The following is a 72089-nucleotide window of genomic DNA, read 5'->3' on the forward strand; positions in this document are numbered from 1 at the left end:
TATCTTCTTGAGCTGCATCAAAGTTTTTATTTTTTTCTGCTATTGCTGCCATTACTCCGTACAGGAAGACAAAAGGCAATCCAAGCCTGAGCTGGCTATATTTTTTCATTATTAAAACTCCACCAACACTATTATATAAAAAACTAAATTGTCCACAACCACTAATAAAACTGTTTGATTTATAGCATTTTGAAAAAAGATCCACTATTTACACTGATATAAGCAAAACTTTTTGGGCTTTTTCACACCCCTTGTGACACCCTTGCACAAATATGCTATGAAAGCTTTTAACTAATTTTGCTGTCAAACCCTTTTTACATATGCCAGGATTGTGACAGTTTGGACACAAGTTTAGATTCTACTTTCTAGAACAATACTGGACTTTTTTCAAAATGATGAAATATCAGATATTGGCATTAGGTAATTAAGTAACAATAACAATCAGTTTATTTATTTTAATATACAAAAGTCAGCTGTTCTGGAACAACTCTTGAAGGAACAGTATTGTCAAGTATATTTGCAAAATCCATCAAGCACCAGCACTTGATCAAGAGCAAGATTTAAATATACTGCTGCAGAGGACAAGTTCATTTAGAGTTATCAGCCTCAAAAGTCACCAATTAAAAGCACCTCATATTAGAGCCATTATGAAGGCTTTACATAGCATACTGTAAGTAGCAGACACATCACGATATCAACTGTTCAAATAAGATTATTGCATATTGTAGATGCCTTTATCATTGTTTTACAATGTAGAGAGAAATAAAAATCAGAAAAGGTCACAGAATTAAAAGGTGTGTCTGGTTTACTTATAGTGTATAATCTTTCTTTAATTAAATTTGGCACATTGTGGGTATTTTACTATTTTCACACATGCCTCTAATCTGTTCCTTATCATCTTTTCTATTTCTTAATAATTATTCCATTATCTATTATTCCAAGGGACCTTGCTGGTGCAGTAATTTAGCCAAATAACTCTTATCACTACTTACTCACTTTCCATCTATTTGCCATTGTGGTAACAAGAAGCCCTGTTTTTAGGACCGCTGTAATAGGCTCCTCCTGACTATACATTAGCAACACCAGATAAGACGGGACACCCTTGAATGGCAGGTATTAAAATACAGTCACGGGCAAGATCTAATTTATAAAGCTCCCTCAGGGCTGTGAACTCATGTCACATAAACAGGGAAAGAATTGAGTGTCACCTCCAAGGTAGAGGTCGACACATGTGACATATGAAGCCTCGTAGCAACCTTCTCTCTTACTCGTTCTCCCTGTCTATCTTTCTGACACCTGACCTACATGACCTGAATCAAACTTACTCTTTAGAGCACGGCAACAATTAATGAGGGCGCTTTCCTTTTTTTTTTTGCTTTTGCAGCATACTAAAGGTACACTGGATTCCCGGCAGTAACTGCCATCCTTACTGACTTTTTTGAAAATTAGCTGTAACCGGTATAACTAATGAAAATTAAAATGATCCAGGATTAGCTAGGAAAATATGTAGCTTCATCCTGCAGGGCTTATCTAGGAATTCTGGAATAAGCCTGTTGAGCAGCTTACACCTACAGTACTGTACAAACTGAAGGGTGAGATGTTTTAACTTGTTTTTCAGTTGTGGCAAACTTTAACTGGAACCGAAACTTACAAAGAAGTGATAGGTTCTTAAAATACTGAGCATAAACAGTAAAGCATGATATTAAATCTCTACTAGTTTTAATAATTGGTTCATTTCTTCAAAATGACATTGCTTAAAAAATATCATTAGTATGTTTATTAATGGATGAGCCATGGTTGTTTGCTAGTTCAATTGTTTCTCGGTGCATATATCTCCTAATGGAAACCTTGGCATTTTTTTATAGACAGAACAAGCTCAAAGAGGCACAAAAATGGCAATAATGATGTGTTCTAGCTGATAAAATGTCAGGGTTTAAAGCAGTGTAATGTTACATATCTTTGTTAATGTTCGACAGAAAAGCAAAAATTCATGCTTTTTGAAAAGAAAAATAAATAAGCTATGTCTATGTTGTAAACTGCATACTGCCCTCTGCCTAACATCACATTTCCGTAGCTTTTTCTGGCATGTTTTTTTTAGCTAATGTGCAAACTGTATGCCTTCAATTTGGCTTTATTTGCTAAGAGCTTTTAACAGTAGACATTGTCACAAAGCAGATTTGCAGAAATAAAATGTCTCAGTCATAGACTGTTTGAGATCTGAAAACATGAAGCATGATTTTTTTTTCCACCGGATATTATACCCCGTGTAAACTAAAATGATGTGCACTTTTTCATTTCCTGAGCTTTGACTGAACAGCAGTACAGTATCTAGACAAATCACCATAGCAACATTTACATGAACCTTTTTGCCTTGTTTTGTAGTTTGCACAGCAGCCATTTATTTATTTCAACATACAGTATGAGTGGAGTATAAGTTAGACTGACATGCACAAATCGTCTCTTCTTCTTCCCCATTAGGCAGCAGTGCACTTTTCATTCTTCAGCATGTGCCAAGCTGGTAGGAACCGCATGTCGAAAAGGAAGCTTCCTCAGAGAGTTACGGTACAAACAGTCAATACAAATGGTGCAAAGTAAGCAAAAGGAAATCCACAGAGTTATGAAGAACAGAGGAAATGCATAAGATTACAGTGAGAGACACTGAGTCGGTTGGTTTGGTGTATTGCAAGCCTAAACCTCAGAGGTGAACACTCCCCTTGGCAGTGCTTGGGTGCAAATAAAATACAGGTTAATTGTGCAAGTTTTTTTTGTTAACAGCAGGAACAAATGCAATACACAAAATTCTAATTCCTAGAAGCTGTTAAAATTGGGTAAAAACTAGCAAAATTTAAATTAAGGGCATGAACAGTTTTTAAATCTTAGCATCCCATAACTGAAAAACTAGTAAGGGAAAATGGCTAATGTGATTGCACAGTCAGAAGAAAAGTCAGATTAAACCAACACATCTAAGTGTGTCAAATGATTATTCCTCTATGCCTAGTTTCAAATCTGTTTTCTTGGTAGCCATTCTATACTGTCCACTTTATGAGGGTCACCCATACATCTGCTTATTCATGCAATTATCCAGTTCTTTATATTAGGCATAGGCTCAACAAAAACTAGACAGTTGAAGATTGTAAAAATGTCATCTGGTTTTATTCCAACCTCTATCAGATCAGTTTAGAAAAAAACATGTAGCCAGTGTTGCCTCTTATTTCTGTCTTAGGCTGATAGGAGTAGACCCTGATGTGTTCATCATGAAGATGGTCTTGGACTGGGCTGATGCCGGCAGCCTGTGACTGCAGTGGATCAATAGTTTTAAAACTGAAATTGTCACAAATGGTTTTGTACCTAGGCCTTCATTCACAAACTCAATATAATTGAGCTTTCAACCTTATAGCATTGATTCATGGTCATACTATTGATATCACCCAAATGGGAAAAGGTTCTCTTTTGAGTGTGGTACCTCTGAAGGTTTACTGTTACTCTCAAGGCTTGTCATTTCTGGGAGTTTCTTTCTTGCTACCATTATGCAATTTTGTATACATTAGATACATTTTGTATACATTAGATACATTTCATACATTTAATTTTTTTAAATAATTATTTATTTCTGTAAAGCTGCACTGTGACAATATGCATTGTTAAAATTGCAAGAGTTTGTGTAGCGTTCCTGTCAGCTCAAATCAGTCTGGGGTTCACCTCCCTCACCATCAAGGTGGCAAAAATCACTGCCACTCACTGTATCATGTTATTTATTTATTTTATTTATTTTTTCACATCATTCTCTGTAAAAATGTGTGAAACTCCCAAGAGGTTCAGAAAGCAGTTTCAAAAACCAGTCCATCTAATACCCAGACCCATTCTACAGTCAAGGTCTTAAAGGTCACATTTTCCCCAGTCCGGCATTTGGTCTGAAGCTTGATTTTATGAATTGTGCTGCTGCAACATGATTGTCTTTTACTAATTGTTTGCATGTTCAGGTGAACAAACAATTCCTGGCGTGTGAGGCTATGTCTTAGTTTCAATCTGTTTTCTTGCTATTCATTCTATATATTCTGTACACACATATTTTATTCAGCTGTAGCAGCTACGTCAGCTAAAAAACTCATGTGAAAACAAGTATTTTTCACCAAGGCTGCGATTCACTTAATTAGGAAAGCTGATAGTACCAGGCTCTGCACACTAAGCAGATGAACTCCCTACACATCCCTCCCTTATTCACTCCTTTGCTTCCTCTCCTCCACATTGGCTTACAGGTTCCCTGTGGCCTGTTTTCTTACTATGTTTCTTGTCATGGTGGAATTGCTCATTATAGTGCCCGAGCTTTAGCACTCAGCTAATTAATTCCCTTGGTAAAACAAGTTATTACAACTTTGGTGCAGGTAAGGGAACATGACACATGCCTCGACTTGATGACCGCGAGACTCTCTCACAGATGTGTGGGTCTGAATTCCAAATAACAAGGCATGCAGAATGAATTGCAAAAAAAAAAAAATGTAGACCAGGGACTTGAGACATTATTAGCAGTGAAGAAGAAATATGTGAAGAAGGAATGCAGTTACATGCTTGCATCCTTACTTGCACATGCACAAACACACAGACACACACACACACACGCACACGTACACACACACACACACACACACACACACACACACACACACACACACACTTGATCAAACCCATTACTGTCATTGTCTAGCCAAGGCGCAGGGGTTAGCCAGTTAGCAGGACAGGATGATGTGGATTTGTAGGCTCGTCGAAGCAGACTGTGTGCAGATTTGGTGCTGCAAAAATAGCAGGGCTAATCAGAAGAGGGCTGAGTGCTAAGAATAGGCAAGTACGTTCTTCAAGAGGAAGACACTGGACATTTTAACCCACAGAAGGGGTTGGCTACCATTAAGGCTTGAGATTAAGACTCAGATAATTTGTTAATGTGGGAAATTATATAAAAAGAATATGTCTCTGAGAAACTAATTGGTAGAGCTTTCAGAGAAAAATACCAAGAATTTGATATGCTGATTTTAAGTGCTGTGTTAGAGGCTTCATATTACTGTATACTACTATTAAAAAAGAAAGACTCCCCTTTCCCCAGGCATACTATGGGGAGAAGTTGACATGATATATGACATACCTTAACATGCATAAAAAGACCAATATAGCTGCGCAGCACTAATAAGGCTTCTCCATTGGCACAGCACATAGAAAGGAATGATTTTCGCTTTTGCTTCAGTATCTTGGCAAAATATTGCATGCTTTCATGTAGACACCATGGATGAGAATCCAATATAAACCATTTCAGGATTTTCTTTTTCAAAACCTGACATTTGAAGTCTCCAAACTTGATTCTTCATGAGCTTCAAATTTTATGAGATGAAATAAAAAGTTAAGCATTTGAGAACACACAATGTTTTTTTCCCCCACTATAAGGCATTAGTTTGACATACTATATAAACTGTGTGCAATGAAAGAAAAAAAAAAACTCTCATGCTTGATAAAAATCTTTCTTCCTCTCTGCTTTCATCTATAGACACTTTAGTATTGACTTGGGTAAAACCCAGAGCATGAAATCAGGCACTAAAAATGCATGAGAGTTCTTCTTGATGTTATAAAAGAATGACAACATTGACCCATCTAGAAGGAAATTGATAGCTCTGCACCGGGAAAAGCAATATGCAGTGAAAGTGTGTTAATATGCATTCTTTATATGTCTGTACATCAGCCTCCTCTTTTTCCTCTTTCTGTATGGAGAGCAAAAGCAGTGACAGTTGGGAACACCATGTCTGATATTATTCATCTCAGGTCAAAAAGTCTGTATTAGTCGCTTCGCCCTGAGTAGTCAATGCCCACCCACTACTCTTTTACAACATTTATTAATCATACCGACTAGCCAGAGGATAGCTGCAATTATCAGCCCACAATCAAGTTTTTTTAGCCTACCTTTTACTTTAGCTACTTCTTATTTTGACATGCATTCATAATTGGCTATGTCTTCTGTTAGCAGTTTGATTCGAAAAAGAGCTGGGTCAGTATTCGTAGGAGACTTGTAGGAGGCACCAGCTTGGCTATCCATTGCCCACTAAACTGCAAGCACATTCTGATTAATAACATATGAGATAATCATCCTGGGAGAAGGTAGTTTTCTGTTTTTTGTCCACCGCACATGGATGGGAAGAGTATTCTGAAAAAGTTATAAAATGTACTATATACACTATTTATTATACTACAGATGCTGTTTCTCTGTGGCTATTGGCCAGCAAATTTCCTTATGTTATACTTCTATGTTGTGAATAAATTGCATTTTTACTCTGCACATGAACGCTCCAGAAATGGGAAAAAACTAACAAAAGTTAATCTCACTTTATTCAAACAGAAAAAAAATGAATCCCAATCAGTGGTAATCCACAAACTCATATCATCAGTAGTACCCTAGTGGCCAACTCTTGCATCAAAGTAGAAATAAGCCTAAAATAAAAATAGATGGACAACATTTTGTGGCTATAGCCTAATGCTAACCCTGACAAATATTTGCAGTAATCTGATTGGCAAATAATGGACTTGCTTTTCACCCAGGCAAATCCATTACAGGCTAACCTACAGTAAGGGAGATTGTATATAAATTTTTTAAATGGTTAGATTTACTGGTACAAAGATGGAGGTACTTAAACACTCACTCAATGTATATCGCTTCATCCTGTATACAGGGTCACAAGGGGCCTGGAGCCTTTCTTAGGAGACTTAGGGCACGAGGCGGGGTACACCCCGGAAGGGGTGCCAATCACACACACATTCACACACTACAGGCAATTTGAAAACAGGAGTACCTGGAGGTAACCCACCAAGCATGGGGAGAAGATGCAAACTCCTCACACACAGGCGGAAATCGATCCCAGACCCAGGAGGTGCAATCTGATAGTGCTAACCACTAAGCCACTCTGCTGCCTGTATTTGAACATTATATTTATATCCATATAATTACTGATGACCATTATATCCCAAGATTTCTTTAAAGGTTTAAAATACAATGACATTGCAATCATTGGAAATCCGTATTTCCATTGGTAAAGCCAGTAGAAAGCTATTACTTTGAAAAAATAATAATTATTATTTACCTGCATTAGCTTTTAGAACAGCTTGTTTTTACATTTTTTGAATGCATTCCTACATTTTGAGTGCTGCCTTTTCAAAGGGTATTGAAAAAAAATACATTTATCACTTGATTCATTGCAGCCGAACTTGGCCCTTCTCTCTCTTTCTCTCAACCTTTCTTCAACCAACTTTTAAGTCCTTGAGGGAGTTTTACTCTTTCACAGCAAGTAGACACTTTCAAACAGGAGAGCTCAGTAGAGACTCTCAGTTATTTCTTATGCTGTTTAAATGCAGCAACGGATCATTCAGACATGTCAAAAATGTTGAAACATCTCATCTGCCTTTATTTTAGACTATACTAAATGCATTTGAACAAGAATTCAGCATAAATAGGGAAATGACAGCCCAGAGCACACTAAACACCATAACGCCATTACTGGGGCAAACTCTTAAATCCTATAAACCATCTGTGTGGATTACTATTCTGTGGATTTATATGACCTAGTTTAAAAAATCTTTAAACTTAAATTCTCTCTTCCTCTCTCTCTCACACACACAAATACACACACACAGCACATACAATCATACAAACTGTACAGTATATACATTATACACTGCATAGTGGTCTGCATATACTTGTGTGTAAAGGTGACCCCCTTTCTAATACTGTATAGACAATACACAAGCATGACTATATAATTTAGCCATGCTGTGTCCCAAATTGTTACATCACATTTAATCTAATCTGTTTTATTTTATTTTATCCTTATTTTGGATTAACACAATTTTGTCTTAAGTAGCATTGTGTTCTGATTAAATCAGTATATTAACGTGCGCCTCGATTAAATGACCTTGAGTGCAGTGAATCTGAATGAGGTAGGTGGGTGAGAACCAGAACTACTGTAGTCAGGCTGTCAACCTACTAAATAATAACTATCATGTCTTCTGCAGACTAGAGATTAACATTACCTTTTAGTCAGTACTTCTTTGAATATCTGCAAAGAGTTGCCCTCCCTACAGGACCGGTCAAACCTTTTTAATAAATCACTGTCCTATTCCCAGACAACTCTGGTGTGTATTAAAATCCCTGGTCTGTACGAGCTTAAAATTTTAAATGGGTAGACTTTGCTTCTAAAAGAACAGGTCACGTTAAAATTCAACAGAAACTTTGAAGAAACATACAGCAGGTGCATTACCTCATCTGTCATACATCTAGCACTTGATGTCCAATTTAATTGAGATTATTTCAGTGGCACTTATGACTCGGATAGTCGAATAGGGCCCTTGGTGATGATGAGTGTTCTTTCGTTGTGTGCATTGTTTTTTCAAATACTTCAAAGATGAAACTTGCATAATAAAGATTGAATCATAAATTCATGAGTAAAAACAGACAAACCACAATGTACCCAATGTTACTGGTGCTAGTGGCAAACTTTAAAGAGTTGTGCAGAAGGGGATTAACTCAAGCACCAGCACACCAAACAACTACTGTGTGTCTTGGAGTGGGATGTGTTTGGCTTTGGTTTTTTACAATTCAAAATTTTAAACAGTCTACAGCAGGGCAATCTGAGATCAGACCAAACTCAGGTTCCACGCGAAACATACACTAACGAACACATTACACATCAACAATTTCAAGACTATCAGTAAAACAGCCACGTGACCTGTAATTATTTAAAACATTTGACAGGTACCCTTATCCACAGCAACATTTCTTTTTTTGACATTGGAGCAATTGAGAGTTAAGGGCCTTGATCAAGAGCCCAACCGGATGGTGCTGAGGCTTGAACGCAGAACCCTCTAAACTGTAGTCTAATGCCTTAACCACTGAGCCACCCCTGACCAACAGGCTTAGAGATAGACATATATGCTATTTTTTGTATGGAGATCAGCTCTTAGCGCACATTACTAGGTTTTGAGTTTCACCTGCAGTTTCTGGCACAGTCTATCCAGTTGGTCTCGGAAAATGTGTGAGGTTGGTATTGGACGCCACTCCAGTGCTTAGGCTATTCTGGGCAATACTACATGGGACTGACACCCAGCCTAACATTTAACATGTACTCATGCAGGTGAATCACAGGTCAAGGATTTGTACGATATGTCTATATAACCATTTTTAGAGTGGATTAATTTCTTACAAACAATTTATTATTTTGCAATATATGCTTTTAAGCTACATCACCTATTTAGTCGGCAAACTAGGCTACAGGTTGTCATTTTTTTTATACTTTTTTACAAACTTGGCCAGTGAACGATAATGTTCCTAACAATAACTAGTTTCCTGCTACATTTCTGGTGAAAGATGTTCAGTGTTACCAGGCTTTCTATTAAAGTACCAACCTAGAAACATTAAGCTATTTGTGCTTGATAATGAACTAGCATCCTATTGAACTTGGCTAATACTCTAAATTCGGTTACTCAGTTTAATTGTATGCTATGAAGTTAGCATACAATATGACACAGCACAGTTATGATTAATTTCATTTTTATAAATGCAGATCTTATTAGTGTGAAAATAAACAGTAATCTAAATAATAACAGTAACCATATACATAGTAATAATTCTCTTGTATGCATAAGCTTATTGTTGTCGGCTCAGGATCAATGTTAATTACTGAATTGAATAAATGACGCTATTAAAGTGACTCATCATAGAGTTCATTAGATTCAAGGCCGATGGTGTATAAGGGTTAGTTCTGTACAGTTTTTAGCACAGTCTTCACATTCTCCTCTTGCAATATTCTACATATTTATGAAATTATGTAATGGGGGGGAAAATGAACATACAAGGTCATTTCTTAAGTAATTTATGTCTTAATGATTTTTTACAGATTTAGTTTTCATGTGAGAGAAATGATTTGGAGCACAGTTCTGTTCCTCTTATATCTAATTTAGTCCAATTTAAAAACAACCAGTGTTCAATCGAATTTAAAGCTTGTTCTGCTTTTTTCTCCCAGAACAAAGATATGAGTCACGCATAAATAGACAGCTGTGGCACAAACACACTCAGTACTTTAATAGGTAAACGCATCCAGATCTGCCCTGGCAGTCCAAGGGTCTGGGAAGGCACTGCTAAGAGAAAAATGATCCTCCGCAATGTTCCCACATTGACATCACCTCCCCGCTGCTATGCATACTAATGTCAGCATTAGTTGTGCTCTGTGCTGACATCAGAGGATGCCAGTTAGTCACGAAGTCTTCACCACGCGGCTTGCTTCACCATGCTTGCTACGATGAAGAGACATTATTGCCACGTTTCAGCTTTCCTCCAGTACATATAATGCTGCAGGTGCTATTTCTCAGCTAATGAAACAAAGTGTGTGAGGCCAAATGTAATCTTTAAGTAATCATTGATATGAATACCAAATCACTCAGGAACTTTGGCACTATGCAGATTAGTGTAAGGGTGCATAAACAAAAAGACAAACCAATAACCAGAGAACAGCAATAAAAATGAAGAATTCGCTACCGCCAATTCATTAGTACCTTCCAAAATGTTCTTTATGAGATCAAGATATACTGCTAACACTGACATTTTCGAAAAGAATACAGAAACTGTAGCTATTGTACTCTTTCCAATCACACCATTTTGAATTGCCTAAAATCATGTTTTAAAACACCTGTGAGGTTTTTTTTTTACTTCCCAGATAATAGCCAGGTCCTGTTTAGTTCCTCTGTGGTTAATCATTGCCAAGGACTTGATGTCTGAAGGACCAGGAACATGTTTTACCATGCCAGCCTCTTAGCAATGCAAATAGGTGATAGCCAGTGTTATCCAGCCACTGTTGATTTTTCCTCCTGTGATTTTCCATAATTATCACATACCACCCTGTTGTTGGACCAGATGGAAAAAGGCGAGTGAAGGAGAGATCAGGTGGAATATTATGGCCAGGTGAGGGAGGAGCATGCAGGGTGTCCACAAGCTGGTGTGAACTGACCCTTCTGCTCCTGCAGCTTTTGTTATCTTTTCAGAGATAAGGTAGCACTGACCTTTCAATTCATTAGGGGAGGGGAAGAAATGGGCAAAATTTCCATCCGCTTGACCTTTCTCTGAGTGCCATCTGTCTCTTTTTCTCCCTCTGTTGGCAGTGCTATCTAGAATGTTGACAATGCAAAACCATGATGTTTAGGCACATTCTGCCTTCTGTCTACTAATGCTTGTATTTGGGACTCTTAGATACTGCATTTATTTTTCCTGTATAATATTTGTTTTATGAACTGCAGCATTAATTTGTCATAACCTGACTTAACATTTCATTCTGTTTTAACTCTAAAAAGCATTCGCTCTTGGACGGGGTTGGCGGCTCTCTTATCACTTGTTCTTGCTGCAGTAATTTACAGAGTATTTGTTCCACAGTTCAAACTTAATAGAAGGTCACGTTCATGGTTAGTTTATCATGTTCTAGGTGGGAGTGTGCTCATGTGTACAGGGTCAGCCAATGAAAGTAGAGTTTGATAACGGACTTCTGACCCTGAGGAGTATACGGAGTTGGCTCACTGAATGTACTCTAACCTTGTTTTTCATTTTCAGTCATATCTATTTATTCAAGTAAGATAAAATCTGGCATTTATATTTATATATTATTATAAATGACTAGCTACAACTGAATGATAGCTTGCTTATATTTATTTTATACACCTGATAAATGTAGACTAACTTTATAACAGTGCACAGAAACATTTATAGTTCAGATGAGAAATTTCAAGCTGATACTTGTATATCATGGGCTAGAAAAATATGTAAACACATTTGAGTGACCAGAAAAGAGACGTTGTTGAGTAGTGGAGCCCACTTCTGTTTACTGTTACAGCCGTTACAGATGAGTATCCGTCCATCCCACCCCACCCAAAAACCCCAGACCATAGGTTTGTGTACCAAGCCTAGGTAAGCATGGGTGAACAGCTTTGTTTGACCCTATCATCAAAACACACTTCCTGTTCACTTCCTGTTCCATTTATATGTTACCAGTTTATTGATATCTTTCAATTTCTTAAATTTAGACTTCCTTCTTATGTTTAAAAACTTTTAGATCTTAAAGTTGAGTGTGTGTGTCTGTGTGTGTTTATATCCCAGGTATAGTGAGCAGAATAATGCTATGCTCTGTATTTATATAACACCTTTTGACTGTACTGAGCTGAACAATATTTCTAATATTTCTAAATGTGTTAATTCAAATTTTGAGCTCTTAAAGAAAGTTAGGTCTAATGCCTTAACAGTTAAGCTGAGTCATTGCCTTCTTACAAAAATAATCTACGCTTCTAATCACGGTGCAATTAATCAAGGAGGATAAATACAATTAGGGTTTACCCTAATAGCTTTTTGCGGAGTTTAGTTTGCACACTGGATAATTGGGAGTGCTTCAATTCGTGATGTCATATGATTATGGGATGAATCACCGAACCTACGCATTACGCATCAGAAAGATTATATGGCTGGATCCTTTTAATATGCACATACAGCAGCACATTAGCGAGGGTCTGCATTTGGAACTGACTGGAAATGACTCCAGAGATGGTGGGAGGAATTTATCATTATGATTAGTGGCTTCTCTGAAACTTCAGAGGAGAGTTTTTTTCTGGTGGGGGGTTTGGGGGTTGGATGACATAACAAACCAAAATAATTACATCGAGAGAGTGTGGGTAGAACACCATAGAAGAGATTATAGTAATCGCCTTTACTGTAAGGTTTATTGTTCTGATGTCGCCGTTTCCCCTTTCATAGTACCAAAAATGAGGTAGAGATAGAATATTACGTAAATAAAAGATTAACTTTTCACTTCTGCTTCAGACAATCTTTGGAGTGTCCCCTGCCTGTCCCTGATCCAGCTGCTCTGGAAGGGGTGGGAGTTTAAGGACAGTGACAGCCAATGAGAAGGAGGGGCGGTGGAACCCTTACCCGGCAACAGCAAACTCTGCTCTTCCGTTGGTCTATAGCATGCAGGTGGCTATGTGTTTGGCCCTTCAGAGCCTTAGCACACTGTTGTGCCTTCACTCAATGACTCATCATATCATTTTATGACTTGGGTTGGCTATGGTGAATACTTCTGTGTGAAATTTGGCTTCACATCAGCGAATATATTTAGCTATAGCGTATGAAAAAGTATGATGTGACCACGAATGGAACCATGTCCACCATTTCTATGTTGGTTCATAAAATAAGCGCAATTAAAAAAAAAAAAGTAGTGTTACATATATAGACATTTAATGATAGGCTTTTAGAGTAACAGCCATGTATCGTCCATGAAATTTCAGCAGCATTATTAAGCCACAGTACATCTGCATGTTTATGCTGAGTAAATTATTGTACAGGCTCAAAAAAAAAAAAAGGTTTTCTAACTTAGCAGAACAGAAAAATGGTTCTGATAGACATGCTTATTACCATAAATATGAATGGTGAATTTAATTCAAAGATTTGGGTAAAGAAAGGCTCAGTTCTGTATTAGGAGTATACTGTCAATTTCTATTCCAGTTAAAATTTTGCTACAAACTGGCTGTGGCTGTTTCTCTGTAAACGTTTGACAGTTCTTTAAAAAGACTTGTGGTCATGCATGTATTTTTGTTAGTGCATTTTTAGTGGGACTCTTCTTACATTTGCATTCTTACAGTTAGTACAGTTTTACAATACACTGAGTAGACTATGCAAAGTCAAGTTAAAGAACAGGACGCACTGAACTACCTAGCTTGCCTGTCATGTTTAGACTGCAAACAACACATAACTGAAGCCTTATATGGATGCACGAGTGAATGAATGGCTGCTAAACAGCCCTTATTGATGTTTGGCATTTGGGCCTGGCCCTTCTGCTAATGCAAACATGGGTTCCACTAGTACTCCATTCATTGGCCTTTTCACCTGAGAGGAAGTGGTTATGTGTACCATGTCTGAATGCTAGGGCTGATTTTTCTAAACTGTGAGTTTATTTGCAAGTCTTATGTGCTGAAGGCCATTTTTGACATTTTGTTTTGACTTTAAAGACAGAACCGCTCAGATATGGTTTGCTATTTTTTCGCTCACATGCATTTAATCTGCACTTCTAGTGTGTGTGGGATGGCCCACTTTAGGACAAGCCATACTGTAAAGACCCTTTTTCTCCCCACTACCACAGAAGCCAGTTAATCCCCCCCCCTCGACATTATTAAACATGACACTAAAAAAATTAAGTCTATTGAATAAAAAGGCATCACAAAATGAAACTTAAAATATAAAATGCTGAACATTCTTAATTTGACAAAAATTTAGGAAATTTGACAATGCAGCCTGCCACTAAGAATAGAAAAGCACAGGCTTTTCAAAAGCAGTTCGCTTCTTTTTCAAATTACACACTCATTTGAATTTTGCCCCAAGCTTAAACAGCAGAGTTATCTCTATCTCTCTATATTGTTTGTAAAGACATCTTAAGTATTTACTTGAGAAAATTCCACTTTGGAAAAAAAAATGGATAAATTGAATCTTTGACCCCAGTCAGTAGCTAGATGACTACAGGCTTGAAAGTATACAACTGAGAAGCCTGAAAGTGACCTGAGTATGTGCTTATCTTTGTGGAATCAGTATAGACTGCTAGATAATCCACTAGGAAGAAATTAACAAATAACTCAACCATAACTATACCATATATTTATAACCATATACAACAAAGCAGGATAATAAAAAAAAAAAAAGGAAAATAAATGTATCTATATTTAAAAAAATGTAAATTTGAACTCTAACTGAATGTCCTGAAAACACTGGAACCTACCCAGAGGTAGTACTGTTAGACCAGGTGACAGGTTTCCAGGTTTAGCTGTCTAGTTTAGGTAATCCTGTGCCCCTGTGCCCCTGTGCCCACTACAGCCACCGATTCCTGTTCTTGGCCGAAATGAATGGAAACCAATGTGATCTTCTGTTGTTGTAGCCACCCTGACATATTAATGTGTTGTGTTTCTGAGGTGCTTCTCTACTCATCATGGTAAGGAGTGTTCTTCCTTGTTTGAGATATGAGCCTACAAGCATGGAAGGCATGAACTACAATTCCCAGCAACATTCTGTTCTCCATTCAAGGTCTCCTGATTACTAACCAGCAACACATGTTTTTTTATTACACAGCATCAATTTACAGACACTCTGATCCTCTACGTTCAGTGTGAAGTATTTCAGTTCTACTCTGACATTGGCAAACATTGTTTTTTCCCTTGTAATTCGCGTTCTGATCCTGATTCTTAGTTTTGCCTATTCTGATTGTGCTTTGCTTGATGTTTTTAATTTTTAATTTTTTTTACCTTTATTCAACTCATGTTTTGGATTGTCTAGTGTTGCAAACAATTAAACCAATGCCGGTCTGCACTTGCATTTGTCTCATTACCCTGACAAAATAATGTTGGGATACCTTTATATATATATATATATATATATATATATATATATATATATATATATATATATATATATTATTTGAGCTATCTTAAAACAACAGAATATCAACTTTAATGTATATCATCATGTCACAATGTTCATTTCTACACCATCCAAATTGCATGTCCGCACAACAGCTCTCAGATGTTAAGATGTGCATACCTGTACATCCTTGACATGCTGATACTAGTTAGGCTTTTTTTTTTTTTTTTGACTGATTCCTGATTAAATGGTTTGGTAATTTGCAGTCTAGTATGTTTTGCTTAGAGGATTTTTTTTAAAGCAATATATGCTTATTTACTAGTTTTACCAGCTGGTTACCTAGTTGATCAGCATTCACTGCTCTCACTGCTGTTATCTTTGTTTGAGTCCCAAGCAGGCCTACTCCCATCCTAAATGTTGACTAGATGACAATTTTGCCCCAATCTCATGTAGTCAACATGGGTGTTGGAACAATGGTGTTCCAATGTCCACAATGGTGCCAAATTAACAATGTAAAAAAAATTCTGCTGGGAAAAATTATGATTGCTAGACAACTGGCAACAACGAATATCTCCATATATTATATCCAATATATACTGTATATTATATAATATATTTCTAATGAGCAGTATTTAGTACCTACCAAAAGATGCAGTTTGTTACATTGCAAAGTTCTGCTCGGAAACCTTATACGTATATATACCTAATGTATACAGTACATTAAAAAATGCATATATAAAATCACTTTGACACTACAGCATCTCATTCCATGGTCTTTCCTAGTTTTATTATTACTTTTTTTTTACATTGTAAAACAATGCTGAACGCGTCCAAAATATTCAGTTATCTTTTTGAACAGTTGATATTGAAATGTGTACCTATGCTTTGTAAAGCCTTATTTGCAGGTAAGTTTTGATTTTGCTTTTCTGGGAAGGTCTTCATGAGAGCCAGCTTTATCATAGTACTTGATGGGTTTTGCAAATGCAATACTGTTCTTGCAGGAACTATTCTAGAACAGCTGACCTTACTTAATGGCCTAATACCATGTGTGTTATTTCATAGTTGTTGTTTTTTTAATTCAGTAGCATTCTAGAAAGTAAAAATAAATCCAAACTTGTGTCTAACCCTTTTACTGGTACTGTATGTATATAAACACAAGACTCTTCTTGATTGAATCTGTGTAACACAAACAAGGGAGACAAACTGAAGGGAGAGAGTGTGGGCTCTGATTAAGTGATAGATCTTGTTGGCTAAAACATTAACCCCTTGAGCTATAAATTAAGGCATTGAACCTTGTAAATAAGTTTCAGACAGACTACAGTAGCAACCAACCATGTCACTCTGCCTAGAGCAGAAGAAGATAAATTACTCATGAATAGGACCTTCTGGTTAGCTGTCATCCAACCTAGAGCCAAAAGATGCCTTGCCAACATTTAAAAACACCAAAAAATATTAGACGGAAACTAATTCATGTACAATTTCCTCGGGTAGACTGATATCTCCAACTAACTAGACTGGTTGAAAAAGCAGCAAAACTCTAAGGACAATTGATATATCTTCCAGGTGACTGACTGCATAATAGGACTAAATTGAATAATATTTGGCATGAGTAATATAAGCTTGGTGGCCACATTATAATACAGCTTAACCTTGCTCGCTAAGTTTTTCCTCTGGAAAGAGCAGGTGTATGGGTGAAACTCTGGTCTCCATACTTATCTACCAGCTATGCGTGCTTCCAAAACAGCTATTTTATTTTTGGTTATGCATCTCATTAAACTGTGTTTGCATAGCAAGTCTCTGTGTTTTACTTTATACATTATAAAGGACAAAACAAGCAATCTGTCTATCTGTCTTTCACTGAACACGAACACACTTGTTTAATTCCATAACAGAGCCATGAATTTTACTTTGTTTTTCCTTGGAAAAAGAGGTTGTGTTGTTCAAGGTGTTGCAAAATGCAAAATCGAACCCTTGACCCTGGAGGTGCTGAACACTAAGCCACCATGTCGACCGTTATGATCAATGTTAGCCATCAATTATGATGCTCGAATGAACTTTAATACAAAAATGATATTAATCACCAGCATGCTAATGAGATAAAAGATTTAAGATTTACTTAAAATAAATCCAATATGTTTCCATATTAGTGTTGAAACAGTGTCCTCGTGTTAGTCCATATGTCAGGCAATGATGTTACTGTGCTGGTTCTTTGAATTGACTCTTTGGATGGCAATAAATTGCAAATAGCAAATTATTCACTGCAAGAGACTTACTGCTTCGTTTCCATTGCATTATTTTGTTTGGAACAACAAAATGAAATCCCTATCTGTCTTCCCAGGAACCTTGGCATCTGATTTCTATAAGGATCTGAAAATCACACTGGGCCAAATGGAAAACAATACTATTCAATTGATTATAAACTAATTGGAAGAACATAACACGACTGCTGTGTAAGGATGGCCTCGTATCTCTTTCACCATCCAGAGAGAGATGACTATGGTTCAGCAATCAGACAGTTCACTTCCCTCATGTCTGTCTCCTACATCAGTGGTTGCCAGTTCCATCACCCACAGACAGTGTCATTATTTTGCTTTAACATGACCTTAGCAGTCTATACTAGTAAGTGCTGATCACTGAATTGTAATGGCATGTCGGCTTGTGCATATGGAAAGGTAAGATGCAATATGGTGAAATTCCTCAGACATGACTGAAGCACTTGTTACTGCTTTACTAGACCTTTCATTAAGGTGCCTGTCCTATGCCCCAAAACATTAACCATGTAACATGAGATTTCCCTGTAAGATCCTTTTGTCCCCCCCCCCCCCCCCCTCATCGTTTATCTCCCTGTTCCTCCCTCCTATGTTAAACCTCATATTTCACTTGGATGTATGCTTCCATAATATTTTTAGGTGCGGCTTATGTATCGATTGCATCTGCTTTCTTATCAGGGGAACAGCTTGGCAGCAGTCCCCGGCTCACTGTCCTTGAGATGTTGTATTATTTAGTGCTTCATCCTTCCTTCAGACTGTCTCCCTTCCTTCCACTCAGAGCCAGTGTACAATTCCCTCTTGTTAGACTGCAGCAAGGCAAAATAAAAAGGCTTGGCCTACCCAGTTTTCCGTCTTGTGATGTTGATTCTGCAAAATACTTTCATGTTTTTATCCTCTGTAAGCCAGCATGGTATGTGTTCCACATGCAGAGATGAATGGCAGCGAGTGTAGCGGAAACTGTTGTTTACAGTTGGGAAATGATTGCCATGTTTGACATTGCCTCACTTAATGATGGATACAAAAGGTTTTTGAACTTGTTTCCTTCGTGAAGAAATAGTGGTTGGTGAAAGTAATTATTAAATCAAGTTGTGTGTAAAATAAGCAAGAGAGGGATAGGGATCTACATTGTTTGAATAAGATAATATTAGTAAGAATTATAATGTTTTAGGGTGAGTTACAGGACAGTGGTTTGCTCAGATATGCTAAAGAAAGCTAGCAATGGATGAACAGTCTACATACAGTATTTAAGCTCATAGGTTGGAAAAATGAGCATAAATACAATGGTAATTACCGTTGGCCTCCACCGTCCCTAGTTGGACTACAGAGGTTTTTAAATGTCTTTAAATGGATGGATGAAATAGGAACATAATAGAAGTGACATTACAAGAAAATTCAAACTCGTACAACATAAACAGAGTGGGGTCTTTCTTCTTAAACCCTTACCTTAAGCACAATTACAAAATGTAATAAAAATACTGTACGTCATTATTTCTTTCATACTCAAGCCTGACCTACAGTTATACATAAACCTGACACTTGCTGCAGTCATTATTAAAAAAAAAAATCTTGGCAGCAAATCAGTCTCTGTCAGTTGACCCCATCAATAAAGGCCTTTTCACTTGAAAATAAAATACAAAAGGCTGATGTGGGTGTTCCTTCTTCAAAGTCTCATAGGCTTCATTAATTCATAACTCACCATACCAACCAACTGTTTGCTGGCCTTGATCCCCATCCTGATTATATATTCTTTCCCTATCCTACTAACATTCTCTCGCAAGTTTTCCACTCTCTATTATCCTCTTTACTCCTAAACATCACTTTCATTTTTTCTTTTTTCCTCTGATTACATTACTTCTGATGCATTGCCCTTTTGTGTGGTACACTTTGCACTTACTCTGGTCAAGGCTCTGAGCATTAAGTTTTTGTCTCCGCTCTTAGCATTCTCCACTTCACACAGCTTCCCATCAACTAAGCACAAAGGCATGAGGGACTCCTCTTCCACTGAGGCTTTTTTCCATGGACATAGCTTCAAACAAGACTCCCATTCTTTAACAATGAGGACATTTCCCATTCAGGCTGCTCCTGTTAAAGCTGAAACCAAATGTGACACTGTCATCATAGTGTAATTACAAACCCCAATAGGCTGAGCTTTGGCAAAGTAATGGCCAGTTGGAAAGTTTTGAAGGGTTTGAAGGCTGTTAGTTCCTTTTCTGACTGATTTTATAATGGAGACCATTGTTATTGGGTGCCTGAAATAATTGCATGTATTGTAAAATAGGAACCATAATGATTTATCATAAACCTACTGGATATTAAAAGGTTATTGAACTTGATTAACTGGGACTTGATTTGCATCAAGGTGCATATAGTATAAATTAAAAGCTAACTTAAAAGCACAAAAAGATCAAAAACCTTTGCATTTCTTGTATGTTTGTATAATTTAATTAATGTGTAAATATTACAAACAGTTATAGGAAAAAACTTTGATTACATATAGCATTTTACAAAATGCTATAGCTCCACCTGCCACATTCTTGTCACAATGGGTAAATAAGCCTGTTGTTATGTTTTTGGTCATGTGAATATGCAATTTAGTATCAATAATAGTGTTATTTGAATTAAAAAACTCATTTGATTGTGATCATTTTCTTTCTTTTACCAGTTTTACTTGCATTTTTATCAACAGTGCTTTGTATAGTAAAGGGGTACAACAAAATACTCTAATCAACATCAACATCAGTCTAGTCTGTGGTTCCATAAGGGTACAATAGAGGTTAGAAATCATGAAGGGGGCACAGCAAACATAACCAGGAGGCAACAGCTTCTCGTACACACAACTTATTCATCTCCTGAATATTTTGTAGCATTATCTCTCTGCTTAATTTTAAAGAGTTTATTAAAGAGTTTGTAGAAATAGTAAAAAGGTTAACCCTAATATTAGCTGGACAGCTTTAATGTAATCAGTGACATTATTATTTCATGTACATGTCTGCCTGTCTTTCTTTACGGCAGAACACTCTGTCTAATTTATTAATACAAAGGAATACATTTTTGGATCTTTGATTATCTTACGCCTTGTTTATGCTAAGTTAATAAAACAATTCCAGTGCATTAAGATTCACGTGTACCATTTCAGCGCTCTTATTTTAGCAGTGAAAAAAAAAAACAAATCACCCAAATCTCAAATCCCAAATATCTAATTAATATGTGCAGGTGTTGGTTTATATTGAGCAAGTAGCTTATTAGTAGCTTATTTTAAAGTGGATTATTGAATCTGCCACAAATCTGCTCATAACATCACTTTTACTCAACATTTTGATTTTACTTATGGTGCAGGTTAAACTTCAGGCAGATATCTAAGTACAGCAAATGTTTAATTTAAATCTGCCAGTTTTGCAACTGACAGCCTTGTGGCTTTTGCTGACAATAAACTGCCAAAATGACTAAGAAAGTCTAAAAATGCCTTTTAGACAAGAGTACATTTAAACTTTAAATCAATCAGAGAGAAAAAGTTAAAACCTACTATAGCCAAATAATAGAAATATAATTATTTATTCCTTAAACCTGTTTTGGAAACCCTAGATATTACTTTAAAAATGGTGGATTAAACATTTTTGACATCAGATCCCAGCAAGCTGTTCTTTTCCTTTATACACCATAATTTAAACTGCACTTAAATTACTTTTTTGAACTGTATAGTTTTCCCTGTGGTTTTGTAGCATCATCTGTTTTGTAGACATTCCAGGAATTCTATGTACCTTGTCTTGCATGAGCACAATTTTGCACTTTGCAGTGTTTAGATCTGTCCCAGAGAAATTCAAACTGTTTTCAGTCTACATTAGCAAACGAAAAATGGCTTTAGTGTTTCATGTGTAACAGGTAATTCCCAACTTGTCTGAATGTTGAAAAAGGTCTGAAAATTAACAGCAATGACCTAGATCTCCAGACTATACAGACACTAGCTGACCTACACACTTTCCACTTGAGTAGCATAAGCTGACTATAATATGAAAAAAAAAAATGCTGGGAATTGCTGATTTTTCAGCCATAACCTTATGATTACTGATAGGTGAACTGACCACCAACTATACAACAGCTAATGGTGCCTGGATTGTTGGCACCCAAGTCTCACACATGCTTTTGGAAACCAAAGGCCAGCTTGTCAGGTCTGACTTCACAGTAAAGCCAATGCAGAATGAATTGCCAAAATGAAAGGTACCTGAATGCCCAGTGCACCACAGCCCACCATGCTGGGACCCAGAAGGCAAAGAGGGCTGCCAACCCCGCTTCCAAACAGTAGAGCACGCCCCAAGGGACCAGAGTCACTCTGGTGGCACAAGTGGAACCCGAAATCTAGGGGGTTTGATACAGTATATTGCCTGATTGGTCTACAGTACCAGTCAAAAGTTTTCCAAATGGCTAGAGGACAGGGTAAGAGCAACTCCAAAACTGCATCTTTAGTGGGATGTTCCCAGGCTACATTGGTCAGGACATACCAAAACTGATCCAAGGAAGGAAAACTGGTGAACATAGGGTGTAGTCTGATCCAATCAAAGAGCTACTTTAGCTCAAATTTAGAAAAAGGTTAATGCTGGTTCCAAAAGAGATGTGTCACAACAGGTACTTACTGTTTTAGCAAAGGGGGAACCTACTAGATATTAGGCGGGTGTTCATCATGTTACAGTATGGCTGATCAGTATATGTATGTGTATATATCACTCTCTCTCTCTCTCTCTCTCTCTCACAAACACACACACACACACACACACACACACACACACACACACACACACACACACACACACACACACACACAGACATCTGTAAAAATCTACATCTTTTTTATGTAACACTGCAACATTGCACACTAACATCTCATTCCACAAAAAAGCTAAAAATATCTATGAATGTGCTCACAGTATCCATATTATATAGCATCTATTAATCAATGAAATCAAGCTATTTCTTTTTATGATTTTTTTATGACTTTTACGTGCAAGTATAGCCAGCTGCTAATAAATATTCTTGTGAAAGCGATTTGTATAATTGCAAATGATTTTGCAGTATACAAGGACATATCGCTTGTGAAAGCTTTTAAACAGTATGCCTTCAATCAACCAATCACATCCTGCCTGCTATTATATTTGCTGATTAAACAACATCAACACTTTTGGATTTATCCTCGTCTCGAGCCTCCAAGGTTTCATAAAGCAAAGCAACACTCCTTAGATTGGGTATCAGGGTGAGGGGGTGTTTATGCTTCATAATGGAATCCATGTACTATTAATAGTTGTCATATTACGCAATATGCATGTCCATGGTAAATCACTGTGGATTCAGCTAGAAATTGACAAGTTGAGGTTCTACACAGAAGCAGAATAATAAGCCTGGAGGGTTTTGATAGTCACGTTAGCTCAGGCAAGATGACTTCCCCCCCCAAAAAAATAATGGTATTATGGAACAAAACACACTGTAGGAAAGAATGGAGGAGAATGTAGGAGGTGGAACAATCAAGTACATCATATTACTCATAAGGCCATATTTAAAAATGAGTTTCTACAGTGCTTGATATGAAAAATGGCAAATGAGCAAACTCTGACAGTACAACACACAGGGTAATTCTTTCTTACAATAATCACTGGTCACATATGGAAATTAATTTGAAATTAGCACAAATTAGGCCATGAACAATAGCCTGTAATGAAACTATATGGGCAGAAATCCCTGGCTGCTTTGCATTTTGTTTTGACCACATATCACCATGGAGATTGAACTCATCCATCACTAAGCCTTAAATTAGCAGGAAGAAGCTGTGAATTTATAAGTGTCTGCTGTATTCCTAGCCATTATCTGCATGGCCTTGAGCATTTCAATAACCACCACCATCTGACATGACAAATTCACAAGACCAGTAGAAAATCCATTTAAAATTGATGAGTGATATGTGTAGGGGTGACGCTGTTTTTCCAATGAGCTGACATCCCTTGCCCCGGATTTGGCATCTGCCTGTCCTCATAACCTCTGGCCCTGCTCGGTGTTTCAGGAGGTCAGGTTACGTTCCTTGCGCATGATAAGCACATGAAGCAGCCAGAGCCGGTGCATTACTAAGAAAGGAAACAGTGCTTGAATGTCACCTATACAATGAAAGGAAAAAAATGAGCAAGGCGAAGTGATCTGTATGAATAGTTGCCATGGTGACTTTGACATCACTACTGCCTAACAGGCCAGAGAGCTATGCGCCTAGAGTTTATGTTCAGAAGGAAGACAGAGCTCATACCTAAGGTTTAAGGGTTGCATGAATTTTTCCTCTAGTATTATACTTTATCAAAAGCCATTCCTCTCTGAATATTCTCAAGAAAGTTTGGTCAAGAGCTGTGGAGATGTTGCAGTGGATATCATTAAAGGCCACTCTCTCTCTCTCTCTCTCTCTCTCTCTCTCTCTGGATTGCACTGCTGCCACAGTTTATTAAAGGGCTACTTGGATTTCAGACCACACTCACAATGGATTACCTTGCTGTGCTCTGTAGATGAAACTTTGCAAGCTCTGGGTTCCCGGGGTGAGAGGTAGAACACTGTGGGTGTCATTTTCCAAAGCAGTGTAGCAGAATGTCTGAAATGGCCAATTCTTTACCTAGCAGGGTGCTGCCTACCTGAGTGACTCATCTTTATTGTGCAGTCCACTAAGATTTTGCAGTCGGTGCTGGAACATTTTCACAGAAGGTCTCCGTGCAAGTGACTCACATTCACTCTCCAAACAAACAACATATATGTGCATCATCATGCACCCTTATTTTATTAAACAGACACACACACACACACACACACACACACACACACACACACACACACACACACACAATCTGATAGGCCAAATATTTGCATTTGCCAACGCTGCACTATTTTAACACTGGTGCACAAGTTCAAAGCTATAAATGCATATTATAAGCAAATAAAAGTGACGTTCAAGTCAAACCGGGATTCATCAATAAAGGCATAAAACTGACATCCACAGAAGACTTAAAGGAAAGTATGTTGATTTGAATTTTAGCCACAGTAAAGCATTTAAATGGTGCCAATGTTTTAAAGAATTTCGTCTATATATATATATATATATATTTATAGCGAGTGAAACACCTGATCCTTGATAATTGACAGATAACTTGTAGAAGAGACAGGAGAACACACGATCATTCATTCAGGAACTTATATTTATCCCCCTACATAACATCCCCTGTACAGTCCTGATCTCACTCCATGTGACTTCCAACACTTTTTAGCTAAATGTTACTTCTATAACATCCTCTACAATATGGTAATTTCTATGTCATCTATCCCACTTATGATGAACTCATGTGCATTGCTTAATTATGTTAATTTCCTCTATATAGAGAGACTTTATAGGGATACCCTATACACATAGACAATGACCAAATACTAGCAAATCCATTTTTTTTAACCTGATCTTCCATTTAGCAAATAGCAGAACTTTAATTGTATTTTATTCAATGGCCAATACATTTTTGTATATAAAAAATGTATATCCTGTGATATGAAATTTCTAAACTTGTTATTGAGCTTATGAGATTGAGTTATGAAGTTGTTTAAAAAGACCTATAGTATGCTCACAACTTAGACTGTCTCTAAATAAATAAATACATACATACATATGAAAGTTTAGCTAAAAAAGTAGTTTGATATTCATGATTTTTTTCTTTTATAGACAGAAAATCTCCAACACCTGTGTTTTGGGGAATCACAACATTGTATATGTCACATTTTACTGTCCATGCAGTCTTTGGGTGGTGCACCTTTGATATGTTCAAGTACACAGTAGTTAACCAAAAACAGATGAGGATAAAAATACAGCAAAACAGGTTTTGAAAAGACTTGACTTTTTTCCTTTAATATATTCAGTGCCTTCTTTGATTTCAAACAAAATCATTTAATGTAGAATTTTAAAAGTATCTGTACACTGCAACTTGCAAGATACATCAAAAATATTACACACAGTATTGTAAAATATGCATTTAAATAAATTGTCCTTTTTTACGTTAAGAACCAACAAATCATTAAGGGAATTTAAAATCAAAGACGTCTTCCTTTCATTCATTCCTTTTCTCACAGTTAAAGCCCAGGTTCTTGCTATGTACAGTATACGTCTGTATCCCCACCCTATAATATGCCAAATTTGGCCTCTACAAATAGGAATACAGTACTGTGCAGGTCTTGAGCCACTTGTCATTTTTTCATGTTTTGCTTCTAAAGAGCCAGACATTCTTTTATTTTATATGCAGACTTGAAGACTAGTTCTTCAGGCTTCTTGAAGGATTAATTTGGCTCTCTCTTTTTTGGCAGATTTTTGGCCCCTTATTTTTAGTCCAGTCCTGGATGGACCTCTTTAAGAGGATTTTTTTAACCACACTGTGACATATGAATCATTCAAGCATTTAAAAAACATCTAACTTAAGACATGAACCAGTGAGAAACAGGTGCAGATGATGACATATAATCAGGCCGGTGATTAGTGTACTGGTGATGCTGAAAGCTGAGTAATTGAAACAGACGAGAAGGGAAATGAGGTTGCTGCTGAAGTTGTTACATAAACAACCAACATTTAAGCTGTATTTTGTACAGTTTACAGACTGTCATAGTTAAATATTTGTTTTCATGTCTTTAATTGAATGTACATCTTTTAATTGAATTTAATATGAAGAAATGAGGGGTGGCTTAAGACTTTTACACAGTACTACAAGTTTCACTGATCGGAGTTTGATGCAGCCTGTGATTATATATGCTCATCACATGTCCTTTCTGTGGGTCTTCCATGAACCCCTAACTCACACAATGGTGAACCGAAGTAAAATTGAAGGCATATACATTGCTGTGTGTGTGTGTGTGTGTGTGTGTGTGTGTGTGTGTGTGTGTGTGTGTGTGTGTGAGACAGAAACAGAGAGAGAGAGAGAGAGAGAGAGAGACTGGGCATTGCGCCATTCTTACACTGGCCTATCTGTAAACATCTGTGCAGGATGTGCCACAGAATGCAGATATTCTGGGTGGGCATGTGTTTACTTTGCCACTTGCCTTTTTTCCCTACATTTGGTATTTTTGTTCTGCTCAGTAAAAGATTGCTTCTTTCAAAATGTACCATCCTGTGCCCTAAAAACAACCTTTGGAACTAATTATACATTCAAAATATATTTTTTTTAAATCAAAGCATTTCTTTGTTAGTCATCTTGGATCGCACACACACGTTAATTTTAGCTGGCTAATGTGAGCGATTTAAAAGCTATTATGAGACATCTGGTCACATTAACTGGTGGTTAGTTGCTTTTTTGTCATCGCCTATCATACTTCCTATGCTGGTCTGGATAAATGGCATGTGGGAGTATGAGAATTTGGTGTAATCTGATCTTTTAACTATAATTTGATATTAATTCACAGACCAGTCATTATTTATCGTAACCATTTCCAGTGTCCAGTATTTGGTGTTACTTAAGTGTTGGTATTACTTAATATTTTATTAACTATTAATGATTCAATCTTTAGGAAAATGGTTCAAGGTTGTCATTGTCAGTGTTGTGTTTCAGAGCAAATGTGCCATATACTGTAGAGGTAATTCAGGTACAGATCACCAGTTCACCAGCAGGATGGTATGAGATACCACCCATGTCATGCTTCTTTCACCCTTTTCTTCTTCTTCTACTTCTTCTTCTCACTCTATGTTACTATGTCAGATGTTATATTACTATGATTATTAATAATGCTTTTGATATAGAGCTACATACTGTAAGTATATGTGATTGAACATCCATTATATGTAATGTAATTACATATACAGTACATAGAGTAAGTGCATGTAATTTGACATCCATTGCTAGCGATGTATGTCTTTCACGGTTTGCCTTCAAGCAATCTCTAAAGGTGATGTTGTAGCTGAAGTGCACAAGTCTAGACATGCCTTTGTTATTGAGCAACATTTATCTCAACCCTTGTATCAAAAGAAATGCAAAATAATTCATAATTGTAAGAATATACAGTATATACCGTATATTTTAGATATGGTTTGCATATAAGGATCATTTTAAACCAGCTCAAATGCAATTCTGTGGTCCTTCTTGCTTTTTTCGGTTTGTGTTCTCTGAACCGTGGTAACTGTTGTGCTATGGGCCGCAACTCTCTTATTTGTTATTTCTCAAGTTTTGCAATCAGTGTTTTTGAGAAATGCAAGTAGCATCAAATGATAAGGTCTGTCAACAATAAACAAAATTTTTCTTTCCCACGGTAGGATTTTTTGCCCGCATTTTACCCCGAGTTACTACTACAGTTAACTCATTGCAACTGAAAACTTTAAGGACAGACTATAAAAGTCCTATAAAAGGCCTTTTAATGTGCTTTGTGATTGATTACATGCTGTGATGTCATATAGCATTAGGATGCTAAGTCTTGCATTTCTTTTCATGTCTGAACTCTATCATAGACCAGCTGAACATAAGAGCTGCATTATGAATGAGGTAGATGTTTGAACTTTCAGATGCATTAGGTGTCCATGCATTATTCCTCAACCATTAAAACAGAGCAGCTCGGTTTTCACTTCTGACGCAAAACAAAGCGATTCCTCCCTCTGTTCCTCTCACGACCTTTGCTATGCTCTGCCGTTTACCCTCCTGTTTCATGATGACTCTTAATTTGTCTTTTATTCTTAAAATGTTTTTCCACTTTAAATTTGGCCTTGTTGATCTACCAAACAGTAGTGTGGTTGGTAATATAAAGGTTTCCCACAAGAATGATCTTGTCTACGTGTGATATGTGGCACTGCTGCAACATAATTTATGGTCTTTATCTGCTTACAGGCTGAACAGCAGATTCATAAACCTCCCCCCAAGTAGTATTATGACCAAAGCCTCAGATCCTCGTTCCTCCTCTCACACCCTTTCTTCGTCTTCTTCTCTTCCCTTCACACCTTGTCTTCCCCTTCCGGTCTAGAGCGAGCTGTCAACTCGGCACCAAAAGCCAGACCGGGGTGTCCTGCACCCTGTGTGGTGCTTTCCTTCCTCTGTAATGTCAGCAAAGCTCTCTGATCCCTTAAGGCAGGACTTTTACACCTTTTTCTGCCTCTCAGTTGGCTTCAACACACCATTTTGCACTAAACTGTGCAGTCAGCTTCCTTATGTTAGCACGTCATCAAAGTACAAAACACTTATATAGGCATTTGTTCCTTTTTTTTGGCTTTTTTATGCAACCTAACTAGTCTGTCATGTTTCCCATGTAGGTTAGTGGTAATACACTCCCTGCGTATATTGAAATAGTTGATCATTATAAGTGGCATTACTTTTGTTAGCACAAACACAGAAAAAAAATTATTTAATTACAAGAAGAAAGAGCATAAAAAAGCTACTCTTTAAAAAAAAATTAATAAGTCAGAGCCAGAAAACAGTATAAATAGAGGTGTGGATGCTGCATTAAAACTGTCACAGTGACTGAAAAATGGCACTGACTCATTTAATTTCCACAGCACAGTGTGCTTTAGATAGAAATGCATTATGGTGGATATGAAGAGCTATGAAAGGGCAATAATCCAATTTTGTGAATTTCAAAATAAAGACAAGCAGATTCAATGCATATGCTCAAAGTAGTAATTTTATGCAGCTCATTAAAGCATGCTGTGCTGCCGACTAAAAGGATACCATTACTATATAGCTTGTTTCCTGCTCTATAATATACAATGCACGTATTCCTTCTCTGATCATCTTAAGACAGACCGGTAACAGTCAATGAATTTTCACACACCCACATGTACAGAAACAGCCTCCCCACACATGCACATACTGGTGCCTCATTATCACTCTTACACTACAGGCCAAAAATAGTGAAAAAAGCCAACACAACTATAGAGGAAATAATAATTGATTTACAGTGATGTGTCTTCACAGCCTTTGTCCATCACAGACCAAAGAATTGCCTTTTTTAAACCATAAAAATCTGAAGCTGTCAGTTTCTTGCTTTCTTTTCTCCCGAACCTTCTTTTCGTTTCTTTGTTTTGAAGAAATTGGTTTAAATTTGAGTAATAGTTTGGATTTATGGCTCAGATGGACCCTGAATTAGCTGACACCACAGACATTAAACTACTGAACTAGCATTCCTAATTCACTAATCCATAATGAAAGGGCTGTGGTGAGAAGGCATGAAGGACTCACATACTGTAAGTCTAATTTCCTCTCTAACATTCCTGTAGGCAGTGAGAAATATATCTATATACATAATATTTATTACATTAATGTCCAGTTAAATTCCATTCTGATTTGCTGTTGACATCATGTGTACAGTACACTGATCTCATGCTAAACTTCCAAAATTTTCGAAAAGCAAGAATTTTGTTTTGTGTTTAGGAATTTTACCCAAGTAACCACTCATAATGTGCTTGTGGTTGAACTGGTGACCAGATGCATTTCCGAGACATTCCTGTTGCTTTGTAAGTGGGTGGAAAATATAATAGAGGCTGACTGATGGTTAAACACAAAATACCTCAACAGCTGTTAAACCCTCATTTATAAACACTTGCACCAGTTTCCAACAAATGGCTTTCCTGTTTAGGCTACATTAAAAAAAAAAAAAAACTATCAATACAAGTTTAACTGCTACAGAATACACCGTTCAGCCAAAATATTAACACCAAATAACTTTAACACATTACCACTGATTATCAATTATATACCATAAAACTGGTAAAAGGATCATGGGCACCCAGGGTTCATTTATGCCTGTGCTGAACAAAGGCTAGTCTGCTTGGTGGGATCCTACAGAAACGCCAATATCAAGTCAAACGTGCTGAAAATGTCAATGTTGTCCACAAGAGAAAGGCACTGCCTAGGTCAGCTGCCCAGGTCGCACAAAGGGGAACCTACACAATATTGGGCACAATGTTTTGTAATGTTAGGGCTCATGTGTGTGTGTTTGCCCAAAGTCCCCTAGGATAAGCTGCAACCCTGTACATAATATAAAACTATATAAAAGATGAGTGGCTCATCTGTGTATATTTGACTGATATGACTGTGAACAGCAGAGGAAAACTACTGTACCAGCATGATTATAACCAGAGATTAATATAAAATCATTTTTAAAAAATGTAAACAATACATTTATTCTCTGTGAAAGCTGGAACGGTTTGGTTAAAGACAAATTAACGAGTCGTTACCAGCCTTTTGACTGATCTTATACCTTTATACAATATCAGAATATAGATATTAGGGTTAAGTAACTTCGAGGTGCCTTCACCTTTCTTATCACTTTTTTAAACCTTCAATTCCTACACATTTATTAGGTTTCTATAAATTTTAATGAAAATCCCAACTACTTTATTCACCTTCGAGGAGTGCATAATTCTATCAATTCACCATCAGCTATTATTATATTTGAAATTACTTGCTGACTTTGCTGACACTGTTATTTCCCCCAGCATGTCTCTTTTTATAGGACATAATTCTTGTCATTAAAACTAAGAAAACAGTCTAACCTCATTAGGAGGCAGGGAAGCTTCTTTCTCTCTCTCTCTCTCTCTCTCTCTGTCTATTTCCACCCCCCCCACCCCAGTGAGAACAAGCAGTCGATAAAAAGGTATTTTTCATTGTCGTTGACACAAAACAGGTCATGCAGATCTTTTCAGCAAGCCCAGGCACTTCGACTAGGTTGAATGCACTGTTGCTGAATTACATGGGATGCTGTTTTTAGCTGATGGTGTGCCAGGTACAGTTGCCATAGATGTTCATTTTGGGTAGCTCTGTGGCAATGTTTCTACCTTATGAAACATGGCAGAATTAAAAAAAAATTGGTTTATATTCATGATGTTTAGAGTGATGTGCGATGTGCATTTTAAATACCTTTTTTGTTTTAAAGATTTTTTTATGTAGTTTTCTGGGTTAAAGGTAGGACTCAACTAAGAGAGTTGTTTCTTCATACTAGAGAATATTTAGCATGAGGGTTAGGTTCGGTTTGATATATTGCAGCTCCAAATTACAAATGGTTTACTTTGGATTCCGTGGATCAGTGAATCAGTTCTTAAAGGGTAACCAAAGCCTGTTTAACCTTTAAAACTCAATAATCACAGTTCCATGCCAGGAACACCACACTGGTCATTGACCAATTTTATTAATTTTTATAAAACATGTTATTATATGTATCTGTGCTATTCCTCTGTCTACAGTATGTGACCCATTTTTTATTATTTTGCTCAGTCATCTTTGCATGGTTAAATAAAATTCAAATAATCATATTGCATATAAGTTGAGCTGAAAAAAATGATGTGTAACTCCATATTGCAAAAGTCTGCTCCCTATATTTGTTTATTTATTTATTGCGTAAGTGTAAAAAACGAGCTCAGAACATTGCAAACATTTTTTTAATCTTAATCATTTAACACAAATTACATGAATGTCATGCAGGCCTACAAAGACAGTCATGCTAAAAGTTTAACTAATGTAAATTTTCACATTTCTCTTGAAAGTTTTTATTGTGACTTTTACACCCACTTCTTTTGCCCTTCCTTTTATCTCCCTTATGCCTACTATCCCCCCCCCCCCCCCCCCCCCGCGCCTTTACTGTAGATCCTACATCAAAAGAGTGGACAAGCATTTGTCCATTGTGTGAACCTGCCTCAGAGGTTTATGTTAAATAACAACAATCACTGACGTCAAAAGAGGAAAAAAAAAAAAAAACTCTCAGCCAGAGTCTCGAGAATGAGAGTCTGGGAGGAAAGGGGGAGAAGGAGGAGTTGAGAGCAGCCAGGGCTCCATTTGTGTGTATGTGACTCTCATGTTAAACACTTTCAGTAACCAGTCCAATCAGGGAAAGTTCTCTATCCTGGCTTTTTCCTAGAAACGAGCTTGCCTTCTGTTGGCTGCAGGAAGGCAGAAATAACACAGCTATTAAACATGGCTATGCATCAGCACTGTTCCCCAGGCAACACATTATGTGATGCTATATGGATGCACTATTATAATATGTCTCATATTTTATATAACACACACACACACACACACACACACACACACACACACATTTTATGCCTGTGTGCAGTTGGAAGAAAAAAAAATTTGTACTGCCAATTTGATTAAAATGTTACAATTTATTCAGCTTATTCAACAAACGTACTAAAGATTAAGCCTGTAGAGTCTATGAGTCAACTTGCATTTAACTCTTGAAGCATATAGTAGGGGAATCCCAGCATAAATGATCAGTGTATGGCAGACAAGGAATGTCAATTTGATTTTCTTCTAACAAGATCACACAATCATGATATGCGTTTTATTCCGCAAAATTAATAGTGTTGTAATTATTAGTTCTACGTAGGGAAGAATAGTAAAAGTAATAACAATAATAACATAAAAATCTGAAGCAATGGATTATAATGTCATTTCACATCTCCAAAATCCCTAGTTCATTCCTAATCTTGGGTTACTATCTATATGGGGTTTTTCATGGTTTTTTTTTTTGTTGTTGTTGTTGTTTTCTTTCCCTGGATTCTGTGGTTTTTTTCTTTCTGTCTAAAAATAGGTGTAAATGATTGTGTGAATGTGTGTGAATGCAATAGAACAGCACTCTTATCAGGGGTTATTCCTCATGCTTTGCACCCAGTATGCCTGGGACAGGCTCTGGTTCCACTACAAGCCCAACCAGAATAAGGCAGTTACTTAAGGTGGACATGTGGGTAAATAATAAGGGGCCACAGGGGTAGCTCAGTATTGGACTATGGTTCGGAAGATGCCAGGTTCAAACCCCACAACCATCAAGTTGCCACTGTTGGGCCCTTGAGCAAGGCCCTCAGATGTGTATTGAGATAAGAAATGTAAATCGCTCTGGATAAGAGCATCTGCTAAATGTAATAAAATATAGCTACTGCTTCTATTAATAAAATGAATATTATCAGGTCATGTTTTGTCAGTGTTTCTTCACCTTTTTACTATCTTGACTGTCTGGTTAATCATTACTTTGCAGGATTTAGTTGATGTTATAGGTGCAGGAAGAACATGTACAAACAACACAAACACACATATTTGCCATGTGTTTCCAAATCTCCAAAATGTATCCTTTTCTGCCCCTTAAGTTCATAGATGTTGTTTGTGCTATTAAGGTTTATTTTTTTATTAGTAGTAGTAGTCTGCATTTAGTTTTACTTTGTCCTGATTTAGCAAGATTAATATGGTTCCTATTTTACATATAAAAATAGGCAGCAATGATCAATTTCTGCTTAGAAGCTATTTCATCATCTTTTGTTTTACAGAAATAAATGTTGCAACATCTTCAACTACAACTTGTGTTTTTTGTTTAAATAGTCCATTATCTATCTATCTATCTATCTATCTATCTATCTATCTATCTATCTATCTATCTATCTATCTATCCATCCATCCATCCATCCATGTTAGCTCTGTCGCCTTGCACCTTCAGGGTCCAGGGTATTTAAATATATACTTTAAAGCGAGGGACACTTTCGGAACTTTATGTCCCATGATGCAATATAAAGCACAGGCAGAGGGTTTGTAGCCAGAACACGCATGCCTACCAGTGGCAGAAGCTTGTGGCAGTTTAAGCCCCAGCTCCCTCTCCCAGACTGCCACAGCTGGGCCATTGAGCAAGCCCTTAACCCTGTCTGCTTCAGGGGTGCCATATGATATGATTGACCGTGCGTTCTGACCACAGTTCTTTAAGCCAGTATATGCAAAGACGCTCAGAAGAAAAGACGTTCATTGTGCAGCAATGTATATGTGTCAGATAAAGGCTTATCCCTGCCCTTAAGTACCTCAAGTACAAAATAAAATAAATTTCATTTAATGAAGCTTGAAAATAGGATCTTACTCAAAGTTGTGTCATTTATCTTCTAAATAGTATTAATTGTTGAGTTAAGATCTGCAGTTTTATGTGCTTTTTTAAAATGCTCTTGTTATTATTATATGTACACCCTTCCCTATAGAAGCGCTGTGCAGTTTTAAGCCAATCAGCGTTTCTATTTTTTTCTTCCTGCTGACGACGCAGAGCCCCGCCCACTGTCAGTGTATCTCTCCGCCGAGGCTCTCCCTCTGCTCCGAGCTGAGGTGTGGAAGGGAAACTGCTAACAACTGTTTACCGTTTAAAGTGCTTATGAAACAAAATAAAATAAAAAAAAACATGTTTCACTAGCGTCTTGTCAAATAATCAGTCTTTTAAAAATTTCTGGGAGAAGGAGAATTACAGCTATACTGATTACAATCTTTAATCTTTCCATTAACATGCACACCATTTCTTGCAAAATGACTGACTCTTGATTATCTGTTAGGTACACTGACCGTAAAACATAATGACACGGAATATTATGTGTAACATTATATGTTTTTTTGTGTTTGCCAAACTTTCTGCTGAGACCCGCTGAGTGGAACTAGGTAAAGTGTGACGTCAGGTCCCTTTAACGGGCGAAACCCCGTGTAATAAAACGGGCACATTCTGTTTGACGGCAATTTAACCGAATCAGCTCAAAGAAGATCATATTTTGGGCGGGTTTAGCTCCGGAGCAGAGCCAATCACATCGTCGAATTCGGCCTTCGTATTGTTTTGACCTTTGAAACCGCATCACAGCCTACCTCGTGTCGGTGGCGGAGGAAAACTATAAATACAGGAGGCTGACAAGCGCTTGGAGACGAAGTTGTAAAAAACACCCAGGTACTGAGGGTGGAAAGGCGCTGTTAAGAAGGTGAAACGGAAGCAAGAAAATTCACGTCTACAAACTGGAATACCTTTTTTTAAATGTTTATTTGGTTAATGTGAAGAAAGTATTTATATCTACAGTTTTCTATTTGCACTAGTTAACGGTACTTCAACTACTGCGAAGCTTTTTATACGTAAAGTAAGTATCTGTTTATTTGACGTATTTTGTATTGATGTATTGCAATAAAGGTGACTTCGTCGTAGAATACATGCAGTACAATCTTGTATGTTATGCACAGAGAGCGAGAACTTCAATATCCTGCCAAGTTACTGCGTCAGTAAGAGAGAGAGGTTTCAGTATCAGGGAGGGGTTGCTAACTCGAGTAAAACTCACAACCGCAAGCCTTATCATCGTTTATTTCACGGCTGCAGTTGTTTAATGACTGAATTTCTCTTGCGTAATCGTCAAATGTCCGATTCTTTGCGCTGTTAATAACTGAAATGAACAACAGGGTTATTCGTGATATTGCTTTAAAACCGCATTGTTAGGTGTATATTCATATTTCTGCTTATTAGTGAACACGCCGTGTAAATCCGTGCGTGCTTACTGTTCTTGTCTTTAAAACAAGTGTTTCCTTCCGTGTTCTAGAAACATCTCTAATCTCGAATGCATGCCTCATAAAGTAGGATTTATTTCGGAGCCGCAGTTAGCACTGATGCCGTGTGCTTACTGCATACTGGAAGCTCTGTCCACCAAAAGAACATAGCACCTTCAGATTATACTCCTCTGCACATTGGGCTAAAACGATGTTTTAGAGTCGGAGGATAAGCACTGGGTTAGGTTGGCCACAGCTCTGTGGGATATTCTAGTGGAAGCTCGTTATTATGTAACGCGATCAGCCCTGAGAGCTGCGTGTCTCTGACGCCAAACTGCTTACAGCACGCACACTGACGTCGACAGGGCTGCCTCCCCCCCCCCCCCACTCTTGCCTCCAGAGCAAACTGTTGCCGACGATTATGAACAGGTTCTAGCCTAAATGTAACTCAAACAAATCTTCACTATGCAGCAATACGAGCAGACTAATATCCTTCATCTTTGTGGCTGACGTATGGTCCAGTTTTTGTTTTCTTGCGTTTATAAACATGCAATCCAAATAAAACCATTAAAATGATTTTATGTTTTGATAAGTATGCAGTCAATACTTTTATTATAAAAAATTAAAGAGCAGACTTTGTCCATGAGGTTCCAAAAAAAACAAAAAAAAAAAACAGTTTTTACTTGGTTAGTTGAACACAAGGGCACCTGATGGTGATACATGGTGGATGATTACTCCGCTTTTTTAACATGGCTCTCTTTGCTTTTTTTCTCCAAAGGAACTGGATCACTCATCTGTGGAAGGAGACCTTTCCTCAGCAACCAGCACTTTGTTCCTTTGCCTGGCTCCAGCTGAACCTTGTATCGTGCGAGGCTTGATACCACGTGAGATTTCAAGCGGCTTTTGGAAAATACTAATATTTTGCACCTGGTCAGTTTAGCAGCTATGCAGCTTGAAATCCAAGTAGCACTCAACTTTATCATTTCTTACTTGTACAATAAGCTGCCACGGCGTCGCGTCAACATTTTTGGTGAGGAGCTGGAGCGGCAGCTAAAACAGAAGTACGAGGGACATTGGTACCCGGACAAGCCATACAAAGGGTCTGGGTTCCGCTGTATTCACGTGGGGGAGAAAGTGGACCCAGTCGTTGAGCAAGCAGCCAAAGAGAGTGGGTTGGACATCGAAGATGTACGCAACAACCTGCCTCAGGATCTCAGCGTTTGGATCGATCCTTTTGAGGTGTCTTATCAAATTGGGGAAAAGGGACCTGTCAAGGTGCTCTATGTGGATGATAGCAATGAGAATGGGCTGGAGTTGGACAAGGAGATCAAGAACAGCTTTAACCCTGAGGCCCAGGTTTTCATGCCAATCACTGAGCCTGTGGGACCCTCACCCACATCCAGCTCACCGTCCCCTCCCTTCGGCCAATCGGCTACCGTCAGCCCCACCTTCATGCCCCGCTCCACCCAGCCTTTAACCTTTACCACTGCCACATTTGCTGCCACCAAATTTGGCTCCACCAAGATGAAGAGTAGTGGTCGCAATGGCAGCAAGGTGGCACGGAGCTCACCCACCAACCTGGGCTTGAATGTGAACAACCTCCTGAAGCAGAAAGCCATCTCCACTTCAATGCACTCACTCTATGGCCTTGGCTTGAGTGGACAGCAGCAGAAGACCTCTGCCCTGTCCCCGAATGCCAAGGAGTTTGTGTTCCCCAGCCTTCAGGGCCAGGGCAGTCCAAGTGCAATGTTCCCAGGAGAGAGTTCACTTGGCCTGAGTCTTAGCCCTCTCCAATACAGTAATGCCTTTGACGTGTTCGCCACCTATGGGGGGCTGAACGAGAAGTCCCTGATGGATGGCCTAAACTTCAGCTTGAGCAACATGCAGTATTCTAACCAGCAATTCCAGCCAGTAATGGCCAACTAGGAAACAAAGATGCTACTACAATGACCAGAGATATGTGACTGGAAGTTGGAAGAGGGGGTGCTTATTTTCTAAAATTTTGAAAAAGTGGAAAAAAATAGTAAAGAGCAAAAAAAAAATAAGGAAAAGCTTACACGTTAACTGTACAGTCCCAGTGTACAAGTCAAAGAGCATGAGCCCGAGGGTGAAATACTTTGCCCCCTTGAGTTTTTTCCTTTTGTTATTCTTTTTTATGATGAAGCTTGTAGTACTACATGTCCAAGCTTGGTTACCTAAACTCAACATTATTGTTTTTTTTTGTTTTGTTTTTTGCCAACCAAGCACAAAATTATTTTTTATTGACTGTTTTAAGATAACTCTATGAGGAATTAAAACACAAGTCATGGCCTCTTACAGTATTTAAGATATAGCTGGACAGCCAATTTTCAAAGGATTGGCATAAATACTAAGTGGAAATTTCCTGGTCTTTTTTCTAATTGTATAATTTAATTTAGTACAGAGTTTGTAAAATATCAGAGTATATATTGTTTCTACAACATGGTATTGCATTTATATCTTTTTACTACTCCAGTGATCTGTGATGGCTGCAGCAGCTTTTGTGTTATTTCTTTTTTTATTGAAATTGTAAAATGAATCCATCTTTAAAACATTGACTATTCTGAGGATTGTGTACAGAATATTCCGTAGTGGTGGGATTTAAGAATATTTGCTTTTTTTTGGAAAAAAGAAACAAGAGTTGTATTTTCTGTTAAAAGTTAAGATTTTTGCTATATTATGACAAAATGTAATCGTATATTAATTTTGTACCTACATTGTGCAATACTTGATAAAAACACGGTATAACAAAAGTATTGAGTCAGTGTCTTACATGTTAAGAGGGACTGATAGTTTATTAAGTTTGTATTAAAATTCTTGAAAATATTTTCCTGTCTAAATATTTATTCCAAAGAAATGCTAGGACTGTGTGTCTATCAGTGCATGATACAAGTGGAATCTTTCCAGGGTCTGCACACATTTTACTCTATTAACTTGTATGATATTTATGGAGCTACGATAAACTTAACACCATGTACACACTTGAATTCAAATTGTAGTTGATAAAATTTTTTATGCTTGCATCAGATCCTACTTAAAGCTTCATTTTAAACCATATTCTGAAGTTCTTATGCATCAATTGGCATTTTACATTTTTATATCCACAGTCTGTATACTAATCACATTATGTAAATAACATCTGTGGTAGTAAAGATTACATAAGTCTTTACTTAAAACAAAAAAAAACATTTTTTTTTTAATGAACATTCACTACAAGGAAATGTATTTAAATACTACAGTCCTGACTCTCCGGTTAAGTACTTCTTTGCTAATAGCTTTAATGTCCTTGAAATGTCAGGACAGGTTTGTTAGAACAAGCCTTGGTGGTAGGGAGGGGTGTTCCTTTGGCAGAGTATTGATGCACCCTCCAGGCTAATCTCATTTTGTCCCTACCCATGTGGCTCTGATATAGCCCTGTGTGGTTTGACAGATATATCAGAAGAGGTTGAGAATGGGGCTGGTCTTGCTAGGGCCTCCAGTCCTGGGTCCAGTTACCCCCCCTCAATGCTTACACAAACAGGTGGAGAGAGCAGTTCTTGGCAAGTTCTAAAAATGGCAACCTAGCATGACTTAATGGCTTCCCAACTACAAGAAGTAAATTTAGGCTATTTTAAGCTCACTGATTAGTAGGGTTTATTGAAAAGTGACAGCTAAGTGGGAAGTTTAAATATATATTTACACATTTGCAGCTAACATGTCACATTCTGGAATGAACATTAATTTTATTGCTAGGTTAAAATTAAATGATGTACCTTTTCAGGGGTCAGTCCTACTGTTTGGTAATGTTTTATAATTGTAGTTTGTTGGAGTATTAAAACCTGGAGGGTATTTTTTTTATATTAGCTTATTGTTTACAATTTGGCTGTTCCAAATGACTTTGGTTGCTTCTCTGTTTCGTTCACATGATGAAAAGGGAGATTGTTAGTGGCCTTTTTTTTGTTGACAGGGTTTTGGCAATTGTAGTAGTTTTATCCCATATGGTGTTGTTTCCAAACTATTTGCTGTATTGGTCTAGTTTGTAGTATCTTTGCAATCCCGATCACTCAACATTGATGAACATGCATCATTGAGCTTGATTTGTGTCAAGTCCTTATTCTTATAGACATTCTGGACTGTCTTATTCTTAGTGTTGTGTTGTGAACTGGCAGACAATAGTACAAATGCAGACCCAGCATAATATTTCATCAGATTAAACAACACATTTTAAAATACTGAGCAGAGCTGATAAACATAAAAAAATAAAGCTTACATAGTTAATTAAATACAGATTTTTTTTTTTTTTTAAAAAGAAGAATGTCTTGTTCTGCTCATCCAATCATATGCATTTATATAAATAATAGAGTTAAAGGTTGCTCCACAAAGCAAGGACTAGCTACAGTACATGGTTAGAGTCTTTGATTTAGAAAAGCTAGAGTTTTTACACACTTAGATATTTCTCTTTGTATTTACATTTTTTTTTCTGCTTAGCAATAAAAGACAACTGTACAAAATTAAAAAGCGAAGAACCTGTCTGTTTATACTATCTGTTTATAGACAAGCTATTTCCTAATGAATATGCATTAAAATGTAACTTACTGTTCAACACTGTTAAGCTTACACAGATTTTTTTTGTTTAGAGTTTAATGTAACTGGAGATTTATACCATGTAATTATATTTTTCTGGCATAGACTTTTAAAGTGGACCTACTTTCAATGTACTATATCACCCCATTGCTACAGGAGGTGCCACTCCCTTTTTTTTTTTTTTTTTTTGGTGTGTCTTTGGTGATATTAGAAAGAGAAAGGATTTCTGTGAGAAAGGGTAAAAGAGACCCTTTCTCACCTCTGTGCTTTGTACTTGTGAGCGGTTTGTAGGCCTGGCAGCTCTCTCCAAGCCAGTGCCCAGTGTGAGTAAGAGGATGAGCTGTCTGAAAAGACCCAATTCAGTGTTGTAGCAAGAGATAGGTTGCCACTGTTTAAATTTTTTTTCCAGAAAAAAAAAACATTTTACACCTTTAAATTAACCAAAGGCTGTATTGAAAGGCATGAAGTGGTAATGACAAAAGGGTTTGCTTAGATAGGTTTCTTTGTTTATTTCCTGGAGGACAGGTGTTCTGCACACTTTGGTGATTTTACTGCTTAAAGATGTCTCAAGTTAATTATCAGGTGTAGTAGGTGTGGTAGATGAGCGAAACCACCAAGCTCTGCTGGACAGCATCCCTCAAGAATTAGAGTTAGCCCCCATGTCTTTGTTTAAATGCATATCATTCTTTCAGTTTTTTTTCTCTCTCTTTGACTCGCCCTGGACTAGTGTTTGGAATATCTTTCCGTTGGCTCTTGAAACCTGTAAGGAAGTCCTTAGATGTTCCACATCTGGTATGTTTCAGCTGGTCTCACAACTCTGAAACCTCAGTCATTTCTGCAAAATGCAGACTTGTCTTCACACACCCATACACACACCTTTTTGTGTAATTCTTTCTCAAATATTTTTTCTTTTTTTTTTAATCTTACCTTTTTTCTCAGAGGAATGAGGTGACAATAGTAAAGAGACAAAGACAGAAAGAATATTACCCCATAGCTGTAGTAGGCAGAAAGGAGATGAGTGTGAACCCGTAAGGACTAGGGCATCTTAATAATTCAGTCAGAGAGGTAGTGGAAAAACATTCCCCTCAGTACATGCATTGTAAGGAAAAAAAAAAAAAGATGGTCTGTAACATATGAAGCTTTGCAGGTGGCCAGTGCAGATGGGAATCAGTGCCCACAACTGACTCATGGAGCTGTTGTTTTCATGCAAGCTGACATGCTATTTTATATATTTTTAAAAATAATTTCTATGACATTCTGTATATAAGATAAGATGACAAATGAGATTTTTATTTGTGAGAAATATAGAGGGTTTTTGTTGAAAAATGTATACAGTATTTTTTCAGAATAATTTCCATTGTTGGACCTTCCATTGTTGGAATTCATTTTAGTATTTAAAACTTTTGTTATGTAAATAGAGGTCTTAACACTGATTATTACACTAATAACTGTCAGCTATAAAAATTCACCATATACTAGTGCCTTATTGTCTCAACATATAAGATTGTATATAAAGTTGCCTTATAAAATGTTACAATATAATAACTTACAATATAATGTGTATATATATTATATTGTGGCTTCTATGTATAATAAAATAAGATTTGTTTTATTGATAATTAATTAATTAATTAATGCCTAGTGAAAGTAATTTGCAGAATGCAAATAACATGCAGAAGTATGGCTATTTATGCAACACAGGGTAGCTATTTTTTTAACATACAAAAATATACAGTACTGTGCAAAAGTCTTGAGCCACAACTTGAATTTAATTAAATTAAAACAAATGTTTTTACTGCAACAGGCTACAAAGTGCCTAAAGCTAAAATTACAAATTGGTTGTTTTGTACCAGCCTCAGCAGCGGCTTCATTTCCCCTCTCATCTGTTCCAACCACTCAGCATTCAGCATCACCATATTAATCACCAGCCTGGTCATGTCATCATCTTCACCTGTTTCTCACTGGTTCATGCCTTAGGTTAGATAATTTTTTTAAATGATTGAATGTTTCATAGGTCACTGTGTGGTTTAACACACAAAATACATTCCTCTGAAACTAGTAAGGTACAGGGAATCCTGGAGAACTATTTCTTATGAATATCTTAAAATACAAGAAAGTCTGGCCCTTTTAAAAGTAAAACCTGAAGCAGTGAGAGGAGGCTCAAGACCATTGCACAGTACTTCATGTTTTAAATAAAATTTCCTAATAACCCTATAGTTCATGCCCTAAGAAGTAAACAAATACAGATGCATGAAAGATTATGTAACATATTTTCATGGTGACCATACTCTGAGACCACCACAGAAATGGCAGCTTGATAATATATGATTAATACTGTGCTGTGATATAATTTTACAGTATTTTACAAGTCAAAACTGGTTACTGTTATAGTTCATCTGTTGGTATCTTGGATACCTCACTGTTTTAACTTTAGTTTGACTTGAGTGTGCAAGGCCCATCCCCACACACAAGACTGCAGAATTTGAAGTTTACCTGTGAATCTGTTGTTGGACTATGGCTATATATTTTGTCATCTAATTGAGACATGTGGCCTCTTGAAAAAGTTTTGTGTTGTGTTATTAAATCTAAATTCATTTAGATCTAATAACACAACACAATAATACATCTTATACTGTATATGATTTTAAAAACGTATACAGTATTTTTTCAGAATAAATTCCATTGTTGGACCTTCCAATGTTGGAATTCATTTTAGTATTTAAAACTATTGTTATGTAAATAAAGGTCTTAACACCGATGATTACACTGCTAATTGTCAGTTGTAAAATTCACCATATACTACAGTAGTGCCTTATTGCTTAAAAGCAATCATCAATTTTAAAAATCAATAACTGTAGAACAGAGAAGTCTTCATTAAGGCTATACTGGTCTTGCATGAAGTGGTAGGAATTTTTTTGTATATATTTAGCTTTTTTTATGTATATAAAACTATAACTTAAAGTGGTCCAACCGTTTCTTTGGTTGCATATACAGTAGTGCTTATTTGGGCAGATGATATAAGCACACTTGAGGGAATGTAGGAGGAGTGGAGTGGCTTTACTCGCCACGGGCATTGTTGCATAACTGCATAAATGTATGGCATTTTCCATCAATTAATGGAATGGAGGAAAAAAGATTGCATTATTTTCAAATGCACTCATGGATTAGCTGAATTGAAATCTCTGTATCTGGAACAATGCATACTCAGAGAGAAATAAATCTAACTTAGTTGGCATTGTGCCTTAAACTACTGTTTTATTTAGCTATATCTTTTCCATACAGAGAAAGTGTGTGAGGTTTTTAGTGATGAAAAGACTACAAAAACACTGACCAATAAAAGTACCACTGTAGTAGTAAAAATGAACTTGAATAACAAGTAAAAATAGTGATCAAGAAAATCAGTAAAAAAAAAAAAAAAAGACTACTTTATAAATAGCTTTTTAAACAGTTTATCTCCAATTACCCAAATAATCCACAAATGTTGTATATTTTGGGAATGCAACTGTAAATAATTATGTTAACTAGGCATGGAATGAACAAGTCAACAGTATATAAAGAAACAATGTTAGCTGGCTAGCAAATTTAGCAAAATGTTGTTTGGTTGAAAGTAGCTAGCTTCATTAGGTAGCTCATGGAGACTCTTACTGTACATGTTTGTAGCTGCATAGTCAAGTATTTGGCAATGATGCTTATCCATATAATCCTGGGCATGACGTACTGTATACTCTATATATAACTATGCCAGTGGTGTAAAAAAAATAAAAAATCTGAAAATCTGGGTAGCTAGCTAGCTAGCGTAACTCATTAAGCTAGCTAATGGTTTTCCTGTTTGTTTGTTTTTTTTTTAAATTAGCTATTTATCTTTGAGATGCTCATATCTCCACAGGTTTTGGCTAGCATTTCTGCAGCCTAGTATTAAGGGCATTATTTTCTGCTGTTTCATTCGATTTAAAATGAAGTTACCTGAGAAATTAGACCAAGGATACTGTCTCAGCCTGAAATGTAGTCTTTCAGCAGGAAGCTGGCTTATTTTGATTGGGTTTTAAACTGAACAATTTAAAATGGGACCTAACAGTGTTACAAGATTAAGGGCATTGATATTTTTAATACAGCTCAAGTAAATGTAATAAGATATGATATAATTATATGCAAAGTAGAGTGAACTATGTACTTAAGCACTTCTAGGCGGTTACTTTCCACCCTTAAGGGTATTGTAGCTTTAGATGCAACACACAAAATTGCCTACACACACTTCATACTAAATAATCAACACAGACATGTTTAATAAAAATATCTTATGAAATATTTAATGCAAAAGTACTGCAAAATGAAATAAATTGCATCTACATAAATATTGCTTTTCTGTAGCATAGAAAATATTTATATGTTAAATGGTTAAAAATAAAGTTTAATGTCAAATTGTAATGGCTTTTTAAATGCTTTTATTAGTTTGCATATAATGAAACATCTAAATACCTAATCATAAATTACCAGGTAATGAAGATGTCTTGGAATAAATTGTAAAAGAAAATACAGTATGTTTTAACTGTGCATGTATGTGCAAACATGCAAACAATTTAATCTGTCACAGGAAAGATGAGTGACTTCAATCTGCTGTACAAAATGTGTTTGCTAGCTGCATGTGACCCGAATGACCTGTGCAATGTCCCTCACATGGGCCCCATCAGCGACTGATAAGGCTGGGTAGCCTTAGGTCATCTTGGGGTCAGAGCTCCTAGGACGCCGTGTTCTCAGTGCCAGGTCTGAGACTTATTACCCACATGCCCTCTCCAAGGAGCATGAGAAAAACAGCTCTCCAACACCATGGGTAGCTGAGGTAATTTAAACTCTCTTGGTCTAATACAATCAGATGAGTTAGATGAAACTCAAGGTTGTACAATATAATGCACAGTGACAATAGAATATTGCTTATGTATAAATCATTATTCTCTGTATTCGCATGCTTTTACCTTTTGCAATCTTTAGTGTTATGGGTTGTCAGGAAATTTCAAATCATTTAGAGCAGAACATTTGCTCTGTCTGTCATTTCCAAACAACTATAGTGTTTGCCTGATGGAAATCTTCTTTTCTCTCCTGGTAAGGTGTCTGAAGCAGAGCCAAGCAGAAGGGTTTGTGAAATCACAAATCAAACGGTTCCCCTCTCACCCAGCCCTAAGAAATTTCACGGGCGATTTCACTGTCAAGATGGACAGTGTATGACATGTGGGTGTGCAGTGGAGCATTGCGGCTTGCTGTGAAGAGTTGTTGAGAGGGTGCTGGGACCTTGTTACGTTATTACGTGTTTTCTTTAAAAAAGATAAGAAAAAAAAAACAATATGTATAAAACACATTGCACTATATGTATACTGTTCGTGTCTTCAAGCATTTGTCCTAAAGAGAGTGCCGACATTTCGTACCCAAAATTTGTTTCCTTCATATAAATTCTTGTGTGTTTTATCTTTGGTACTGTACATGCTTCATTTCGGCAGACTTAAGGCCTATTCCATGAACATCTTGCACAAAGCAGGAATATACACTAAATAGGACAGCAGTCAGTGTACTGCATATTCATACACATCATTCTTAGGTTAGAAAATAAGAGAAAGTTGTGCAGTGGGCAGAGCAAGCTTTATTAGAAGCCAACATGATTTAAGGAAGCCCTTGGCAAGGCTCCAGGGCATAATTCTTGCTGATGTCTGCACTGAAACCTGGCATACACAGCACATGACCCAGGTGTCGAAGCAGAAAAGAACAAAACAACAACCACTCTTACATTTTTAAAAAGTTAAAATGTCTCTCACCCACATGTTGAAAATAACAGGCTAAAAGCTTTATGTGGTAGCATGTTAGCATCTTGCTAATAAGTTCTCACTTCTAGACAAATTAATTACTTGATAAATTATTGCCTAAACTGAAGCTGATTTAACCAGGAATTTCTTTAGGCACTTTATTAAATCCAAGCTATGAAAAATGTGAAGCTGAATGCTATACTTAATCTCACAAATTTAAAAAGCAGTGAATTAATGCTGTTTACAATAAAGAAAATTATAATATTGTGTGACATACAAATATGTTACATTTCACTGAAAACTTACAATACTAGTTTATTTTAACTATGACCATAGCTATTTTGTACTTTGCTGCTTTATTTCAATTGATTTTAAAACAATAACAAAGATATTAATTTGTTATTTCTGCAGTGAAATATTTTTTAAAATTATCATTATTTAATATAGATTTCTTAATTCAAAACCTGCTTGATCCAGTCAGAGTCAAAAGGCATTTAAGGTCTCAGGTGTCACTTGTCCAATCTATGCCTGCTTGATTTCTTCATCAAGATCATGTACAGAAGATGGTTTCTTGACTGCTACTGCCTGCATCAACAGCTTTTAATGGATTTAGATTGGAAGATGACACAGGCCATAGCTCCAGAAGGTGAGTGGCCTTGTCAGTTTTTCAGTTAATTAGCACAACTCTTTAGCCAGATAGGCTAGAACTAATTAGTTTTAATTGTTTTGTGCACAGGGAGAACAAGAATGCATGGCCTATGGTCTTAATACTTTTGACCTCCTTCATGAATTTCTACACATACTCATGCTTTTTGATTTCATATGGCAAGACTTGTTCTAGCTTGTAAAAGAACAAAGTCATAAAAAAAAAAAAAAACAGGGAACAACTGTTAAAAATTGTAAGAAATATTGTTTGCATTTCTATTTTAGGAACGGCTGACCTGATGTTGGCTTACTAAAAGATTAAAAGGTTTTAATGTGAGAAAATATACTATTAATGCTCTGTACACCACACTGAATTTGAAATGAAACATTTAAGATGTGAGCAAAGTCAAGACTTTCAGCTTTAATTCTAGGGGTTTGACAAAAGTTTGTCCTTAACCAATTAGGGGGTTATAGCCATTTTCATACAGGCATCCCCAATATGAGGGCTTATAAATAGTGGAACAAATTATCCCAAATGCACACATAAATACTTGGATGAAAATACTTTGCAATCAATGACTGCCTGAAGTTCCAATGGCAACCATACATTACAAGCTTATGCCATAACATTGCCTCCACCACGTTTGACAGATTATGTGGTATACTTTTAATCATGAGATGTTTCTTTCTCTCTTCATAATTTTTATTCCTATCATTATGTTACAACTGCCTTTGGTTTCATAAGTTCAAAGAATCAGGCAAATTCTAATCTGGCCTTACTGTTCTTGATTATTACCAGTGGTTAGCACCTGCATTTACTTCATAAAGCCGCCCCTGGATTTTTAGATGTAGTAAAGGGGTTGTTAAGGGTTAAGAATGTTCCAAACTGTTGTGTTGGCCACTCCGTATGTTTCTGCTATCTGACTGATGGGTTTAGTTTTTTTTTTTTTTTTTTTAGCCTAATGATGGCCTCATCTCTTGCATAGAGAACTCTTTGGACATCATGTTGAGAGTTTGAGAGGGAAACATTAGTCATGAATTAACAAGGGAACAGGCCCCACCTGGCTATGCACCTTTTTGTCAACAATTTGTTCCATTATTTATGAGTCCCCCAAAATGGGATGCATGTATAAAGATGGCTGTAATTCCTGAATCATTAATGCCATATGAAAATTTTGACTGCGTTCACATCTGGAGAGTTTCACTTCAAATTCAATGTGGTGTTGTATAGAGGCCTAATGCCCAAACACTTTTTTGTTCCAAAATATTTGGACAAGACTGTAGCTAGGTAGAAATATTTACAAACAAAACTGATCAGCTTCTATCAATTGTGAAATAAATGGAATGACCCTGTGTTAGTCATATTGTAGAATTTCTTTTAGTAATGAAAATAAATGGAGCATTGAATACAAAGCGAGTTTGTATGATGCGAGAGTGTATGATGTCCTTGCAGATAAACCCCACAAGGTCCTTTCACGTTTTACCCTCATTGTAGATGTGCATTGTTTAACCTTAAAGTAATTTAACAAAATAAATCTATTTATGAAGTATAGTGATTTTTACAGTGTCTAACGTTTACTAGCATTAATAACCAAATCAGTTTGGAGTTTTATATGTTCACCAATTTGTGGGTTCTATACATGGCTACACAGCTTTCTCCAACTTTTTAAAATTTTGCTGGTACCTAACCTGGCTTTTCTAAATTTCCCTAAATGTGACTGTTTTTTATGATGGATGGGTCAACGCTGGCTAAAAAAAGGCACCTAATGCACTACAGCTTGACATGCAACCAGCACAAGGCTCTTAATCCCCCAAATCCCAATCCAATCGAGCCCCCATGGAATTCAACAGACAAACAAGTCCAATCTACCTCACCCCGCAACCCACAGCGACTAAAGAATCCACTGCCCATGTCTTGTTGCCAAACACTGCACACCCCTGGGGTCTTGTGAAACCATGTCCCAAGGGGCCAAAGTTGCCTGGCAGCACAAAAAACTAACTTTACACAATACCCGGCATAATGTTTTGCATTGTTATGTTATGGTTGATTGGTGAAGATCCATCAGGGGAAATCTTCTGATCAGGGCCAGAAAAAATAACTAGATTTAATATGATTAAGCTTTCTGGTCTTCTACACCCTGTTTTTTGTGTTTTAATAGAGAAAAGTTTAATTTGCTTTCTGTTCTGTTTTGTTCTCTCTGAGACAATATAAACTAGCTGAATTAGTATTCCTATTCATACTTTTTGAAAGAATACCAATGCCCAATTACAATGGAAGTGGACTTTATATTAACTTTAACACCTTTCCTGTTATACTAAAGTTACAGCATCTTCACACTTACAGTATGACTGCAAATCAATCCCTGCTATCTGCTATCACCCAAATGAGGATGGGTTCCCTGTTGGGGCTGGTTCCTCTCAAAGTCTTTTTATATTGTCATCTCAGGGGGGTTTTCTTTGCCACCATCGCCACCATCTTGCTCAACAGGGGCAAACTCACTCACTCATCTTCTATACCGCTTTATGCTGTATTTAGGGTCACAGGGACCTGGAGCCTACCCCAGGAGGCTTAGGGCACAAGGGAGGGTACACCCTGGACAGGGTGCCAGTCTATCGGACAGAGTGCCCACTCTATCACACACACACTCATACACCCATTCACACACTACAGGCAATTTGGGAACGCCAATTAGCCTTACCTGCATATCTTTGGGCTGTGGAAGGAAACCAAAGTACCCGGAGGAAACCCACCAAACACGGGGAGAACATGCTAACTCCATGCACACAGAGACGACCCAGGACTCCGGAGGTGCAAGGCGACAGTGCTAACCACTAAACCACCGTGCCACCGCGCCGCCAGGGGCAAACTGATAATTATAATTTGTACATATTTCCTTACACTTTTCAAACTTATTTCAATCATTTTTACCTCTTTAAAACTCTTGCATTGCTACATAAAATGGAACGGTATTGAATTAACATTTTTGCCAGTTAGTGTTAAATAATAACTTTTTGTCTGTTGAAACCATATTTATCACTGCAGTAATTATTCAGTGGAAGGCTCTTATCTATTTGCTTAGTTACATCCAGGTGGTTACTTTCTTTTGGCCGGGCAGTGCATATACTATACACGCACATAAGTTAATTTGGTTCATAGTCTTTACTTTATTCTAAATTTTGTGTAGTTAAACAGACATCCACAGCAACAAAACATCAGTACTTATAAGGTGTATTGTATACTCTAACTTCTTTGCTTCCCTATTGTTTCAAAACTGATAGACTAATAAGCATTTATATATTCAACTGAATGTGAACGTGAATTATTCATAGCCAGGCTCAGCTATCATGGTCTGCCTCTGGAGCTTGTGAAATTTATTACTAAAACAAAGATAACCTGAGAAAAATGTTGAACTTTTTTATCCTCTGCCTACAGGTTCCTTTTCACCTCTTGACAGCACCTTATACAAACATTCACTTCAACCTTTCAGTTAGTGGCATCGACTTTCTCAGAAGACCATAATCGGACATTGTGTGTAACATTCCAACATAACCGCCCATCTTTCTTTCTCTCACCTCCCTCTTTCTCATCCTCCCACGTGCACAAACACACACTTTGTTTCCTGGCAACATGTAAGCGTGGGGAGGAATGTTGAAGGGCTCTCGTGTCACAGAAGGCTGTAGCGTCCAGCACACACACACACACACACACACACACACACACACACACACACACTGATTCACTAAGTAGCTGTACACACTGTTTGGCTGTAGGACATTGAGGAACTCATTTTTTATGCCACCTCCGCCATACTAGTATAAGGTACCTTAGACGCTTTAGGACATCTTTATGTTTGCTGGAACTGGAAAGTTTGGAGCTAGTGGATTTATGGAGTTTAAATGTGTTTGCCCTGCAGTCAAAAGTTCTGCTTGTTAGATTATAATTTGGTCACTGTTGATTACATTTCTGCACTTCTTCTACTTTATTTTAAGACACAATTTTCTATAAAGTATTCACATAATGTTAAAGCTTATATACTCACTAAACATGCTAGTATTGAGTTGGACCCATTTTTGTCTTCAGAACTGTTTTAATTCTCCTTAGGAAAGATTTAACATGGTGCTGGAAACAATACAAGATTTTGGTCCATATTGACATAATAGCATCAAGCAGTTGCTGCAGTTGTTGGCAGCACATCCTGATGCAAATTCCAATTCCATCACATCCCCAAAGTGCCCTATTGGATTGGGATCTGTTGACTGTGGGGGCCATTTGGGTACAGTGAACTCATGTTGTGTGTTCAGCGATGCTCTTTGGCATACCTCGGTTGAAACAAAATGTTATTTGAGTTACAGTTGCCTTTCTATTAGATTGAACCAGTCAGGCCATTCTCCTCTGACCTCTGGCATCAACAAGGCATTGTCACTGAAAGAACTGCTGCTTACTGGATGTATTTACTTTTTCAGATCATTCTCTATAAACCTTAGAGATGGTTCTATGTGAAAATCCCAGAAGATAAGCAGTATCAGAAATACAGTATCAGAAATACATCTGGAACCAGCAACCATGTCACAAAGTCACTTAAATCACCTTTCTTAATAGTTCGAGTGCCAACTGATTGTCTTGACCATCTTTACCTGCGTAAAATTCATTGAGTTGCTACCATGTGATTGGATGATTAGATATTTGTTTTAACAATGAGTTAAACAATATCTAATGAAGTGGCCCATGAGTATATATTTATGTTTAGGGTATATAAAGTACACCTTCTTGTATGCATTCATTTTTTTCTGATACAGTGCTTTAAAAGTGATGTATTGCATACATATTAATACATTTTCATGCCATTAAAAGATACTGAAAACTGTGCTGTTCCACCATTCTACAGTATTCCTATAAAGGGCTATAACTGTAAAGTATTTTCAATACTGGCATTTCAAAATCATGGACCAAATACATACATACATACATACATACATACATACATACATACATACATACATACACACGTACGTACATACATACATAGCATGTAATGATTATAGATTTAATCAATTTTTTTCAAACAGGTAACCATTTGGCATATGATGGATACCTAACAGTCCTTCACCAAGAATATATAGACAGTTTAGTTGAGTAAAATATCATGTGCTTTTGTTTTGCAAGTTTAGTCTCAAAGTTTAAGGCAGATGTTATTTGCACCTGAGTTAGTGCACTTGTTGCACACACTTTAGCTGTTCCCAGTAGAATAGCTTAATCTACTGTAACATTAGCTTTTTTATACTACAGAATAATAAATAAATCACTACATTGTGATTTTCTATTTTATTTTTATTTTTTTATTGGTCAGGGCTTAAACAAGCCGATTAGAATTTTGTCCTATTGTGACCTCATACTTTCCCCGCCTCGTTGCTCAGCTCTGTTGGGTGGAGATTATTTCAAGTAGTACAATAAAGCCTAGAAATGCTTAAGTTAAACTTTGTGGACTGTGAGTGTGTGTGTGTGTACAAATAGCTGTACTGTGACCAGTGCTATTTGCACCGGGTGACACTGCTTATTTTGAATGGTCTCAGGGTAAAACCAGGTTCACAGAGCTCTTAGTCCATCTGGATAATTCTAGAAGCTAAAAGCAGTTTGATATATTTTAATAATAAAAAGAGCTATCATCTTAAATACATATTAAGCAACTTTTTGGTCTAAAGAAGTTTTTATAATTGAAGATCAGTGTCAAGAAACAGAGCTCCTTTAAGTACAATGGAAAAAGTGTAGAATACCAGTAAAAAGTCTGTTATGGATTATGGACTCCAGAGCAGCTCTACTTTTGCCACACCGAGTTTAACCAAGTGTTTGGATTTGAAAGTCAAATGGAGTAGTTTCAGTCTAGTGCCCAGTGTCAGAGCTAGGCTGTGCATGGAAAAAAAGCGCACCAAGGAATAAAAAATACTACATTCTCATCTTCTTCGTCCAGCCTGCAGGGGATCAGCTACAGCACCAAAACTGCAATCCACTGCCTCCTGGATTATTAAGTGTGAAAAACTCACTCTCCATAAAAATGTATTGCGATGAAGCAGCAGGCCTGGCCACAGTTCCTAACAAATTTTTTTTCAAGGTGTTACATCATTCTGAGTGTCCAGCCACAGACTGTATGAGAGGTGAGTTAAAGTTACAGCTGCTTCAGGTTGAACTACTGGTCCAAAGCCAGGTACTGTATTTGGTTTAGCCTTGTTGTAAAGCGTGTGATCCCTGACCTAATTGCAAATCCACACAAATAATTGTTTTTCTCCAACGTAAGGAGTCAGATAGAGTTTTTTTGGATCTAAACAGCCTGTACTCTTTCCCCTTTATCTTCTCAGCCTGCACTCGTAGCCAAAAACAAGTCAGGAAACAGCAAATCATGCTACAGTCCTACAAAGCATGCATGTGAATGTGTGTATGTACTGTATGTATATATACAAAAGTCTTAGGCCACACAGAATTCTGAAATCCTTTAAAATAATGGAACTTAATGTTCAACATCTCGAATATTCAATACACACTAATAAGCCATAACATTTAAAATGTAAAACATCATGCCCAATATTGTGTAGAAAAATACCGGGGTGGCTCTGGTCCCTTGGGGGTTTGCTTTGGTGTCTGGCATCAGAACATTGGCATCCTCCATGAATCGAATTTGTTTGTTCAGTGCATTCCATAGGTGCTTAATTGATTGAGTTCTGGGGAGTTTGGAGGCTGTGTCAGCAGGCTTGGGCTCTTGCTAAGGCATTGCTGAGGCTTGCTCTCTACTAAACCTCATGCCTGACAAGTTGTGATGCACTGGATGTTTGCCTTTTTGTTGTTGCCAGCTTGACATGGGTCATCTTTTCATAACCTTTGGTCACAGTGTAGATGGGCCCATTATCCTGTCACCAGTTTACTGGTATATAATTGATAATCAATGTAATAATTTAATTAACCTGGGAGGTGTTTTAGTGTTGTGATCAGTGTATTAATAGTAGATTCTGCACTATTTCTAGATCATTGTTTAAATGTAGGCAATATTGCACTCTGATGATTTTTAAGGTTAATTATAAGGTCTTTTATCTCAAACTTGTGGAGTCCACACTGTCATTAAAAGAAAAAGTGGGATGTACCTATACCAAAATTCTGAAATCCATTCAGAATTTTTACTTACGTCAGAATAATATTATTTAAGATTAATTGTATTGATAGAATAGAAATTAATGCAGGATTAGAAAACAAAAGTAATTTCACCCTATGATTAATACATTTTTCTAAATCATAAAGAATAGAAGAATAAAAGCATTTTCACTAGTTGTCTCAGACTTTTTGACCCCACTATGTATGTATATGCACGTGTGTAGAATACAGAGCATATTAAAATGTTTCTTGAACCCAAGGGACAAACGTGTGTATTGAATGAAACTTAAAAGAAACTAAGGACTTGCTTTGTGCTGCTACATTTCACTCCACTTCCTTCCTCCTTTTCTACATCGCTTTTATTGCTGCACTTCTCACCACTTGTGAAGGGCCAAGTAAATTTCCACACTTAATTCCGATTTCTTCAGGAGGTAGTGCAGTCTGTCTTTGATTTTCTTCTCATCAGTCTTGCTGATTAAAAAAAGGGTGGAGGAAGGGATGTTTAAAAAGGCAAGAAAGCTTTGTACATAAAGGGATTCTGTGAGCTTATGTAATTATTCATGTTAATAAAAATTGCCCTGAGTGACTAAAAAGGTTTTTCACCAAAATCTTTAATCACACATTATGATAGCTTGTGATTTCCTCATGTTTCGCTGCACAGAGAAGGGAAGTCTAACAGCACTGGGGCAGTTAATATTTCTGTTTTAGAAACGCATTATTATTTATTTTTTTATTTGTTATTTTTTGCAAAAGATCTAATTTATTTAAGTCAAAAGGATCTGTGTATTAAGCTTAGATTCTGGTTAATTTGTCTTTGTAAAGATGCGACTACATAAATATGTTGGTGGTTCAATTCCTACCTGACTTTTCATGAATACCACAAAATCAGGTTTAATGAGATATTCAGTCATATATGGTTCATATGAAGTTCTGGTTCATATGGTTTGTATAAAGTTGCATTTCTGCAAATGCAGAAGTTTGTAGACATCTGACCATCGCACCAGTTATGTGGTTCTTCTCCAAACTATTGCCACACATTTGTACAGAATGACTTACATTGTAAGTCACTTTACACTGTAGCATAAAAAGTTTTTTTCAATGGAACTAAGAGGCCCAAATCTGTTTAATCATGACCATGCCCCTTTGCACAAAGCCAGCTTCATAAATGCCTGACCTCACTAATGCTCTAAAGCCATGTCCTAAAATCTAGTGAAAAGCCTTTCCAGAAGAATGGAGATTTTCAGGGTGACTAAATCTGGAATCAGTTGAAAAATCACATATGGGTGTGACTGTCCAGCTTTTTACAAACTTTTCATCATAAAGTACTGTATTTTTAAAAATGATTATTGGTAGAATTAACTAATACTATTAAAAAGAACTGCCATTAAATGTTCAGTACCAATGACAATTAAGCAAATGCACATGCACTAGAGATATGGTAAATAGATAGATTAATTAAATTATCTCATTTTCTGTAGCAGGCATCATAAAGCCTGGAACTTATTCCAAGAGACTTCAACATGAGGCAAGGTAAACCCTAGACAAGGTGGCAATCCATTGCAGGACACTCATTCACACATTGGGATCGCCAATTAGCTTAATAAGCATGTCTTTGGACTGTGGGAGGAAACTGGAGCACCCGGAGGAAAAATCGGACTCTCGACTATGGATGTGACCAACAGTGTTAATCACTACGCCAACAACATATACAACAGCAAAAAAAGACATAGACATTACTAAAGGCATTATATGTATGAAATTTGACCTTCAAAATTTGACCTTAAAATCAAAAATCTTGAAAAAGCACCTGGACATAATACATTGTTCTCATGCTTAACCAGTACAGGAATGGACACATGGGACACAGAATGGATACTGATTACATTATTATCCTGATGACATCATTTAGTGATATACATGGTGCTTTTCTGTGAAAGGGATTATGTGTTGTGTTTGTGTGAAGTTAACAACAACTGTTAGTGAACAGAACAGCTGTTAGTGGCACCTGTGGTTCCTATAGGCTGTACTTTTTTGTGTAAGTGAGTGAACACAATGAGCTTCTACCAAAAAAAAAAACAACCCTCTACAAACCTGCTTTGCTGGTGCTGTTCTTTGCAAAGTCTGGGATAACGCTGTGCTATACAAGAGTGCATATTTCAGCTGACTCATAAGCTACAAAAAAAAAAACACACAGTGAGTGCACTTGACCTCAATTCTTCCATGCTACTTCTCCCCTCAGTTCAACTTCCATAACCAGGATGTATGGACAGCTCATTTCTGATAGCTGTCTTATCACACAGCATTACACACACACATATTGTCTCTGTGTGTCACTTGGCACGAAGCAGCTGCCTATGATAATGTTTCCCCTGCTCACTCTTTCACTTACACAAACAGCCGGACTTTCTGTATAATGCGAGGTCGCCCTTGTCCCTGCTGATACAGGTTTACTTTTATGTGGCTTGTAATCGGAGCTTTTCTGGCCCGGCCAGGTCTCCTCTCCCAACTGAATGGACTGCACTGTGCTCTGCCGCTGTTTCCTGAGCTTTCACTCTGCTTAGCTCGACACTATGATTATAGTAGAGCCTGTGGTGGGCTGGTTGCATTTGTGCTGAGGAGACACTGATCTACAGGATCACCTCACACTTGCCCACACATTCACCAACATACACTGAGCTTGCAAAGATGACTGATGACTGATGGCTCATAAGGAGAAAAAAGACACGGTGAGACAAATAGCTCAAATGGAGCAGTTAATCACAGCGATTATTATTTTATGTATTGGAGCTATGCACATAAAAACGTCTGATTACATACTCTAAGCATTGCTGCTACCCATTGCAATATCCGCCAAGGTCAGTTTTTAGAAAATAATTTTTATTATTAAATTTTCATTGAGTGTCAGTGTCACATATGCATCCATATAACTTTTTATATGGTTATATGATTTGTTGTTATCAATAAATGCCTGTAGCTGTAATATTGCATATAATCCTGATATTTTACTACAGAGTATTAAGTAGCACAGGTTGGTACTGCGCTATGCCCAATAGAGTGTAGTTGATGAAATTAATAAAATTTGAAATTAGATTCAAATTGTTGTAGTAACCCGACATGATACAGGAACGAACTTGATATCAAAATGGAGTTTATAAAACCAGTCAAGCTGACATTAATATGCGTAATGCATATCACCCAAAATGCCACTTAACACCTAATTTTATGTAGGAAATCTTTCTTTATGCATTGCATCTGGATTGTAACTCTTAATATCCCCAGCTTACCACCCACTTATTACCACATTTTAACATAGAGTTGTGTTTCTGCAATTGTGCATGATAAAAAAAATTCGGGCAACTTTGAAGACAGGAACACCTTGAAGGTGATTTGCATAATCTGATTTGATTTGCATCCCGAACATCAACAGCTTCTTGGCTCTTCTCTGGATGGGAGTATAGGACTTGCACAATATTAATAGTGATATAACAATTGAACTCATATTGCTAACTCTGCATAGGGTTCTTACTGTAGATATGAGAGCGACATATGCAAATCCTTGACTCATCACCCATTCTTGTGAGATTAGTTGTTTCAGTATGTCACATTAGCATGCTTACTTCATTTCTAAATTCGTATGTAAAATATACAGAGATGACGTTTTCCTTCCAGTATCCCCTAGCTTCGGGATCACTGTGCTCTTGACAGGGATAAAGCAGGTGCTGAAACTTGGCTTCCCTCTTTCCCCAACAGACCACCTGTTTTTATAACATAAATTAGTATATGGTATGAGAAGATGTGAATGTTGGCTGAGACTCCTGCAAACATAGTTATCTATCATACATGTTAAAGCAAGCAGTACGCCCCCTCCCCCTTATTCCGTCCTTTTTTTTTTTTGCACTCTTACTACTTTTGTTTTTATTGCTTTAATTGGCAAAGTAGCTCATGCAGACTTCTTCTCAAGGGAGCAAATTAATATTTATTCTCAAAACAACTCTGGAGTCTCAAAACAGACCAGACACTAAAGGAACTGAACAGATTTGCTGTCTGTGAGCTTTAGCATGAAAATAATAATAATAATAATAATAATAATAGAACAATTCTACATTTGTTGTTGATTGCATTAAAAGGCATAGTGGTCACACTTATATAACTGACCTCTGTATAATGACCCACAAACACATTCATTCATTCATTATAATTAAACGATGCACTGTAAGTAAGGTTTGTAACATTATATGGATAATAATAAAGAAACTTTTTAGTTTAAGAAACTAGGTTTTAGTTTGAGTTGTCTATTATTTATGTTTTTTAAAATATCTGTAATAGATATTCATTCAATGTTTTAGGGGAATTTTAAGCTTTACACATTTGACAAACGTAATAGTAATGGTAATTAATGCCTAACTTTATCAAGGGTTTACAAACACAACTTGTGGTATTAGAAATGATGTAATGATATCTCTGTTGATTATTTGCACTGATGTATGTCTTGTATGTAAATTATGCTGAATTCTCCATGCCTCTTGATGTTTGGAAAACACGCTATGCCATTTCCTGTAAGTCCAAGGAAAGTAATAAATGCTAAGCTTCTAATGTAACATATACCCAATTATTCATAATTCACAATAAGAATCACAATGATGTGCAATGAATTCATTTTAAAATGTGCTAAATGCTTCTACTTTACTATTATATGATGAGTAGGGTTAGGCTACAAAGATCATTCATATATATATATATATATGGCCTAGATAGTAAATGTTCCATAATTTCTTGAGCAAATGTCTTTTCTCGAACCCATCTGTGACAGATTCCTTAAATGCCACATCTCAAAATTATCCCTAAATTTCTCTTTAAGTCCTAAAGTTGCCTGTAAAATTATGGTTATTGTGGATGTATGTTAAAAATTTTTTTTTATGAAGATAAGTATTGATGGGGAAAACTTTGTACTCTTTATTCCTATAGACTTATATTTAGTGGCTTGGCTTTCTAGTCTAGTTTTTCATTGCACACATTAAAGAGTGCACTTTCCATTGTGCTTTTGTGTTTACTGAAAACCTTCCATCGTATTCCCTGTGGACAAACAAGCACAAAACCTGAATTAGCAGCAGTGGAAATCCAAAGTCCCACAGGGAACATGCTCTCTTCGGCACAGCTCTTTCCTCTACAGTTAAATATAGAATTGATTTCAAATCGTGAACCAAGGCACGCTCTTAATGCGGACCACGTCAGCTCCGCTGTTTTCTCCATGACCGCATGAACAGCTCTAATTTACATGTGAAGGACAGCACAGTAGGCAGACGCCGCGAAATTCTGAATGTCTGATATGTAGGCCCTTTAACAAAACCGAGCGAAATGAAAGGAAGCCTGTTCTGGAAGGTCAAGCACAAAAGCCATTGCCGTGCTCTGCACATAGGCCCACTCACGTATGCTCAGTGATTGGTTGGTTTTCTTGCTAGCATGTGCCGCATTGGTGGTGACAGTAGTATTATGTTCGTGTGTGTGTGTGTGTGTGTGGTGTAGCTAAGCGGATGGTATATGTTGCTAGAAAATGGGTGAGGTCAGGGTTGGAGGCCCCACAGACAGGCTGCCCTAAGCTCAGAGAAAACAAATGGGCTTTGTTAATGTGTCAACATATCTGTACAGCATTACAATGGATTGACAGGAAAGACAGAGAAAGTGAGAGACTTTCTATTTATTTATTTTTAATTGTAAATAAAACCTCACATATTTAATATTTATTTCACTCTAAATAAAAAAACACCTTTGTCCAGCCATGCCCTTGCCTTTTCTTTCAGTTTTTTTTAAATAAAAAGAAATATATAAGTTTATATAAATGGATTCTTCTTCTATAGTGATGAGCTCATGTTCCCTGAAATGTCTTAACTCCTAGCATCAGGCGGACATTAGGTCACCGCAAAAACCCACCCACATAACCCCTCCTTCAGCCGTCTACACACACACAAACACAGACGCGTGATTCAGTTCACTTGTTCTGGGGTTTAATTTATTGATTTAATGTCAATCACAGTATCTATGAGGGAACAGAGTGTGAATTGGATTAACTGTATAGCAAAGAGGGAGGGAGAAATTAGCTAGTTGTTAGTAATTCAACCTTGACTGCACAGCAAAGGACACTGTTATATAATGCGGATCAATCCACTGTGTACTTCTATTCCTATGTAGTGTGTGTGTGTGTGTGTGTGTGTGTGTGTGTGTGTGTTAAAGCTTATATCTCTTCCTGTGTAGCAGTTATTATAAGTTTCATTGTTTTTAATAAAAAGTGCATCCAGTCCTGTTACCTCACCCATCTGAAATTCCTAACAAGCCATCTTACAATTACAATCTAGCATCTTACATCTATTAGTATAATATTTAAGGATGTAGTTAATAGTTGAATTGTTATAAAACAGTAGATGATTTACAGCAGGACCAAATTTTCAAGAGAATGTTAATGTTCAAGCTGAGCTTTTTTATGCCTTTAGCTAGTATGAATATTTATTGTTTGTGTTTAAAAAAAAAAAAAAGTCTGCCCTTCATAAGAAATCTCCTTTGAGCCAGCCAGGAGCAAGAACCTGAAAAAAAAGTAGTAATTTAAAGTCGACAAACATGTACACAGCGAGAATATCTGGTGGCTAATGCATTTTTAGTAAGAGAAGTAGTTGTGTGTGTGTGTATGCAGTGTATATATATATATATATATATATATATATATATATATATATATATATATAAACTGTACACACAAAAACACACAACTACTGAGAAAAAAAAGAGAGAGAAAATTGTGCTTACACATTTTAAAGATTTCAGAGGAAGCAGATGAGTGCAGTACAGCTGAGACCATTTTCCATCTGTGCTTTTGTCTGAAAGAAAGGAGCATTCGCAAGGAAACTGTGTACCAGTTTGTTCAAACTAATCATGTGCATATTAACATGCTCTTCTTTAGGGACCGCTTATCCTGATCAGGGTCGCTATGGATTCAGGGTTGGGAACAAGGCTGAGTATACACCATGAGAATTACACTATGGACATGATGCTTGTCTATGCACTGTGAACACACATTTCAAAATATGTTTACACCTACTGTAGGAGTAGTTTAGCATAGCCAATCCAGCATGAGGCAAAAGGAAACCGGAGAACTCAGAGGAAACCCACAAAATGATATTCTGAGCTCAAAGTCAAACCAGAGACCCTGGAGCTGTGACGTGGCAGCGCTACCCACTGCACCACTTTATTGCCCTGTTCTTATATTATACCATGTATTTATCCCTGAACTTTGACCACGAGGTCACTTTTGTTTTATTGCATATGTGAGACAATGGGATATTTTGATGAGCTGTCTCTACGGACTCCACCTGCCAAGTGCCAACTCATCCCACGGTTACATGGACAAGCAATCAGGGGAAATGAAATCAAATGTTTGCCTGAGGACACAGGCATAGTGAGCTGTTGTCATGGTGACAGTGCTTTGAGGGGCGTGATTTAGCTGACAGAGTTATCCTGTATTTGGGAGTGTTGTTTAGGGAGATTGTTTCATAATCGCAGCTCATTATTTTTTGATACTTGGCTGAGATTAATCGGAGTGCTCCAGATCTTCCTGGCTTTGTATTTCTACAGAATGTGATTCAAGTGAGCACAACTTTACGAACTACTAGCTGGCAACAAACTGATAAAAACAACAGCAGTACTTTAAATAGTAAGCCGATTAAAGGGATCCTTCATAGTTATTTCAGCCTAACGTCTTTCCACGGAATTTTCGTCATATGCAGGATTGCCACAAACAAAGATTTTTAAACATTGGGTTGTTCCAAGAAAACAAGAAAATCTTATTTTGCTGGAACCACAAGTACATGTACACCATATACAACAGACAATTGTTGTATACTGCATATAAATTACAATAGATGGCTGTATTATGTGATCATTAAGACCTATTATTGTTACTGTGTTGTAACACTCACACAGGGATGAACATTGACATGACAAAACAAATGACATTTATTATTGTGGAACACTGTGTACTAGGCCTAAATTGGTTGCCAAAAGTACTAAGAAAACATGTGCCATATGTTATAATTCTCCTCGTGCACAAATCAGGTGATGTCACGAATTAGTTTTAGCCTGTTTGGTGAAAAACTGGTTATTCAGGTTCTGGAATCATTACCTAGATCATATCGAGACCTAAACCCTATAGAGAACTGATGAAGAATGATGAAGAAACCAGTAACAATCAAAAAAAGGTCTCCTTTACATGATCTCCAGAAAGCGATCAAGCAGCCATGGATTAAACGAGTGACACCAGATTATTGCAGACATATTTTAACTCTATACCCAGCAGGTGTTGAAAAATAAACGACTTCATACTAAATATTAATTGGAACTGGTGGTTTAGTGGTTGGTGTTTCGCCTGCCATGCCCTAGTTCGATTCCCAGCCAATGCCCAAACCCCAGCCATTGGATGCAGTGCCGGTCCAAAGCCCTGGTAAGATGGGAGGGTAGCATCAGGAAGGGTAAAACCTGTACCAAGTGTCCGCTGTGATGACCCCTTCCCGGGGAGAAGCTGAAAGACCAACAACATACTAAAGATTAATTGTTGTATAGAAATTTCTATCATTTTAAATGTTTTTATGTATTAAAAAAAAACTAGAAAGTCTTTAAAACATTAAATTTCACTTTTGTCTCAATACTTTTGGCAATCACTGTGGTTACAGTATGTGTGGAGAGTATACAGGTATTATGACAAAATGTGAAAAGGTCTCAAGAGAAAATGTCATGTCATATATACAGCAACCCATGGACTCCTGCTTTACAAGAGCTTTCCTTAATGTTCACATCAAACATCAGAATGGGGAAAATGTCAGCTCAAAGACTTTGACGGGGACATGCTTGTTGTGGCCAGATGGTTTGGTGTGAGGATTTCTGAAAATGCTGATCTCCTGGGATTTTCACACACACACACACACACACACACACACACACACACACACACACACACACACACATATAACATTACAACAGTCTCTAGAGTTTACACAAAATAAAAATTTGCAATTGCACACTTTACTATGGTGAAGCACAGTAGCTTGAACCTTGAGGCAGATGGGAAGAAACTGGACAGTTTGGAAAAAAAAAAAAAAACATTGCTTTTTCCATTTTTTAATTGTCCACTTTCGTAGGCACTCTGAGACACATACGGCCTGAAAAGACAAATAATATTGGTATAAAAGTGATTCCTGTTCCTATTTATTTTTTATTCTCCAGCACTTACTCTAACTTTATAGAAAAGTTTTAATTAAACCTGTTTTTTTTTTGCACTCAGTACAGGAAAACACCTCAAAACTATTTTCCGTGGTAAGCACATGTATGCTTCTCATGTGGTAGATGCAGGAGATTAGGTTGAACATGACACTTATGATATATCAGCATTCTTGGAGACGCCACATGTACAGTATGAATTTAAAACTCTGTAAACAATTTAATTTCCTGGCTGTCTTGCATATCCTGCCAGGGAAAAAGGCCGGAGAAATTCAGACTCAGTAATTTACACCTCTGTACCTTCTTTGGAATTGAAATTGGTTACTGTTCCTCTCTCTATAAGAATGGGTCGTATTCTAGTGCTGGCTTTTGGAAGGTGTTCTACTAATTTTTTTGTTAATGCTTTATTTATTTCAAGGCGGAATCTTTAATATCAGTATGGTAAATAAATACTGGATGGCATTAAATGATAATGGCACACATACTTTACTTATGTGTGGTAATACTATCACTACTATTCAGAAGAAAATGAGTAGAGACGCCAGCGCTTAAAATGTCCTCTCTCTCTGTCTTTACTCTTTGATGTGGCTATTAGTTCATGTCCGAGTGCAGGTTTTTTTTTTTTTTTCATGTTGTGGAACCTGCCATCTTCCCATATGGCATTTTGTCATCACATGATTCCTTTAAATCTTATCCAAGGAACAGCTTGTCCTTTTGGGCCCACATTCATTTCCTCTCACACTGCTATCTTTGAAATCAAAATGGGACCGAATGTAATGCAGAGAACTTCTCTCCATGGCAGATGGTTCACGGGTTTCGTGCCAATTCAGTGCATAACTCTCAGCAAAGATTATCCCCTTCAAATCTGAGCTGCGCAGGATATTGCCCAGAGATCCCGCTATGGGAGCAAACCGGTGCTTTCGCTTTTATCCGATTGCCTGCGAACTGAGATGAACACAGAAACAGAATAAGCAGACAACTTCGACTGACCTGGCGAGCGGTGTTGGAAGAAGAAGGGCCCAGAGGATAGATAACTCCCCCCAGTGGCTGTTTGTTTGGACTATGGTCGCTGGGTAATGAAGGTCTAGTTAAGATAGATGGTTGGCATGATGTAACATATCTACGGGTATCTACTAAACACTAAAAGCATTGCGGTCAATCATTTTCTCTTACAAGATGAGAGGCAGGGATTAATGTAAATAACATCAAGTTCATTAATTTATTCAAAAGACTTTATTTATGTGTTCTGGAAGAACTTTATTGGAAGTGTACCAATTCATATTATAAAAGTTTTCTGGATAGCCGATCCAGGACAGAAATTCATTACGAAGGGCTCATTTTGAATGAGGTCCCAGGATGTTTCTCTGTTCTTATGAGCCAAGCTCTGATTAACAGCATCATGATTATCCTTTAGAGACAGCAAAGTGATGGCACTGTGCTCCAGAAGAGTACAAGAGAGTAGAGAAGTCGAACAGAATGTAAACAATCCTAATTACTTGTTTAATTCTTATGTACATATTAAAAACAACAAGCATCAGAAATATTTGTATATGAGTATAACAAGTGTTTTACTGGAGAAAGACAGCTTATTGATCCCAATACATTTCCTTCCGTGTGGCAAAACCTGAAGTACCGTCTTGCATCATAGCCTCAGTTTTTTTTTATTAATTTTTTTTTATTATGTGTCTGGATCATTGTTTTCCATTAGGTCTCTAGAGGCCTTCAGGAACCAAACATGGCCAGAGCTTCAGAAACTAATAATAGTCACACTGCCTTTCTCCACACCACCCGCCCAGAGCGTCAGCATGCAGCCAGGGGACACTCTGTTCAAGCCCGAATGCATTTCATACTGCTGACGGCACACACACACACACACACAACACGGATACTTATCAAACTGCTGTACAGCATTTGCGTTCTATATTCCTGGAATTACTGTAGTGTTCCAGCTACATATCTAATACAGGTGTGAAAGAAACAATTTCAATGTACTGTTAATGCACTGAGGCATTTTGGAAGCTCTCCAGTTTATATAATAGTTATAATAGGGTATATGCACAACACTGGAGAGCAAAAAATGAACAATGAACTTTGCTTGATCTCATATTCGCTCTCTTTCTCTCTCTCTCTCTCTCTCTCTCTCTCTCTCTGACACACACACACACACACACACACACACACCACATATATAGAACACCACCTCATGAATATGCAACAGCATGGTTTCCTAAGGCGATGAAAAAGGTGTGAACAAGGTTCAAAAGAGGTAAATGTATTTTCCAAAGGCTTTTTATAGCACTCAGAGCGGCTATAGAGATATACACGTGCATGAGCCAGCACCATGAAGTGTTAAAAAGCCAGCATACGTCACAGGCTCTGTCATTTGATTAAGAAGCAGAGTTGCTCCTCACTGTGCTAATTATGGCCTCATTGGCAGGCAACAATGACAAAAAGGCAGTCGTTCCGTGCATGAACAGCCCAGAAGAACATGAGAACTAATTTAAATGTAAATTTACTTCTCCCACATCCTCTTATGATTCAGTGAACAGAAGCTTTATGGGGCCATAGTGGGATACTTGATTGTTCTGTAGAGAGTATTTGAATCTTTTCGACATTTTTTTTGTTGTTATTCATATTTTATGGTCATGCCATGAAGTCAGGAAGTTGCATATGCTGTATTGTTGCATCTGGAGAAGCAGTGTTAACAACAATTAAGGTTGCACTTGTAAAAATCTTTATTTTTCCATATAATTCCCTACTATACTGATGCACTTATCCCAATGTATGATGTTTACTGCCTGCTTCATGTCTGAAATGCTGACCTTCCAGGAACTCCTTTAAAGGCCAAACATGTGGAAATTGTGGTCAGGACTATACAAGTGATGTGGTAATAAATTCGTTAAAACGTTTGCATCATTCGTGTGTTTTACACAAAGCTAAGAGTTTTGTCACCGTGCCGTGCTTGATGTCTTCTGAATGTCAATGTCAATTATTATGCCATCGTTCATGAGACAATTCATCAAAGTCCCAGTTTGACTCAGGTTGACTCATTGGTTCATTGAGATATTAGTCACACCACATGTGCAGGACATTAGAAATGTTAATAGTGCAAAAGAGCAGAATATACAAGGTGTCCCAAAGCCCATTTTTCTTTTATGAAATTTAATATTTATATTTTTACTTCATACCAAAGGCTAATTTAAAATTAACAACTGAAGATCAAATAAAACCAGAACTTACACGATTTGACAAAAAAATACTGTATCCTACACCTCTACATGTGGAAGCCATGTCTTTGGGTTCAACTGAAGTCAGTAGTCTATTTAAATCAGCCCAGAATAATCAGTACACTAAAGAAGGAAACTATTTCTGTATGCAGCAACATCAGTTCTGACCTATTAAGAAATATTTAACATTCTTGTATTCAGTGTGTACACAAATGGTGTGAAGTCAAAGGCCATTAATTCAAGTATTTGGTTATTTTTTTAATTTATTTTAAAGTATTTAAAACTTTTAAATAAATGTTTGCCTATGGATCCAGACCTTTGGGGGAATATATAACTCCTATAATGTAAGTATTTCCTATATACACTATGACCTGAATTTCAGCACTTCTTGTTTCCCTAGAGTATATAGCTGAGTTCATATGCATGTAAAAGCACTTTATCTATCATCATGGGGAAAACAACATCATGGGAAAAAACAAAGTGCTTTCAGCTTAAACAGACAGATGGTTGATGACTTGCATGAGTCAAATAATGCATATAAATAATATATACACAGTTTAAGGATACAATTAAGCACAAACATGGCCATATATGCCAGGAAGAAATAAGCATGAGCAAGCAAAGATTACAGCTTTAAAACACTATTTTAGGCATTGCTAAATAAAATTGGCTTTAACCATAAAGTGTTTTAGGGGATTTGTCACAAAAATTGATCATGATTGACACTTTGGGGCATTATGGATTTTGGACATTTTTTAAAAAGGAAATTTTAATCCAAATCTTGGTGCGTCTATAAAGCTTAAGACTTACTAGTAAAATACTAGTATTGACCTATAAAGCAATACAGAGTCTTGTCCCAGCGTACCTGAGTGACCTGCTAGTGATCTACCAAACCTACTTTGATTTAGCCTGAATTTGCAGGCTGCTAGTTAGTACCTTGTTTTATGAAAACTATGGCTGGGCAGATCTTTTTTTTATGAAGTCCCAAAGTTTTGGCATAGCCGTCCAATTAATGTTTAGACATTAATTGTTTTTGATATTGAAGCAGATATGGGGGACACATGGACGTAAGGTTTTATTGCGACCTAGTATGTTAGAATGCTGTCCTCCCTCACTCTCATTGATCACTCAGGTCAGTCAGTGAGTGACTGGTTGCTTTAGGGAGCCCTTGTGTCTGTGTTTCCTTCTGGCTCTCCCATTTTATGTTGTCACTTAACCTCTCTCTCTCTCTCTCTCTCTCTCTCTCTCTCTCTTTCTCTCTCATTGTCAAGCTACACATGGCACTCCTGAGTTACCAGTAATCCTGACTTCCTCTGCCCTCCAGTTCTGTCTAACACAACCTGATGCCCCACTTCTGGTTAAGTACTCATTACATATAGGCCTCTGACTGCTGCAGAGGATGGCCCTGTATGGTCTGCTTGGGGATGTGACTGGTAACTGAGGATGGTTCCACTTGATGACCATAAAGATAATCTTGGACTTGGCTTATGCAGGCAGGTTTTCCGTGATGACTTCCGACTGCAGTGGCTCAATAGTTCTGGTCTGAAATTGCTACAAACTGTTTTGTTTCTAAGCTTCCATCAGTGAAAGCGGACTTAAACACTTTTCCTGTTATATTAAACTTTTAACCTTAGCACACAGATATAGCAGTGAGTGCTTTATAGGTCGCACTATCTGATATAATTTAAATGAGGAAAGGTTTACTTTAGAGTCTGGTTCCTTTCAAGGTTTCTTCCTCCTGTCAACTTGGGAAGTTTATCCATGCCACCATCAACCCCTGGCTTGCCCATCAGGTATAAACTGATAATGATAATAATAAAAAAATTATATTATTTATGTCCATATTATTTATTTATACAAAGATGCTTTCTGATAAGGGTTATTATAAAAAGTATGCTATCCAAATAAAATTTTATCAATATGAATTGAAATAATACGTGGATTCATCCATTTAGCCTGAAGCCTATCCTAGGAAATTCAGCGCACTAGGCAGGCAACACCCCTGGATGGGGTGCCAACCAGTTGCTGGACATAGGCGCACTCACACTCCTGATCAAGATCTATGGGCAATTTGGAGATGCCACTCAGTCCACAACACATGCCTTTGGACTGAGGGGGACACTGGAGTAACAAGCACATGCAATATATGCAAACTCCATACAGATAAGATGTAAACCCTAGGTGTGAAGGCAGAAGGGGGAAAAGTCATTATTTAGCAATTTCCAATTGGAAAAAAAGCAGTGATTTGAAAGATTGCAAACCCAATGCACATAACTAAGAATGTAATAGGTAAAATGTTCTCAGAAATTTTTAGAATAAAGCCTCTCACCACAAGCCTTACCAGAATAAAGCGATTACTGAAAATAAAAGAACAATTCAACTTTTCTGCATTCAGTGATTTCTGCCTAGACCCAGATCATGCAATATGAAGAAGACATTAGCCTTGTGAGACAGTATTATTATGTTTTAGAATTTTAGATAAACTCTAAATGAATCAGTAATAAATGTATGTCTTGGAACAACATCAACATCATAATAACTTCCTTCGAACAGTTAATTATTTCCCATCCCAACACCTAGCACTTTCACAGAGGGTTAGAGTGTGAGAGTGTTATTAAGGTCTCTAGTCCTAAGAGTTATGGCATGCATAACATCGACAAAATTTATGACATTTCTTACTGAGAACACATCAATCGAAGAAGACTGCTTAGGAGCAATAAGTCACACCAGGGTGTGAAGCTGACACCACTCTGTTTCATTTGTCTTCGAGCTCATGTCTGTACTGTATGCCTTTTTTCCCCAACCACTTTTACAATATTCTGTTTTAAACCATATGCAAAAAGTTATTCAAAAGGACTTTAAGTAATTTAAGAATCTGTTTTAGTTCTTTATAGAGGACAGAAAGTTTTTGTTTGTCAGAAATCCCAATATACTTAAAGTCTTCAAATAGGACAGTAGGAGGTATATATTTATAGCAGACCAAAAATAAAGATTAAGGGTTTGAGTCAACATACCATGACCACTGGCCACAATTTACAGTCTTGGTCTGGAGTCTGACTTTTGTGCCAAGTCATTCATGCACTTCATATTTTCCTCTTTTTTCTGCATGACTGCTTCCTTTTAAGTCACCAAACTACAATTCCCCTCCTTCAAACATGTATGCACCCTGGCCACTTTATTAGGAACTGATAATGCGTAGGATTACGCTTTGCTTTCAGAACAGCCTCAACTCGTTATGGCGCAGATTTCGCAGGTGTTGGAAAAATCCCTTTAAAATTTCCAGTCCATGTTTGACATCTGTTATATTATCTGCTTGCCAATCTCATAAGTGCTGCAGATTCATGAGCCTCGAAAGCATGCTTTTAAACAAACAAAAAAAAAAAATCTAAATCTCACAGGTTCTTTAACAGATTAAGAGTTGGTGACTGAGGAGGCTACTGGAGTACACTGATGTAAATATTAAGAAGTGCAAGCAGAAATTCTGATCTATCGTCTTAAAATCATCTTCGGATCTTAAACCCAAATGCCTTCAGTGTATAACAAAAACAAAATTATTGGCCTTGCTGTTGAAATACTTTCATAGGGGACTGCATGTGACGGCAATGCTGGGAGCAGATGCTCTTACTGCTGACAATCCTGAGCTCTAAGAGCAACAGTGAAGAGGAAATGATTAGCACAGCTGTCTTTCTTATCGTTCCTTTTGGTATTCACTGTAAATATTGTCCTTTGTGCTGTCCCTCATAAACATATTATTACTCTGTGTGTCTCTCAGCACTAGAGCATTTAATTGCATTGCTATACCTGTGAATAAAATGACCACAACCACAAGTAGTCATACAGCCTTAATAGGCTATAGTGATTGTGTGCCTTTTTTCTACTTTAATGCTGCAGCGTTAATACATGTATCTAGGAATGACTAGCGTGAAATCAGCACTTAAAGTAGAGAACATCTAGCAGCAGCAGGGTCTGGTGGATGATTCATAGGCAGTGCAGCACATTCAGGACAATTTACCAAGCCATCTGCTGCAGTGCTTATGATGGTGATCCCTTACAGTGATTCCTACAAAGAGTCTCTGCACTCTTTTGGCAACGCTCTCTAAATATAAAGAAGCGCCTGATGATCACTCAGGAACACACACACACACACCACAGTAAGAGATGTCATGGTGTGCAGTCTGGAGTTATATTTACCAATGGTCTCAAATGCAGACATAGGAAAAAGTTTCCTACGTTTATGCTTTAGGGCTATGTAGTCTTATAATAGAACATGTACACTGATCAGCTTTAGCATTAACACCACATAACATTAACAAATTAAAATAGAGTATCAGTTATATACCAGTGAACTGGTGACAGGATCATGGGCACTTAAAGCTCATTCATGCCTGTGGGTACCAAAGGCCAGTCCATCTGGTCTGATTCCACAGAAAAGCCAGTGCATCACAAGTCATTAAAAAAAAAAAAAAATGGTCGTGCTAGTAAGGCACACAAGAATACCCATCGTACTGCATCCCATCACACACTACTCAGACAAAAAGCCTAAGGCCGCCAACCAAGCCTCCAAACTACAAACTTCACCCAAGCACCTACCTGTATAGGATGTGCAGGATAAACAAATCTGATCCATGGAGGCCCCACCACAGATCCCACAGCACCCAAAGGATTTGCTGCTAACATCCTGGTGCCAGACACCATAGCACACCCCCAGGGGCCCTGTGGAGTCATACCGCGTATGGTCAGTGCTGCCTCGGAAGCACAAGGGGAAACCTACACAATATAGATCATAATGTTTTGCATTGTTATGTTATGGCTGATCGGTATATAGCTTATACCTCATACACTGTTACATTTTAATGTATTAAATTCTATATAATATAATTGACAGAAAAATCTGACACTGTTGATTTGTTAGAACTGTCAACAAATCCCAATATCACACTATATATTGCATGTAGTCTTCAGGGATCACAGGCAGGGCTGACGGGTACAAATGGGCTAACAGGGCTAAGCCCTGTCTGTCTTTCAAAAAAAATAAAGAAAATAAAAATGTTTACTGAGGCCTTTCCAGCCAAAGAATCTTATTTGCTGTAAGTGAATTCAATGTAAACTTTTTGTGAAACCAAGAAAGAAAGAAAAATAAAGCATGAAGTAAAGGCTCGGGCTGAATCCCTTTTTTGCCCAGACTCCATTAGAATTCTCATTAGAATTGCTAAATAATTACAGAACATTATAAATTAAAAACGCCAGCATATTTGTTTTAGCCGCAGACATTATATGAACTGAGAAAATCATTGTTAACAGTTACAAACAGATGTTCAAGACCTGTAAGACTGATAGAATGTGATGTGTCTTCCTTATCCAATATCTGCTATATTGATTCTGATTCGCACCCGGTAAAGCAGATGATTTATGATGTTGCTCATTCATGAAATTACTCCTTACCTCATTCTCCTTCATTCTA

The 72089-nt window shown here is 37.2% G+C and overlaps 1 protein-coding gene across 1 annotated transcript; it reads left to right on the plus strand.

Annotated features, from left to right (window-relative positions):
* The first annotated feature begins 35372 nt into the window (after positions 1–35372).
* On the plus strand, positions 35373–38837 carry tob1a (transducer of ERBB2, 1a). The gene is made up of 2 exons (XM_053515123.1): positions 35373–35596; positions 36772–38837. Exon 2 carries the CDS (start codon positions 36939–36941, stop codon positions 37917–37919), a length of 981 nt encoding a protein of 326 aa, XP_053371098.1. The 5' UTR covers positions 35373–35596; positions 36772–36938; the 3' UTR covers positions 37920–38837.
* Positions 38838–72089: the final 33252 nt, after the last annotated feature.

This window comes from Clarias gariepinus, chromosome 16, assembly GCF_024256425.1.
Source record: "Clarias gariepinus isolate MV-2021 ecotype Netherlands chromosome 16, CGAR_prim_01v2, whole genome shotgun sequence".
NCBI classification, from domain to species: Eukaryota; Metazoa; Chordata; class Actinopteri; order Siluriformes; family Clariidae; genus Clarias; species Clarias gariepinus.

Coding starts and splice junctions, on each gene's coding strand:
- tob1a (XM_053515123.1), top strand. CDS start 36,939: ATGCAGCTTGAAATCCAAGTAGCACTCAACTTTATCATTTCTTACTTG.